Source organism: Oncorhynchus clarkii, chromosome 1, assembly GCF_045791955.1.
Source record: "Oncorhynchus clarkii lewisi isolate Uvic-CL-2024 chromosome 1, UVic_Ocla_1.0, whole genome shotgun sequence".
Lineage (NCBI taxonomy): Eukaryota > Metazoa > Chordata > Actinopteri > Salmoniformes > Salmonidae > Oncorhynchus > Oncorhynchus clarkii.
The window spans coordinates 34,667,325-34,739,413 of NC_092147.1; the positions used below are offsets into that span (position 1 = coordinate 34,667,325).

At 45.1% G+C, this 72,089-nt stretch overlaps 2 protein-coding genes across 2 annotated transcripts in view; one reads left to right on the forward strand and one right to left on the reverse strand.

The window, feature by feature from the left end:
* The first annotated feature begins 2,460 nt into the window (after nt 1–2,460).
* On the forward strand, nt 2,461–49,384 carry LOC139406549 (genetic suppressor element 1-like). Its single transcript, XM_071149254.1, has 15 exons — nt 2,461–2,574; nt 27,915–28,082; nt 39,621–39,823; nt 41,413–41,585; nt 41,741–41,935; nt 43,809–43,970; nt 44,557–44,839; nt 45,064–45,341; nt 45,550–46,163; nt 46,309–46,421; nt 46,512–46,794; nt 47,047–47,160; nt 47,236–47,850; nt 48,088–48,191; nt 48,455–49,384. The coding sequence occupies exons 1-15, from the start codon at nt 2,481–2,483 to the stop codon at nt 48,764–48,766; spliced, it is 3,711 nt and encodes a 1,236-aa protein (XP_071005355.1). The 5' UTR covers nt 2,461–2,480; the 3' UTR covers nt 48,767–49,384.
* A 3,054-nt stretch (nt 49,385–52,438) lies between these two features.
* The window catches only part of LOC139406538 (ubiquitin-conjugating enzyme E2 H-like), a 23,209-nt gene continuing 3,558 nt past the window's right edge, over nt 52,439–72,089 (reverse strand). Inside the window, exons 2-7 of the mRNA XM_071149226.1 lie at nt 59,865–59,941; nt 59,635–59,709; nt 59,463–59,502; nt 59,244–59,296; nt 58,002–58,130; nt 52,439–56,127 (exon numbers count right to left, since the gene is read on the reverse strand). Coding sequence (XP_071005327.1) covers nt 56,006–56,127; nt 58,002–58,130; nt 59,244–59,296; nt 59,463–59,502; nt 59,635–59,709; nt 59,865–59,941 — 496 coding nt within the window. The 3' untranslated portion in view covers nt 52,439–56,005. The remainder of the gene's footprint in view (nt 56,128–58,001; nt 58,131–59,243; nt 59,297–59,462; nt 59,503–59,634; nt 59,710–59,864; nt 59,942–72,089) is intronic.

Consider the following 72,089-nt stretch of genomic DNA (forward strand, 5'->3'; position numbering starts at 1 on the left):
AGCCACTGCTCCAAAACCTCCATAAAAAGACAGAATACGGTTTTCAACTGCACATGGGGACAAAGATCATTCTTTTTGGAGAAATGTCCTCTGGTCTGATGAAACAAAAATAGAACTGTTTGGCCATAATGACCATTGTTATGTTTGGAGGGAAAAGGGGGAGGCTTGCAAACCGAAGAACACCATCCCAACCGTGAAGCACGGGGGTGGCATCATCATGTTGTGGGGGTGCTTCGCTGCAGGAGGGACTGGTGCACTTCACAAAATAGATGGCATCATGAGGCAGGAAAATTAGGTGGATATACTGAAGCAACATCTCAAGATATCAAGTTAAAGCTTGGTCGCAAATGGGTCTTCAAAATGTGGCTTAAGGACAACAAAGTCAAGGTATTGGAGTGGCCATCACAAAGCCCTGACCTCAATCCTATAGAAAATGTGTGGGCATAACTGAAAAAGCATGTGTTAGCAAGGAGGCCTACAAACCTGACCCAGTTACACCAGCTCTGTAAGGAGGAATGGGCCAAAATTCCCCCAACTTATTGTGGGAAGCTTGTGGAAGGCTACCTGAAATGTATGACCCAAGTTAAACAATTTAAGGGCAATGCTACCAAATACTAATTGAGTGTATGTAAACTTCTGACCCACTGGGAATGTGATGAAAGAAATAAAGGCTGAAATAAATCATTCTCTCTACTATTATTCTGACATTTCACATTCTTAAAATAAAGTGGCAATCCTAACTGACCTAAGACAGGGAATTTTTACTCTGATTAAATGTCAGGAATTGTGAAAAACTGAGTTTAAATGTATTTGACTAAGGTGTATGTAAACCTTCAACTTCAACTGTACATGAGATGAGTAATGCAAGATATGTCAACATTATTAAAGTGACTAGTGTTCCATTATTAAAGTGGTTAAGTGTAGAAGGTGGGATCAAGAAGAGGGCATCCTTTCATTTATTCATTCACTCGTTCATTTATTTGACATGGCTTATGCGGCTGATTGCCAGATATGTACATTTTTGTAAAAGACACTTTGTGTTCCGCCTCCTGATAACACATCCAGACATGACCAATCTCTCAGTTCAAGTGTCTATCACTTTAATCTAATACTGTAACTGATGCATAGTCCCTCCCTATCAGTTAATAGTCCCTCCCTATTAGCTGTCTCTTACCTGTGACACAGTAGAGATAAGTGATACATGTTCTGGGTGTGAATGTGCTGAGTCTTACCAGATAGTTACTGCCTGGCCATGCTATTACAGAAGTATTACAACTACCCTAAAACACACATGGGCCTTGTAGACCTGTCACACATTACAGCCAGACATTTGGGCTCTGCACAGGGTTGTAAAACTTTATTATTCCTTGCCTCTCTCTCCTATTGCTCTCTGCCTCTCTCCGCCAGGATGGCAGGTAGCTTAGTGGTTACACCGTTGGGCCAGTAACTGAAAGGTTGCTGGATTGAATCCCCAAGCTGACAAGGTCAAATCTGTCATTCTGCCCCTGAACAAGGCAGTTAACCCACTGTTCCCCGGTAGGCCGTCATTGTAAATAAGAATTTGTTCATAACTGACTTGCCTAGTTAAATAAATAAAAATATGGACGAGGTGCAGTCATACACTGTAGCATAGCCTTAGGCATACCCTATATGAAGCAATGGGCCTGCCTCTTTATCTTATATGGTGACTGACTGCATGTATAAGACACTTTATGTAAGTTACTTTGTTTTCACTTGTAGAAGTAGTCTCTTCAGTCTACACATTTGTATTTTTAAATTTTTTATTACAGTGGTGACTGCATGGTGATGACTGATGATGACAATATAGGACTAGAAAATACTGATGATTTCTTCCTAACAGTGGACATCACCCATAGACTTTCAGTAATATAATGTCTTCGATGTCTGTGGCCGTGTCTCTAGGGGGGTTGTCTGTTTGAGCAGGTGCTTGCCCTCAGAGAAGTCCTGCCTCTTGATCAGGCATCCACAGAGAGAAAGAGAGAGTTTATTTCGCTTTTGTTTATCAATTTCACTTGCTTTGGCAATGTAAACATATGTTTCCCATGCCAACAAAGCACCTTGAATTGAATTGAGAGAGAGTATATACTGTATATACTGTATAACATTTTAAATATCTCTATTATTTTGAAACTTTTGTTCGTGAAATGTTTACTGTTCATTTCTGATTGTTCATTTTACTTTTATTTATTTCACTTCCTTTGGCAAACATATGTTTCCCATGTCAATAAATGCACTTGAATTGAGATAGAGAGAAATAAAGCTAGAGCTAGCAAGTGGCGCGAGAGAGAGAGAGGCAGAGGGAGGGAGAGAGAGAAACAGAGAGAGCGAGAGAGAAACAGAGAGAGAGAGACAGCGAGAGAGAGCCAGAGAGAAAGAAAAAGCTCGCGCGAACGCGCGCGCGCGAGAGAGAGAGAGAGAGAGGGAGAGAGAGAGTGGTAGAGTACACCTCGCTATTTCATATGAGTCTATGCCAAGGAACAGCGGTAGCCGATGGTTCGTCTTTTATACTGGGATTAACGCAAAACCGAGGATTTAACCGTCTCTGTTTACGCGGTAAGTAGCCTAAACTAGTTGAAGTAGTATATGGGCGTTTAGTGCTCGTGTACCTCGTTAATTTATGTGGTTAGCCTACGTGTGGAATGTGTGTTATCGCTCCAGAAGTTGATTGAATCAGATAGAGGGAAAGATACGCACTGCTGATGCCGCGGCCGTCTTCGTCTCTGCGCTCTCCATGTAGGCTACCGCTGTGGTACAGTATGTCTGTAGTGAGGATGGATCTCTCTCTCTATTTCTCTCGTTCTTGTGGTATGTGTTATATGATTAATTTAATACCCATTTATGTTTTTCTTTATATAAAATTGAAGCGTAGCCCAGTCAATAACAGCTTGTGTCAATGTTTGCTGTGGAAGTTCAGTAGCTGGCAAACTAGTCCTTAGTCAAACAGAGGGCCAAGCAAGTCGTCTTGTTTAGCTGTGTGGTTGGAAAGTCTTTACTCCATGAAGAGTAGCTACTCATGAGGGTGTATGTTACATAAGTTCCTCTGTATGTAGAAGAGACCTTTAACAACACCATCATGTTTATCTACTTTAATGGCTCCGGCCTCATTGCTCTGCATTCAAATGGATCAGATACGCTTTGTGTGTAGGCTACACTCCCAGCAGGTAGAGTAGGCCAAACACACACACACTTTCCCACAGACGGGTAGATACAGTGTTGTAGCAGGTGTGGAGCCGCAGAGGAGATAAGCCATTTCACACACACACACACACACACACACACACACACACACACACACACACACACACACACACACACACACACACACACACACACACACACACACACACACACACACACACACAATGTGCAGCTGACCTGTGGTAGAGCAGCTGTTCAGCAGGGGTAGAGTAGCCTACACTAAACCAACAAGTCTCCTCTCCAATAGGATTCACAAAAAAAAGTGTTTTAGCAAACATTCTTATCCAGAGGAACTTACAGGAGCAATTGGGGTTAAGTGCCTTGCATAAGAGCACATCAACAGATTTTTCACCTAGATGGCTGCAAGGCTACCTGCCGTGCACTGGTGTCTGCCTGGACTGCACTGGTGTCTGCCTGGACTGCACAGGTGCATTCAACAAGCTCTCACAATCTCACTGCAGAATTAAACGTTCAACCACGTTCTCCAAATGTAAAATTTCGAAGTTGCTCCCAACGTCAAATTTCAAAGAGTTTTTGTTGCTCTTGCTACTCTGTATCGTTCCATTTCTCCAAATGTAAAATGTCAAAGTTAAGGGTTAAGTTTACGCACTCATTCCAAATGGTTAAGGTTTTGGATAAGGTTCAATTAAAAAATATACAAAAACAGTGTTCACGACTGGGATCGAAGACACAATCTTCAGATCCAGAGTCATAGGATGACTTACTTACAGTTGAAGTCGGAAGTTTACATACACTTTGGTTGGAGTCATTAAAACTTGTTTTTCAACCACTCCACAAATTTATTGTTAAAAAACTATAGTTTTGGCAAGTCTGTTAGGACATCTACTTTGTGCATGACACAGGTAATTTTACCAACAATTGTTTACAGAGAGATTATTTCACTTATAATTCACTGTATCACAATTCCAGTGGGTCAGATGTTTACATATACTAAGTTGACTGTGTCTTTAAACAGCTTGGAAAATTCCAGAAAATTATGTCATGGCTTTAGAAGCTTCTGATAGGCTAATTGACATCATTTGAGTCAATTGGAGGTGTACCTGTGGATGTATTTCAAGGCCTACCTTCAAACTCAGTGCCTCTTTGCTTGACATCATGAGGAAATCAAAAGAAATCAATCAAGACCTCAGAAAAAAATTGTAGACCTCCACAAGTCTGGTCCATCCTTGGGAGCAATTTCCAAATGCCTGAAGGTACCACGTTCATCTGTACAAACAATAGTACGCAAGTATAAACACCATGGGACCACGCAGCCGTCATACCGCTCAGGAAGGAGAGGCGTTCCGTCTCCTAGAGATGAACGTACTTTGGTGCGAAAAGTGCAAATCAATCCCAGAACAACAGCAAAGGACCTTGTGAAGATGCTGGAGAAAACTGGTACAAAGTATCTATATCCACAGTAAAACGAGTCCTAAATCGACATAACCTGAAAGGCCACTCAGCAAGGAAGAAGTCACTGATCCAAAACCGCCATAAAATGTCAGACTACGGTTTGCAACTGCACATGGGGACAAAGATCATACTTTTTGGAGAAATGTCCTCTGGTCTGATGAAACAAAAATAGAACTGTTTGAACATAATGACCATTGTTATGTTTGGAGGAAAAAGGGGGAGGCTTGCAAGCCGAAGGACACCATCCCAACCGTGAAGCACTGGGTGGCAGCATCATGTTGTGGGGGTGCTTTGCTGCAGGAGGGACTGGTGCACTTCACAAAATAGATGGCATCATGAGGCAGGAAAATTAGGTGGATATACTGAAGCAACATCTCAAGATATCAAGTTAAAGCTTGGTCGCAAATGGGTCTTCAAAATGTGGCTTAAGGACAACAAAGTCAAGGTATTGGAGTGGCCATCACAAAGCCCTGACCTCAATCCTATAGAAAATGTGTGGGCAGAACTGAAAATGCATGTGTGAGCAAGGAGGCCTACAAACCTGACTCAGTTACACCAGCTTTGTCAGGAGGAATGGGCCAAAATTCACCCAACTTATTGTGGGAAGCTTGTGGAAGGCTAACCAAAATGTTTGACCCAAGTTAAATAAATAAATAAACATTTGGCAATGTTACCAAATATTAATTGAGTGCATGTAAACTTATGACCCACTGGGAATGTGATGAAAGAAATACAAGCTGAAATAAATAATTCTCTCTACTATTATTCTGACATTTCACATTCTTAAAATAAAGTGGTGATCCTAACTGTCCTAAGACAGGGATTTTTTACTATGATTAAATGTCAGGAATTGTGAAAAACTGAGTTTAAATGTATTTGACTAAGGTGTATGTAAACTTCCGACTTCAACTGTACCTACTTGATTGTTATTGCACTCACTGTTGCCCCTAGTGTCTGGTTTTGAAGGCAGTTCCCAATGTCCTCAGGACATAGATAGACATCCAATTTCAAAGTCAATCTTTAACAGACCTGGCTGGGTGCTTTACCATTCACTTTACTTTACAAAACTGTATGGGCCTACTCTATTTTAATTCTTAACTCTGCACTTTGATTCAGTATGATAATGATTTACAAACAACTTACAAACGGTAAACAAATGAACCAATAATTGTTTATAAGCAGATTATAATCATACCACCTAATACATTGTTCCAGGTATTTATGCTAAAAACATCCTGAAGTTACTCAGTTATATGACTTAATGTTTGAATGCACCAACTTACTTTCCCCCTTGGTACTCTCTGTAACACCTGTTTGTGAGGAGCGGTTTGTGTATTGTGGTGTTTGTAAATGTGTGTGTGTGTGTGTGTGTGTGTGTGCGTGTGTGCGTGCGTGCGTGCGTGGAGAGGAGAGACAAGATGAGTATGATTCTGCTGTAGACCGCTGAGATACAGACCGTCTGTTCCTCACAGACAGTCAGTCCAAGGCCCTAAGGCTGGGTAACCAGGTGTCAACCCACTGGATTTAGACCACAGCCTCCTGAGCAAACACAACACACATATAGAAAGAAGGAGCGAGGAAGAGAGAGAGGCACACAGTGTCTAAACTCTGGTGCTCAAACACCCAGTGTGACCTAGACCTGCTATCTGAAGACCAACTAGGGTCACCCAGCCACATAATAATTCACAAAGGCGCAGACGACCTGAGAGCACAGCAGGAAAGGGTGGCCACAGCACTCAAGGCCGTGATTGAAAAAGCTTCTTCCACTTTCTCCAACTCAGAAGTGGTTATCTCCACCCTGTTACAGTGAAAATACTTTCACCCTGCTACCATACAGCAGGGTAAAAGCAAGAATTTCCTGTGACTGGACTTCAACAGTCTTTATGACCAGGTCCACCTATACAAAGCAACAGTCCCTACTTTTGCAAGAACCCTTAAAGACATCTTCCTCTGCTGCAGCCCCAGCACCTCACACAAGAACAACAGAGCAATGGACACCCCATCCAAACCTGCGAGGGTTCCCCATGAACCTGCACCTAGAGGAGCCACGTTGAGAGGACCCAGGCCGAGAGGACCTAAATCAAGACCACAGCACCACCAGGCACCAGATTTTACTATCTCATCCTGGAATATACAAGGTCTGAGAGTTAATCTGCCTTTGGCCTAAAGAGCAGTAACCCAGACTTCACAAAATACATCAGAAATACAGACGTTGTCATCCTGCAAGAAGCATAGTATACAGTGGGGCAAAAAAGTATTTAGTCGGCCACCAATTGTGCAAGTTCTCCTACTTAAAAATATGAGAGAGGCCTGTAATTTTCATTATAGGTACAATTCACCTATGACAGACAAAATGACGAAAAAAAATCCAGAAAATCACATTGTAGGATTTTTTATTAATTTATTTGCAAATTATGGTGGAAAATAAGTATTTGCTCAATAACAAAAGTTTATCTCAATAATTTGTTATATACCCTTTGTTGGCAATGACAGAGGTCAAATGTTTTCTGTAAGTCTTCACAAGGTTTTCACACACTGTTGCTGGTATTTTGGCCCATTCCTCCACGCAGATCTCCTCTAGAGCAGTGATGTTTTGGGGCTGTTGCTGGGCAACATGGACTTTCAACTCCTTCCAAAGATTTTCTATGGGGTTGAGATCTGGAGACTGGCTAGGCCACTCCAGGACCTTGAAATGCTTCTTACGAAGCCACTCCTTCGTTGCCCGGGCGGTGTGTGTGGAATCATTGTCATGCTGAAAGACCCAGCCACGTTTCGTCTTCAATGCCCTTGCTGATGGCAGGAGGTTTTCACTCAAAATCTCACGATACATGGCCCCATTCATTATTTCCTTTACACGGATCAGTGGTCCTGGTCCCTTTGCAGAAAAACAGCCCCAAAGCATGATGTTTCCACCCCCATGCTTCACAGTAGGTATGGTGTTCTTTGGATGCAACTCAGCATTCTTTGTCCTCCAAACACGACGAGTTGAGTTTTTACCAAAAAGTTATATTTTGGTTTCATCTGACCATATGACATTCTCCCAATCTTCTTCTGGATCATCCAAATGCTCTCTAGCAAACTTCAGACGGGCCTGGACATGTACTGGCTTAAGCAGGGGGACACGTCTGGCATTGCAGGATTTGAGTCCCTGGCGGCATAGTGTGTTACTGATGGTAGGCTTTGTTACTTTGGTCCCAGCTCTCTGCAGGTCATTCACTAGGTCCCCCCCCCGTGTGGTTCTGGGATTTTTGCTCACTATTCTTGTGATCATTTTGACCCCACGGGGTGAGATCTTGCGTGGAGCCCCAGATCGAGGGAGATTATCAGTGGTCTTGTATGTCTTCCATTTCCTAATAATTGCTCCCACAGTTGATTTTTTCAAACCAAGCTGCTTACCTATTGCAGATTCAGTCTTCCCAGCCTGGTGCAGGTCTACAATTTGGTTTCTGGTGTCCTTTGACAGCTCTTTGGTCTTGGCCATAGTGGAGTTTGGAGTGTGACTGTTTGAGGTTGTGGACAGGTGTCTTTTATACTGATAACAAGTTCAAACAGGTTCCATTAATACAGGTAATGAGTGGAGGACAGAGGAGCCTCTTAAAGAAGAAGTTACAGGTCTGTGAGAGCCAGAAATCTTGCTTGTTTGTAGGTGACCAAATACTTATTTTCCACCATAATTTGCAAATAAATTCATTAAAAATCCTACAATGTGATTTTCTGGATTTTTTTTTCTTATTTTGTCTGTCATAGTTGAAGTGTATCTATGATGAAAATTACAGGCCTCTCTCATCTTTTTAAGTGTGAGAACTTGCACAATTGGTGGCTGACTAAATACTTTTTTGCCCCACTGTAGATGCGATGGACAGTATATTTGACTTATCAGCTAACATATCAAATTAAAACAATTCTAGCAGAAAACCTAAGAAAACGAACAACAACAATAAATGGTTTGATGAAGAATGCAAAAACCTCAGAAAGAAATTGTGAAACCTATCCAACCAAAAACACAGAGACCCAGAAAACCTGAACCTACACCTTCACTATGGGGAAACACTAAAACAGTCCAGAAATACACTAAGAAAAAAGAAGGAATGTCAGAAAACAGCTCATTGTGATTGAAGAATCCATAGAATCAAATCACTTCTGGGAAATTGGAACAAACTAAACAAACAACAACATGAAGCGCTATCTATCCAAAATTGAGATGTATGGATAAACCACTTATCCAGCATTTTCTGCCATATAACAAAGAACCAAGAGCAAACACATATACATGATCATTTGCAAATCAGCTATTAAAGACCAGAACTCTCCAATTACATTGGATGAGCCAAAATACAAACCCTCCAACCCAAAAAGGACTGCGGTGTTGATGGTATACTAAGCAAAATTATAAAATACACAGATCACAAATTCAAATGGGCTATTCTTAAACTCTTCAACATTGTCCTCAGCTCTTGAATCTGCGTCAATAGTAACCTAGGAGAAATCCTCTGCAGTATCATCAACAGCAGACCCCACGTATATACATCCTGCACACCCTAATTGACAACAAAAAAAACTACCAAAACAAAAGCAGTCTTTTCATGGTTTGTTGATTTCAAAAAAGCTTTTGACTCAATTTGGCATTAGCGTCTGCTATACAAATTGATGGAAAGCAGTGTTGCGGGAGATCATGAGATATTATACAATCCTTGTACACATATATCTTTCCTCAGAGCCATGGCGTGTGACAGGGATGCAGCTTGAGCCCCATTGGTGAGGGCACTGGAGCAGTCTGCAGCACCCGACCTCACCATACTAGACTCTGAAGTCAAATGTTTATTGTTTGCAGATGATCTGGTGCTTCTGTCCCCAACCAAGGAGGGCCTACAGACCTTCTGCACAGATTCGGTCAGACCTTGGCCCTGACAGTAAATCTCATTAAGACATAAATAATGGTGTTCCAAAAAAAGGTCCAGTTGCCAGGACAACAAATACAAATACCATCTAGATACCATTGCCCTAGAGCACACAAATAATTATACCTACCTCTGCTGAGGGGAGGATGGATCATAAAAATGTCTGGAGCAAATGGAATGGCATCAAACACATGGGAACAATGTGTTTGATGTATTTGATACATTCCACTCATTCCACTCCAGCCATTACCACGTGCCCGTCCTCCCCAATTAAGTTGCCACCAACCTCCTGTGCTACCTCGGCCTAAACATCAACATCAGAGGTAACTTCTACAAGACTCTGAACGATTTAAGAGACATGGCAAAAAATACATTCCATGCCATCAAAAGGAACATGGAACTCGACATCCCAATTAGGATCTGGCTAAAAATACTTAAATCACTTATAGAACCCATTGCTCTCTATGGTTGTGAGGTCTGGGGTCCACTCACCAACCAAGCATTCACAATATGGGACAAACACCCAATTGAGACTCATGCAAAAATATCCTTCATGTTCATTGCAAAACTCCAAACAATGCATGCAGAGCAGAATTAAGAACATACCTACTAAATATCCAAATCCTGAAAAGATCTGTTAAATTCTACAACCACCTAAAAGGAAGCGATGTCCACACATTCCACCACAAAGCCCTTACCTACAGCGATATTAACCTAGAGAAGAGTCCCCTCGGCCAGCTGGTTCTGGATCTCTGTTCACATACAGACCCAACAGAGCCCCAGGACAGCAACACAGTTAGACCCAAACAAATTATGAGAAAACAAAAAGATAATTACTTGACACACTGGAGAGAATCAACCAAAAAACTGAGCAAACTGTAATGTTATCTGGCCCTAAACAAAGAAAATCCTTTACTATGTACAGACCCAACGAGCATAGCCTTGTTATTGAGAGAGGTTGCCATAGGCAGACTTGGCTCTTGAGAGAGGAAAGGCTATGTGCACACTACTCACAAAATGACGTGGACTGAGATGCACTTCCATACCTCCTGTCAAAGTTATGACCATATTAGAGAGACATATTTCCCACAGATACAACAAACCCATAAAGAATTTGAAAACAAATCAAACATTGATAAACTCACATAACTGTTAGGAAAAATACTGCAATGTGCAATCACAGTAGCAAGATTCGTGGCCCGTTGCCATGAAAGCAGGGCAACAGTGGAGCACAAACAACATTATGAATACCACCAATTTTGATCTGTTTACTTATCTTCCCCTACTATTAGTACTACAACTAGTTATACATTGTTAAAAACACTGTCCATAGCTGATAATAAAACATTTGAAACGTCTATTATTTTAAAACCTTTATGAGTGCAATGTTTACTTTAATGTTTTGATGTTGTTTTTTTGTTGATGTTGTTTGTTTTGGCAATGTACATGTTTCCCATGCCAATAAAGCTCATTTGAATTGAACTGAATTGAGAGAGAGAGAAATAGAAAGAGAGAGAGAGAGCGACAGAGAGAATATAACACTGTTTCATGAGAGCTCTCCTAATCCTAGAGACAATGATAAGCAGCTCTTATCACAGAAACAGTGATTACAGTGTGATTATGCTGACAAACTGCCCATAGAACGGTTCTGTTATTGTTCTCCAATGGGAGACTACAGGAACAGAACCAGTATAGGCTCAGTCCCAATTCTACAACCCCCTCCCCCTCTCTTCCCCTTTATTGCTCTTTCTTTTCCTGGTTTCCTAGCTTTCTTTCATTACTTGATCCTAGGTGAAAGGACTGGATAGGTGTACAGAAGTAAAGCTTTAACCTATCTGCACTCTTAGAGAAAATGGTTCCGAAAGGGTTCTTCGGCTGTCCCCATAGGATAACTCTTTTTAGTTCCAGGTAGAACCTTCTGTGGAAAGGGTTCTAAATGTAACCCAAAAGGGTTCTACCTGGAACCAAAATGGTTCTACCTGTAATCCAAAAATAGTTTTTCAAAGGGTTCTCCTATGGGGACAGCCGAAGAACCCTTTTAGGTTCTATATAGCACCTTGTTTTCTAAGTGCGTAGTCCTTCCAGATCAGTGTTCAAAACAGAAGAGAACATTGTGAGGGAAAGAGCCCATGACCAAACAAAAATCAGTGAAAAAAGCATGTGAACAATTTCAAGTGAAAAACGTGGTTTTCGGACACGTGTGAAGTTTCACATACATTTTTCACCTTTTTCCCTTTTTTTCACGTTTATTTGTACACATTATTATTTTCATTACTTCCAGCTACATCTGGGTCCGATCCAGAGACCAACCCTGCTTAGCTTCAAAAGTGAACCAGCAGTGGGATGCAGGATGCTATGTTGCTGGAATGAATGTGCCAGAACTTGCAACTGGAAAAAAGGCAGAAAGGCCAGGGTAACATAAGCAAAGATAGGGAAAATTGCAGCAAAGAGGGAATCATTTATTTAATTGCGTTATCATATATACAGTGCCTTGCGAAAGTATTCGGCCCCCTTGAACTTTGCGACCTTTTGCCACATTTCAGGCTTCAAATATAAAGATATAAAACTGTATTTTTTTGTGAAGAATCAACAACAAGTGGGACACAATCATGAAGTGGAACGACATTTATTGGATATTTCAAACTTTTTTAACAAATCAAAAACTGAAAAATTGGGCGTGCAAAATTATTCAGCCCCTTTACTTTCAGTGCAGCAAACTCTCTCCAGAAGTTCAGTGAGGATCTCTGAATGATCCAATGTTGACCTAAATGACTAATGATTATAAATACAATCCACCTGTGTGTAATCAAGTCTCCGTATAAATGCACCTGCACTGTGATAGTCTCAGAGGTCCGTTAAAAGCGCAGAGGCCATCATGAAGAACAAGGAACACACCAGGCAGGATCGAGATACTGTTGTGAAGAAGTTTAAAGCCGGATTTGGATACAAAAAGATTTCCCAAGCTTTAAACATCCCAAGGAGCACTGTGCAAGCGATAATATTGAAATGGAAGGAGTATCAGACCACTGCAAATCTACCAAGACCTGGCCGTCTCTCTAAACTTTCAGCTCATACAAGGAGAAGACTGATCAGAGATGCAGCCAAGAGGCCCATGATCACTCTGGATGAACTGCAGAGATCTACAGCTGAGGTGGGAGACTCTGTCCATAGGACAACAATCAGTCGTATATTGCACAAATCTGGCCTTTATGGAAGAGTGGCAAGAAGAAAGCCATTTCTTAAAGATATCCATAAAAAGTGTCGTTTAAAGTTTGCCACAAGCCACCTGAGAGACACACCAAACATGTGGAAGAAGGTGCTCTGGTCAGATGAAACCAAAATTGAACTTTTTGGCAACAATGCAAAACGTTATGTTTGGCGTAAAAGCAACACAGCTGAACACACCATCCCCACTGTCAAACATGGTGGTGGCAGCATCATGGTTTGGGCCTGCTTTTCTTCAGCAGGGACAGGGAAGATGGTTAAAATTGATGGGAAGATGGATGGAGCCAAATACAGGACCATTCTGGAAGAAAACCTGATGGAGTCTGCAAAAGACCTGAGACTGGGACGGAGATTTGTCTTCCAACAAGACAATGATCCAAAACATAAAGCAAAATCTACAATGGAATGGTTCAAAAATAAACATATCCAGGTGTTAGAATGGCCAAGTCAAAGTCCAGACCTGAATCCAATCGAGAATCTGTGGAAAGAACTGAAAACTGCTGTTCACAAATGCTCTCCATCCAACCTCACTGAGCTTGAGCTGTTTTGCAAGGAGGAATGGGAAAAAATGTCAGTCTCTCGATGTGCAAAACTGATGGAGACATACCCCAAGCGACTTACAGCTGTAATCGCAGCAAAAGGTGGCGCTACAAAGTATTAACTTAAGGGGGCTGAATAATTTTGCACGCCCAATTTTTCAGTTCTTGATTTGTTAAAAAAGTTTGAAATATCCAATAAATGTCGTTCCACTTCATGATTGTGTTCCACTTGTTGTTGATTCTTCACAAAAAAATACAGTTTTATATCTTTATGTTTGAAGCCTGAAATGTGGCAGAAGGTCGCAAAGTTCAAGGGGGCCGAATACTTTCGCAAGGCACTGTATATATTTTTTAACTTAATGTGAGAATGTGCTCACTTCCCGCAAACTTTAGATCTTGCGTATGCACATCTGTTAGTGGTTGAAATATTGTATTGCAAGCTGGCAAGTAAGTACTTTGTACAAATGGGGGCTATGATGAAAAGCTTATTCATAAAAAACTAAACCAATAAAACATATTAACAAGAATTCAACCATTTGCCATTAGTGCGAAGAGTGAAAATCTGTTTTATTTTTAGCATCTAAAATAAATTGACATAGGAATCTTATTACTAGACATAGGAATCTATTTCCGATTTATATTCATAGCCATTGCCGAATATACAGTATTAGTCACCTTTTCTGGCCGTGATGGATTTATATTCCCGAAAGAGCAATACAACAAAATACCATGTAACCTATTAGCCTAGTAAATAGATAGGCTATATGTAGTCCAAGTTTTGCAATATCATAGGCAGCGCAGTTTATAATACCGGTATACAGTCAAATTTAACAGCTGATCTTACATTGAAGTAGGCCTATGTATCAAGTTTCTAGTTTTTATTGTCACGTGCACAATTACTGCAAGATATTCAAACATTCTGCCAACACAGTAAATAGACCGGTAGTGTATGTATTTGACAGTATGGGTAGGCTACAGTATTGCTGTGCGATAGGAGCGTGACATTATTGCCTATTTAATCTCAGAGCATATACTAAGGCAGGACATACAAACCCAATAATCTACTCATAAACTGAATATTGAACAACAATTTGTCTTTTGCATGCCGTGGCCTAATTCGAATAGTTCCAAATTATACAGCAAATAAGGGCGTTGTTGTCACCATAAAAGGTGAATTATCCAAGATAGCGTAGCAGTCAGGCGTCTTTGTCTTCGTCTCATCGTATCCCGTGTATATATCTTTATATATATATATATATATATATTTTATATATATTTTTTTCTGATATATTTATATATTTTTTTCTTAGCCCCAACTTCAACACACTCTCCTGCAACCCACCTCACCCAATGTGGTATGGATCTGCTATTTTCTTCACTTTAGAACCGGAACCCCCAACAGAAGCTAGCCAGGTAACTAGCTACTAGCTCGTAGTCAGCTAGCCACTGATAGCGGTCATCAGCTTACCTTTAGCCCGGACAACTCCTGCCAGTCTGCACTTCGAGATTCATCCCAGAGCTGTTCGGACTTCTTTTTCTCCGTATCTCCGGATTTCTACCGAAAGCTTTGAACCTCTTCACCTGGATCATCGCAGCTAGCTAGCTGCTATCAGATTGGCTTCTCCTGACTAACGTCTCTGTCCTGAAGTAAGCACCAATTAGCCTGCAGCTAGCCTATGCTAGGCCCATCTCCCGGCTAGCTGAAGAGGTCCATCAGCACTCCTTGGGCTACAATACCTATTTTGCCAATTGGCCTGGACCCTTTTAATTGCCGATACGGAGCCCCGCCGATCAATCACGACTGGACTACCGATGTAATCTGCCCGAAGGGGGTTTTCAACAGGCTCCTCCGTCGCGACGTCCCTTGAATGCCCATCTGCTAGCCTGCTAGCCGTGGTCCGCTAGCTTTCTAGCGCATACCGGACTGTTAGCTGAAGAGGTCCAACAACCAATTTCTTGGGCTACTATACCTACTTTGCCAATTGGCCTGGAAGCTTTTACTACACGGACCCCTGCTGATCCATCACGACTTGGTCTGCCGACGTAACCCCACGAGGGTGCTACAACAGACTTCTTCCATCGCGATGTCCCTCTAAGGCCCTTCTGCTAGTCTGCTAGCCCCGGCCCGCTAGCTGTCTGAATCGCCGTGTCTCCAGCCCGCCCAGCTACTCAGTAAACCCTATGATCACTCGGCTACACATGCCTCTCCCTAATGTCAATATTCCTTGTCCATTGCTGTTTTGATTAGTGACTATTGTCTTATTTCACTATAGAGCCTCCAGCCCTGCTCTATATGCATCAGCTAACCCTTTTGTCCCATCTCCCACACATGCAGTGACCTCTCCTGGCTTAATTGATGTCTCTAGAGACAATACCTCTCTCCTCGTCACTCAATGCCTAGGTTTACTTCCACTGTATTCACATCCTACCATACCTTTGTCTGTAATTTATGCATTGAATCTATTCTACCGCGCCCAGAAACCTGCTCCTTTTACTCTCTGTTCCGAACGTTCTAGATGACCAGTTCTTATAGCTTTTAGCCGTACCCTTATCCTACTCCGCCACTGCTCCTCTGGTGATGTAGAGGTTAATCCAGGCCCTGCGGTGCCTAGCTCCACTCCCATTCCCCTCTCATTTGTTGACTTCTGTAACCGTAAAAGCTTTGGTTTCATGCATGTTAACATTAGAAGCCTCCTCCCTAAGTTTGTTTTATTCGGTGCTTTAGCAGACTCTGCCAACCCGGACAACCTCCACGATAAGAGACAATACTGTGCAGCTGTATTCATAGACCTGGCCAAGGCTTTCGACTCTGTCAATCACCACATTCTTATCGGGAGACTCAACAGCCTTGGTTTCTCAAATTACTGCCTCACCTGATTCACTAACTACTTCTCAGACAGAGTTCAGTGTGTCAAATCGGAGGGCCTGTTGTCCGGACCTCTGGCAGTCTCTATGGGGGTGCCACAGGATTCAATTCTCAGGCCGACTCTTTTCTCTATATACATCAATGATGGAATTCTTGCTGCTGGTGATTCTTTGATCCACCTCTATGCAGACGATACCATTCTGTATACTTCTGGCCCTTCTTTGGACACTGTGTTAACAAACCTCCAGATGAGCTTCAATGCCATACAACTCTCCTTCCGTGGCCTCCAACTGTTCTTAAATGCAAGTAAAACTAAATCCATACTCTTCAACTAATCGCTGCCAGCACCTGCCTGCCTGTCCAGCATCACTACTCTGAACGGTTCTGACTTAGAATATGTGGACATCTACAAATACATTGTTTGTCTGGTTAGACTGTAAACTCTCTTTCCAGACTCACATTAAGCTTCTCCAATCCAAAATTAAATCTAGAATTGACTTCCTGTTTTGCAACAAAGCATCTTTCACTCATGCTGCCAAACATACCCTTGTAAAACTGACTATCCTACCGATCATTGACTTCGGCGATGTAATTTACAAAATAGCCTCCAACACTCTACTCAGCAAATTGGATGCAGCCTATCACAGTGCCATCCATTTTGTCACCAAAGCCCCATATACTACTCACCACTGTGACCTGTATGCTCTCATTGACTGGCCCTCGCCTCATATTTGTCACCAAACCCACTGGCTCCAGGTCATCTATAAGTCTTTGCTAGGTAAAGCCCCGCCTTATCTCAGCTCACTGGTCACCATAGCAGCACCCACCCGTAGCATGTGCTCCAGCAGGTATATCTCACTGGTCAGCCCCAAAGCCAATTCCTCCTTTGGCTGCCTTTCCTTCCAGTTCTCTGCTGCCAATGACTGGAACAAATTGCAAAAATCACTGAAGCTGGAGTCTCATATCTCCCTCACTAACTTTAAGCACCAGCTGTCAGAGCAGCTCACAGATCACTACACCTGTACATAGCCCATCTTGTAAATAGCCCATCCAACTACCTCACCCCCATACTGTTATTGTTTTTCTTCTCCTTTGCACTCCAGTATCTCTACTTGCACATTCATCTTCTGCACATCTATCACTGAGGTGTTTAATTGCTAAATTGTATTTTTTTGCCACTATGGCCTATTTATTGCCTTACCTCCCTTATCTTACTCCTTTATATACTTTTTTTCTATTGTGTTATTGACTGTATGTTTGTTAATTCCATGTGTAACTCTGTGTTGTTGTTTGTGTCGCACTGCTTGGCTTTATCTTGGCCAGGTCGGGGTTGTAAATGAGAACTTGTTCTCAACTAGCCTACCTGGTTAAATAAAGGTGAAATAAAAAATAAATAAAAAATTGAGGAGTTTTCAAGGTGGAGTCTAAATTCTGGTTCACACATGCAGTTTTATGATAGGTCTGATTTATAACTAGAAACATGTATGGCATGTGCCAAGTTTATAAATCTCGATATTTTTGTAAGTTCGAAGACTTTTAAGAAATGGTGCACACAGAAATTTAGTGTGAAATTTACACATAATTTTCCTGAGGCCCCAGGGAATTATCAACGTTTTCAGTCACAATTTGCTTTAACCTCATAATAACTTCCATGAAATTGATCAAATGAAGGCTGCTTTAACTTTAATATGGTACAGTAGCTAGTGTAAGCCTAAGAGCTCCTGTCTAGCTAAGGTTCAGCTAAATGTCAGCATTCATGTGACAATGTGAGGATGCTAGCTAGCTAGCTAGCTAACATAACCTAGCTGTGTAGCCTATATTATAATATGAATGACACTGTATGATAACATTACTGTACTTTTATATTTGTATAGGAGGGGTAAACGTTAATTATTGATATGCTAACATTACTTGATCATGAAGCATGTTGTACGTTAACTAGCTACCTAGCAGGAGTTAGCTGTGTAATGTCAGCTAATTGAATGTTTAAGGACGAGAAAATAAACCCTTGAATTGTCTGCACATGCGTGTGGATTGTTGCATTATTCAAGAGTGTAATGTGGTTTGTTTGCATTATTCAGTATTGGAATATGTTTTAGAAGAAAAGTTGCTTGAATTGTTGAAAAGTTTGTGCCTACTGGCTAGGGTCTACTGTGATATTTATGGTCAATTTGAAGTGCGGACCAAGAATGTTGCATTCCCAGCCACAAGGAAATTTAAGGCAAGGATTTAATGTGAATTGAAAAGTAGAACATCTCTTCCACCAGTCCACTCCTCAGACTCTCCTTCATCTCTCATAATGGAAATCTCTCTCTCTCTCTCTCTCTCTCGCTCTCTCTTTCTCTCTCTCTCTCTCTCTCTCTCTCTCTCTCTCTCTCTCTCTCTCTCTCGCTCTCTCTCTCTCTCTCTCTCTCTCCTCTCTTTCCACTCTCTCTTCTATGGTAGTAAACTGTTTCCATGGAGTCTACAGCAGTTAAAATAGTTGTATTGGCTACAGGCTATTACAGGGTTGAAGTTGTCTTGTGCTGCCATTACTATCTTTTTTTATATTTATTTTATTTGGGGGGTAGATCAGCTTTAATATTGCAGATAGATTGTGGCTTCCATCAATGTAATTGTCTGCATCATTTCCATTCCCCATGTTTTTTTTGTAAATTTATACAGTACCAGTCAAAGGTTTGGACACACCTACTCATTCCAAGGTTTTCTTAATTTTTTTTCTATTTTCTACATTGTGGAATAATAGTGAATACATCAAAACTATCAAATAACACATATGGAATCATGTAGTAACCAAAAAAAAAAGTGTTAAACAAATCAAAATATATTTTTGATTATTCAAAGTAGCCACCCTTTGCCTTGATGACAGCTTTGCACACTCTTGGCATTCTCTCAATCAACTTCATGAGTTAGTCACCTGGAATGCATTTCAATTAACAGGTGTGCCTTGTTAAAAGTTAATTTGTGGAATTTATTTAGTTCTTAATGTGTTTCAGCTAATCAGTTGTGTTGTGACAAGGTAGGGGTGATATACAGAAGATTTCCCTATTTGACCAAGTCCATATTATGGCAAGAACAGCTCAAATAAGCAAAGAGAAACGATAGTCCATAATTTCTTTAAGACATGAAGGTCAATCAATCAGGAAAATATCAAGAAAGTTTCTTCAAGTGCAGTCGCAAAAACCATCAAGCACTATGATGAAACTGGCTCACATGAGGACCGCCACAGGAAAGGAAGACCCAGAGTTACTTCTGCTGTAGAGGATGAGTTCATTAGAGTTACCAGCAGCATAAATAAATGCTTCACAGAGTTCAAGGAACAAACACATCTCAACATCAACTGTTCAGAGGAGACTGTTTGAATTAGGCCGTCATGGTTGAATTTCTGCAAAGAAACCACTATTAAAGGACACCAATAAGCAGAAGAGTTGGTTGGGCCAAGAAAAACGATCAATGGACATTAGATTGGTGGAATCTATCCTTTGTGAGATGCAGAGTAGGTGAGCGGATGATCTCTGCCTGTCTAGTTCCCACCATGAAGCATGGAGGAAGAGGTGTGATGGAGTGGGGGTGCTTTGCTGGTGACACTTGTCTGTGATTTATTTAGATTTTAAGGCACACTTAACCAGCATGGCTACGACAGCATTCTGCAGCGATAAGTCACCCCATCTGGTTTGCGCTTATTGGGACTATTATTTGTTTTTCAACAGGACAATGACCAACACACATTTCACCTAGGGCTATTTCACCAAAACAGGAGAGTGATGGAGTGCTGCATCAGATGACCTGGCCTCCACAATCGCCCGACCTCAACCCAATTGAGATGGTTTGGGATGAGTTGGACCGCAGAGTGAAGGAAAAGCAGCCAACAATTCCTCAGCATTAGTGGTAACTGCTTCAAGACTGTTGGAAAAAGCATTCCAGGTGAAGCTGGTTGAGAGAATGCCAAGAGTGTGCAAAGCTGTCATCAAGGCAAAGGGTGGCTACTTTGAAGAATCTCAAATATAAAATATATTTTGAATTGTTTAACACTTTGGTTACTACAAAATTCCATATTTTATTTCAATGTGTGGATGTTTTCACAATTATTCTACAATGTAGAAAATAGTAAACAATAAAGAAAAACCTTGGCTAGGTCTGTCCAAACTTTTGACTGGTACTGTATATAAATTATATTTTAGAAATATGTATATTTTTCCTTTATTATTTTCCCTTAAATGGAGTACACTGATGGACAACAACACTTAGGCTCCTACTTCCAGCCTATACACATACATTTTACGGACACAGTATATTTTACAATATTTATCTTTTGTTTGTTTTCAGTCCCATCCTTCAGCTACCCTCAACCCCTCCCATCTATCTCTGAACACCATCCAGTTTCTATTTGCCATATATTTTTCAACTGTGCTGTGATGTTTCACAAAAGTTCTGAACCTTTATATTCTTATAGATTCTACTTATTATACATTTTTTGCCAAGAGTATTATTAGATTATTGATCGATTGACTATGATTTTTTAAGTCACCCAGCAGTGGTATTTGCAGAGTCAGCTCCAGGTAAATGTTCAATTCTTTAGCCATTCCTAAACCTGTGACCAAAAACAAGCTACATATGACAATACCAAAACAAACAAAGCAATATCTGCAGAGCTGGGATGGTTGTATTCCCCATATATATAGCATTCTATTGGTTGCAAGAATTTTGTGTCATAATTTCAATTGAAAAACTTGTTTTGTGTATTAGTTCATAAACCATGTCCATGGAATCGGTACATCGAAAATCTCTTCCCAACTAAGTTCCTATCTATATGGCACACCTGTCAATTTTTTGGGTCCTTAAATGAAACTGATATACTTTTTTATTTAATCTTTCCAACAATTGTTTACAGACCGATTACTTTCACTTATATCACAAAACTGTATCACATTTCCAGTGGATCAGAGGTTTACATACACTAAGTTGACTGTGCCTTTAAACAGCTTGGAAAATTCCCAAAAATTATATGGCTTTAGAAGCTTCTGATAGGCTAATTGACATCATTTGAGTCAATTGGAGGTGTACCTGTATTTCAAGGCCTACCTTCAACCTCAGTGCCTCTTGACATCATGGGAAAATCAAAAGAAATCAACCAAGACCTCTGAAAAAAATTGTAGACCTCCACAAGTCTGGTTCATTCTTGGGAGCAATTTCCAAATGCCTGAAGGTACCACGTTCATCTGTACAAACAATAGTACAAAAGTATAAACACCATGGGACCACGCAGCCATCATACCACTCAGGAAGGAGACGCGTTCTGTCTCGTAGAGATGAACATACTTTGATGCGAAAAGTGCAAATCAATCCCAGAACAACAGCAAAGGACCGTGTGAAGATGCTGGAGGAAACAGGAACAAAGTATCTATATCCACAGTAAAACGAGTCCTATATCGACATAACCTGAAAAGCCACTCAGCAAGGAAGAAGCCACTGCTCCAAAACCTCCATAAAAAAGCCAGACTACAGTTTGCAACTGCACATGGGGACAAAGATCATACTTTTTGGAGAAATGTCCTCTGGTCTGATGAAACAAAAATTGAACTATTTGAACATAATGACCATCGTTATGTTTGAAGGAAAAAGGGGGAGGCTTGCAAGCCAAAGAACCTCATCCCAACCGTGAAGCACGGGGGTGGCAGCATCATGTTGTGGGGGTGCTTTGCTGCAGGAGGGACTGGTGCACTTCACAAAATAGATGGCATCATGAGGCAGGAGAATTATGTGGATATATTGAAGCAACATCTCAAGACAACAGTCAGGAAGTTAAAGCTGGGTCGCAAATGGGTCTTCCAAATGGACAATGACCCCAAGCATACTTCCAAAGTTGTGGCAAAATGGCTTAAGGACAACAAAGTCAAGGTATTGGAGTGGCCGTCACAAAGCCCTAACCTCAAACCTACAGAAAATTTGTGGGCAGAACTGAAAATGCGTGTGTGAACAAGGAGGCCTACAAACCTGACTCAGTTACACCAGCTCTGTCAGGAGGAATGGGCCAAAATTCACCCAACTTATTGTGGGAGGTTTGTGGAAGGCTACCCGAAGCGTTTGACTGAAGTTAAACAACTTAAAGGCAATGCTACCAAATACTAATTGAGTGTATGTAAACTTCTGACCCACTGGGAATGTGATGAAAGAAATACAAGCTGAAATAAATAATTCTCTCTACTATTATTCAGACATTTCACATTCTTAAAATAAAGTGGTGATCCTAACTGACAGGGACTTTTTACTAGGATTAAATGTCAGGAATTGTGAAAATTTGAGTTTAAATGTGTTTGGCTAAGGTGTATGGAAACTTCTGACTTCAACTGTGTATATATGTGTGTGTTTTCAATGTTGCACTGTATGTACTGTATTGTTTGCACTATAAAATAGTTATCTAGTAATGAGGTACACTACAGTAATTACTACTACCTTACATTTCCCTACCTTCTCAGGGCTGAAGATGCTAGCTGGCAGTCTTGTCCCTGGAGTAGAGGTCGACCGATTATGATTTTTCAACGCCGATACCAATACCGATTATTGGAGGACCAAAAAAGCCGATACCGATTAATCGGCCAATTTTTTTATTTATGTATTTGTAATAATGACAATTACAACAATACTGAATGAACACTTATTTTAACTTAATATAATACATCAATAAAATCAATTTAGCCTCAAGTAAAAAAGAAAATATGTTAAATTTGGTATAAATAACGCAAAAACAAAGTGTTGGAGAAGAAAGTAAAAGTGCAATATGTGCTATGTAAGAAAGATAACGTTTCAGTTCCTTGCTCAGAACATGAGAACATATGAAAGCTGGTGCTTCCTTTTAACATGAGTCTTCAATATTCCCAGGTAAGAAGTTTTAGGTTGTAGTTATTATAAGAATTATAGGACTATTTCTCTCTATACCATTTGTATTTCATTAACCTTTGACTATTGGATGTTTTTATAGGCACTTTAGTATTGCCAGTGTCTCTCCTCGCTCCTCCCTGGGCTCGAACCAGCAACACAACGACAACAGCCACCATTGAAGCAGCGTTACTCATGCAGAGCTAGGGGAACAACTACTAGAAGGCTCAGAGCGAGTTACATTTGAAACACTATTAGCGAGCGCTAACTACCTAGCCATTTCACTTCGGTTACACCAGCCTCATCTCGGGAGTTGATAGGCTTGAAGTCATAAACAGCGCAATGCTTGACGCACAACGAAGAGCTGCTGGCAAAACATACGAAAGTGCTGTTTGAATGAATGTTTACGCGCCTGCTTCTGCTTACCACCGCTCAGTCAGATACTTAGATACTTGTATGCTTGTATGCTCAGTCAGATTATATGCAACGCAGGACACGCTAGATAATATCTAGTAATATCATCAACCATGTAGTTAACTAGTGATTATGATTGATTGTTTTTTTGTAAGATAAATTTAATGCTAGCTAGCAACTTACCTTGGCTTACTGCATTCGCGTAACAGGTAGACTCCTTGTGGAATGCAACGAGAAAGAGGCAGGTCGTTATTGCATTGGACTAGTTAACTGTAAGGTTGCAAGATTGTATCTCCCGAGCTGACAAGGTGAAAATCAGTCGTTCTGCCCCTGAACAAGGCAGTTAACCCACCGTTCCGTTAGGGCCATAGGATGTGTGACGCGTGATGCACAAATACTGAGTCAGCAGATAGTGTGTGTGTGTGACTGTGTGTGTATGTGTGTTCTTAGATGCCAGTAACTGACATCATAATGTTGTGTGATTGAGGCTGTTAATTTGAGAGATTACAATTCCTCATGCACACACACATTGCACTCTGAATTTATATTGCAGCCATGATTACGAGGATTGTAAACATTTGGCTCTGACCCTACTTTCCGTGTCAGTAGAACATAAAATCCTCTGCCAGCTACTGTATAAAACTGAAATGGGGGTAGGAGTGAGCAGTGTTTACAGTGTGTGTGTTCCATTCTCTTCCGTGGCGTAATGACAGAGCAGGAAATAACATACACATACTCTTGGGGTTAATGAGCATGGGCAGTGTAAATGCTTGTTTACCAATCCTAATGTCACACACACACACACACACACACACACACACACACACACACACACACACACACACACACAGGATGACGTTTAGAGAGCCTTGTCCTTGCGGCAGAACTGAGCGATTTCCACCAGATAGGACAGCTGCAATGTCAAAATTGGCTATATTGTACAAATTCAGGAAAACAAAATTGAGCTTTTGGTGTTAATTTAAGGTTAAGTTTAGGCATTAGAGTTAGCAGTGTGGTTAGGGTTAAGGTTATGTTTAAAAGATTGTATGACTTTGTGCCTGTGCCAGCGACTTACCACTCTGGAGAGCTGCCTCCAGAACATTATTCATGACGAAAACGCTAACCTGCCACACACACACACACACACAAAGGATAGAGCAGGTCCCCTGCCACGCTGTGTGTGTGTGTGTGTGTGTGTGTGTGTGTGTGTGTGTGTGTGTGTGTGTGTGTGTGTGTGTGTGTGTGTGTGTGTGTGTGTGTGTGTGTGTGTGAGAGAGAGACAGAGGGCTGAGTTATTTTTTGTTTATATGTGTGTGTAAGCGCTGGGCTGTCATGTTGTCCACTCTAAACACTCCTCCATCCCTCGTCAGCCCCTGTCCCCCTGGCCAAGCATAGACTCGGGGGTCAGGGGAGAGATGTCACTGTCAGGGCCCCTGCAGCAGACAGGGCTGATGTGTGGAGACAGAGTGATGGATGAAGTCTACCCCTGCTCCTCCCTCCATCCTCATCCTCCTGCTCCTCCTCATTCTTAAGAGTGGGGGAGGAGAGAGGGAGAAGAGCAGAGGTGGCTGGAGGTGTGAGGGGGAGGGGGTAGACAGGAAGGGGGAGTAGGATGGAGGGGAGAAACAAGGGTATGGGGATAGAAAGGGAGAGAGGGTGAAAGAGAAGGGAGGGGGACAGTGAGGGAATCACGTGATCGTGTAGCAGCTGCATGACTGAGAGGGCTGTTCCTGGAGGAGCGAGAACAAGACTGAGAGAACGAGAGAGAACGAGAGATAGAGAGAGCAAGACAGAGGGAATGAGAGAGAGACGGAGCGTGAAGAAGAAAGAGGGAGAGTGTGAAAGGGAAAGAGAGCGTGAGAGAAAAGATAATGCCAGCAGGAAGAACAGGGAGCCGGTGAGTGTTGTTTGTTATGTCCTAGTGTATGTGTGCCTGGTGTGGTGAGCATGTGTATCAGTGTGTATGTATTTTTGTGAGAGAGAAAGAGACCCAGTGAGTGAGAGAGAGAAAAGATAAACAAACCAAAGTGAGCATGGAAGGGGGAAATATAGGAGGCAGTGTGTGCATTCATGTTCGTGTGAGTTATTTTGCTAAATAAGCTCAAGAGCTTGTTAGAGAAACAGAGAGAGAGAGAGAGAAACAGAGAGAGAAACAGAGAGACAGAGAAACAGAGAGACAGAGAAACAGAGAGAGAGAAACAGAGAAAGAGAGAAACAGAGAGAGAGAGAGAGAGAGAGAGAAACAGAGAAACAGTGTGAGAGAGAGAAACAGAGAGAGAGAGAAACAGTGTGAGAGAGAGAAACAGAGAAACAGATAGAAACAGAGGAACAGAGAGAAACAGAGAAACAGTGTGAGAGAGAGAAACAGAGAAACAGAGAGAGAGAGAGAAACAGAGAAACAGAGAAACAGTGTGAGTGAGAGAAACAGAGAAACAATGTGAGTGAGAGAAACAGAGAAACAGTGCGAGAGAGAGAAACAGAGAAACAGAGAGAGAAACATAGAAAAAGAGAATCAGAGAGAGAGAGAGAGAAACAGAGAAACAGTGTGAGAGAAACAGAGAAACAGAGAAACAGAGAGAAAGAGAGAAACAGTGTGTGAGAGAGAAACAGAGAGAAAGAGAGAAAGAGAGAGAAACAGAGAGAGAGAGAAACAGAGAGAAACAGAGAAACAGAGAGAGAGAGAAACAGAGAGAGAGAGAGAAACAGAGAAACAGTGTGAGAGAGAGAAACATAAACAGAGAGAAACAGTGTGAGAGAGAGAAACAGAGAGAAACAGTGTGAGAGAAACAGTGTGAGAGAGAGAAACAGAAATGGTGTGAGAGAGAGAAACAGAGAGAAACAGTGTAAGAGAGAGAAACAGAGTCAGAGAAACAGAGAGAAACAGAGAAACAGAGAAACTGTGAGAGAGAAACAGAGAAAGAGAGAGAAATGGTGTGAGAGAAACAGAGAAAAAGAGAGAGAGAAACAGAGAAACAGAGAGAGAAACAGAGAAAGAGAGAGAAACAGAGAAATAGTGTGAGAGAGAAACAGAGAAACAGTGTGAGAGAGAGAAACAGAGAGAGAGAAACAGAGAAACAGAGAGAGAGAAACAGAAAAAGAGAATCAGAGAGAGAGAGAGAGAAACAGAGAAACAGAGAAACAGAGAGAAACAGAGAAACAGTGTGAGAGAGAAACAGAGACACAGAGAGAGAGAAACAGAGAAACAGTGTGAGAGAGAAACAGAGAAACAGAAACAGAGAGAAAGAGAGAAACAGTGTGTGAGAGAGAAACAGAGAGAGAGAAACAGAGAAACAGTGTGAGAGAGAAACAGAGAGAAAGAGAGAAACAGAGAGAGAGAGAAACAGAGAGAAACAGAGAGAAACAGAGAAACAGTGTGAGAGAGAGAAACAGAAACAGAGAGAAACAGAGAGAAACAGTGTGAGAGAGAGAAACAGAAATGGTGTGAGAGAGAGAAACAGAGAGAAACAGTGTAAGAGAGAGAAACAGAGTCAGAGAAACAGAGAGAAACAGAGAAACAGAGAAACTGTGAGAGAGAAACAGAGAAAGAGAGAGAAAGAGAGAAATGGTGTGAGAGAAACAGAGAAAAAGAGAGAGAGAAACAGAGAAACGGAGAGAGAGAAACAGAGAAAGGGAGAGAAACAGAGAAATAGTGTGAGAGAGAGAAACAGAGAAACAGTGTGAGAGAGAGAAACAGAGAGAGAGAGAGAGAAACAGAGAGAAACAGAGCGAGAGAGAAACAGAGAAACATGGAGAAACAGAGTGAAAGAGAAACAGAGAGAAACAGAGAAACAGAGAGAAACAGAGAGAGAGAAACAGAGAAACAGAGAGAAACAGAGAACAGAGAGAAACAGAGAAACAGAGAGAGAGAAACAGAGAAACAGAGAGAAACAGAGAAACAGAAACAGAGAAACAGAGAGAGATAGAAACAGAGAGAAACAGAGAGAGATAGAAACAGAGAAAAACAGAGAGGGGGGGGCTAAAGGAGTGGGAATATGAGAGAGAGAGAGGATGTGGCGATGTCTCAACTCACATGCAGCTGTAAGGATCTGAGTGTGTGTGTCTGTCTCTCTGTCTGTCGAAGTGGTGTGGGGGTGGGGCGGTAGAGTGTATGATGCTTGGGTTAAATTCAGTGCTAATAGCTGTATGTGGGTCACTGGGAGGGCAGTGGGGGAACACTAATAATGTTAGTGTGTGTGTGTGTGTGTGTGTGTGTGTGTGTGTGTGTGTGTGTGTGTGTGTGCGTCTATGCGTGTGTGTGTGTCTGCTTGCTCGTGTGTGTGTGTGTGTCATTGTCACGGCTCTGACAGACTAACCTGACCTCTGACCTTATACTTGACCTCAGCTCCTTCCTATCTCTCAGAGCCGTCACACACACACTGTTCTATTATGATAGAGAGAATCCAAAGAGGCTAAATATTCCTAATTTCACTTTTTTGTCCTCTCCTTCTCCCTCTATCTTTCCAGGTATGAACCATGAGTCAAAGTCGCGGTCATTAGGAATGATCTCCACTGCAACTCGCACCACGGCGACGGTCAGCCCTCTTACCCCGCTAGCCAACGGGAGTGTGGCTGCTCACTCCGGATTCGCTGCCGCTCTCCGTCAACTGGCCAAACAGGCTGAAGACCCCAGAGGTTAGCACAGTGACCCCCGCCTCATCTTACCTCAGGAGAGACAATATCATCTATACAAAATCCATCCATCCGTGTTTGTGTGTTAGCTCCTAATGCAGGTAATTACCTGCTATTACATACTCCCTCTCACCCTCTCTCTCACTCCCACTCACTCTTTTGCCCTCTCTTTCCTTCTCTCTCACTCCCACTCACTCTCTCACCCTCTTTCCCTCTCTCTCACTCCCACTCACTATCTTGCCCTCTCTTTCCTTCTCTCACACTCCCACTCACTCTCTCACCCTCTCACTCCCACTCACTCTCTCACCCTCTTCCCCTCTCTCTCACTCCCACTCACTATCTTGCCCTCTCTTTCCTTCTCTCACACTCCCACTCACTCTCTCACTTCTCTCTCAATCCCACTCACTCTTGTCCTCTCTTTCATTCTCTCTCACTCCCACTCACTCTCTCACCCTCTCTCTCACTCCCACTCACTATCTTGCCCTCTCTTTCCTTCTCTCTCACTCCCACTCACTCTCTGGCCCTCTCTTTCCTTCTCTCTCACTCCCACTCACTATCTCACCCTCTTTCCTTTTCTTTCACTCCCACTCACTCTCTCACCCTCTCTTTCCTTCTCTCTCCCTCACACTCACTTTCTCACCCTCTCTTTCCTTCTCTCTCCCTCCCACTCACTCTCTCACCCTCTCTTTCCTTCTCTCTCACTCCCACTCACTCTCTCACCCTCTCTTTCCTTCTCTCTCACTCCAACTCACTCTCTCACCCTCTCTTTCCTTCTCTCTCACTCCCACTCACTCTCTCACCCTCTCTTTACTTCTCTCTCACTCCCACTCACTCTGTCCCTCTCTCACTCCCACTCACTATCTCACCCTCTTTCCTTTTCTTTCACTCCCACTCACTCTCACCCTCTCTTTCCCTCTCTCTCACTCCCACTCACTATCTCACCCTCTCTTTTCCTCTCTCTCCCTCCCACTCACTCTCACCCTCTCTGTCCCTCTCTCTCACTCCCATTCACTCTCTTTCCTTCTCTCTCCCTCCCACTCACTCTCTCACCCTCTCTCACCCTTTCTCTCACTCCCACTCACTCTCTTGCCCTCTCTTTCCTTCTCTCTCACTCCAACTCACTCTCTCACCCTCTCTCACTCCCACCCACTCTCTCGCCCTCTCTGTCCCTCTCTCACTCCCACTCACTCTCGCCCTCTCTGTCCCTCTCTCACTCCCACTCACTCTCGCCCTCTCTTTACCTCTCTCTCACTCCCACTCACTCTCTCACCCTCTCTTTCCTTCTCTCTCCCTCCCACTCACTCTCTCACCCTCTCTTTCCTTCTCTCTCCCTCCCACTCACTCTCTCACCCTCTCTGTCCCTCTCTCTCACTCCCACTCACTCTCTTGCCCTCTCTTTCCTTCTCTCTCCCTCCCACTCACTCTCTCACCCTCTCTTTCCCTCTTTCTCACTCCCACTCACTCTCTTGCCCTCTCTTTCCTTCTCTCTCACTCCAACTCACTCTCTCACCCCCACTCACTCTCTCGGCCTCTCTGTCCCTCTCTCACTCCCACTCACTCTCGCCCTCTCTGTCCCTCTCTCACTCCCACACACTCTCGCCCTCTCTTTACCTCTCTCTCACTCCCACTCACTCTCTCACCCTCTCTTTACTTCTCTCTCACTCCCACTCACTCTTTCCCTCTCTCACTCCCACTCACTATCTCACCCTCTTTCCTTTTCTTTCCCTCCCACTCACTCTCACCCTCTCTTTCCCTCTCTCACACTCCCGCTCACTATCTCACCCTCTCTTTCCCTCCCTCTCCCTCCCACTCACTCTCGCCCTCTCTGTCCCTCTCTCTCACTCCCATTCACTCTCTCGCCCTCTCTTTCCTTCTCTCTCCCTCCCACTCATTCTCTCACCCTCTCTCACCCTCTCTCACACCCACTCACTCTCTTGCCCTCTCTTTCCTTCTCTCTCACTCCAACTCACTCTCTCACGCTCTCTCACTCCCACTCACTCTCTCGCCCTCTCTGTCTCTCTCTCACTCCCACTCACTCTCGCCCTCTCTGTCCCTCTCTCACTCCCACTCACTCTCGCCCTCTCTTTACCTCTCTCTCACTCCCACTCACTCTCTCACCCTCTCTTTCCTTCTCTCTCCCTCCCACTCACTCTCTCAAACTCTCTTTCCTTCTCTCTCCCTCCCACTCACTCTCTCACCCTCTCTGTCCCTCTCTCTCACTCCCACTCACTCTCTTGCCCTCTCTTTCCTTCTCTCTCCCTCCCACTCACTCTCTCACCCTCTCTTTCCCTCTTTCTCACTCCCAATCACTCTCTTGCCCTCTCTTTCCTTCTCTCTCACTCCAACTCACTCTCTCACCCTCTCTCACTCCCACTCACTCTCTCGGCCTCTCTGTCCCTCTCTCACTCCCACTCACTCTCGCCCTCTCTGTCCCTCTCTCACTCCCACTCACTCTCGCCCTCTCTTTCCTTCTCTCTCCCTCCCACTCACTCTCTCACCCTCTCTCACCCTCTCTCTCACACCCACTCACTCTATTGCCCTCTCTTTCCTTCTCTCTCACTCCAACTCACTCTCTCACTCTCTCTCACTCCCACTCACTCTCTCGCCCTCTCTGTCCCTCTCTCACTCCCACTCACTCTCGCCCTCTCTGTCCCTCTCTCACTCCCACTCACTCTCGCCCTCTCTTTACCTCTCTCTCACTCCCACTCACTCTCTCACCCTCTCTTTCCTTCTCTCTCCCTCCCACTCACTCTCTCAAACTCTCTTTCCTTCTCTCTCCCTCCCACTCACTCTCTCACCCTCTCTGTCCCTCTCTCTCACTCCCACTCACTCTCTTGCCCTCTCTTTCCTTCTCTCTCCCTCCCACTCACTCTCTCACCCTCTCTCACCCTCTCTCTCACTCCCACTCACTCTCTTGCCCTCTCTTTCCCTCTCTCTCACTCCAACTCACTCTCTCACCCCCTCTCACTCCCACTCACTCTCTCGCCCTCTCTGTCCCTCTCTCACTCCCACTCACTCTCGCCCTCTCCTTACCTCTCTCTCTCACTCCCACTCACTCTCTCAACCTCTCTTTCCTTCTCTCTCCCTCCCACTCACTCTCGCCCACTCTGTCCCTCTCTCTCACTCCCACTCACTCTCTTGCCCTCTCTTTCCTTCTCTCTCCCTCCCACTCACTCTCACCCTCTCTGTCCCTCTCTCTCACTCCCATTCACTCTCTTTCCTTCTCTCTCCCTCCCACTCACTCTCTCACCCTCTCTCACCCTTTCTCTCACTCCCACTCACTCTCTTGCCCTCTCTTTCCTTCTCTCTCACTCCAACTCACTCTCTCACCCTCTCTCACTCCCACTCACTCTCTCGCCCTCTCTGTCCCTCTCTCACTCCCACTCACTCTCGCCCTCTCTGTCCCTCTCTCACTCCCACTCACTCTCGCCCTCTCTTTACCTCTCTCTCACTCCCACTCACTCTCTCACCCTCTCTTTCCTTCTCTCTCCCTCCCACTCACTCTCTCACCCTCTCTTTCCTTCTCTCTCCCTCCCACTCACTCTCTCACCCTCTCTGTCCCTCTCTCTCACTCCCACTCACTCTCTTGCCCTCTCTTTCCTTCTCTCTCCCTCCCACTCACTCTCTCACCCTCTCTTTCCCTCTTTCTCACTCCCACTCACTCTCTTGCCCTCTCTTTCCTTCTCTCTCACTCCAACTCACTCTCTCACCCCCACTCACTCTCTCGGCCTCTCTGTCCCTCTCTCACTCCCACTCACTCTCGCCCTCTCTGTCCCTCTCTCACTCCCACTCACTCTCGCCCTCTCTTTACCTCTCTCTCACTCCCACTCACTCTCTCACCCTCTCTTTACTTCTCTCTCACTCCCACTCACTCTTTCCCTCTCTCACTCCCACTCACTATCTCACCCTCTTTCCTTTTCTTTCCCTCCCACTCACTATCTCACCCTCTCTTTCCCTCTCTCACACTCCCGCTCACTATCTCACCCTCTCTTTCCCTCCCTCTCCCTCCCACTCACTCTCGCCCTCTCTGTCCCTCTCTCTCACTCCCATTCACTCTCTCGCCCTCTCTTTCCTTCTCTCTCCCTCCCACTCATTCTCTCACCCTCTCTCACCCTCTCTCACACCCACTCACTCTCTTGCCCTCTCTTTCCTTCTCTCTCACTCCAACTCACTCTCTCACGCTCTCTCACTCCCACTCACTCTCTCTCCCTCTCTGTCTCTCTCTCACTCCCACTCACTCTCGCCCTCTCTGTCCCTCTCTCACTCCCACTCACTCTCGCCCTCTCTTTACCTCTCTCTCACTCCCACTCACTCTCTCACCCTCTCTTTCCTTCTCTCTCCCTCCCACTCACTCTCTCAAACTCTCTTTCCTTCTCTCTCCCTCCCACTCACTCTCTCACCCTCTCTGTCCCTCTCTCTCACTCCCACTCACTCTCTTGCCCTCTCTTTCCTTCTCTCTCCCTCCCACTCACTCTCTCACCCTCTCTTTCCCTCTTTCTCACTCCCACTCACTCTCTTGCCCTCTCTTTCCTTCTCTCTCACTCCAACTCACTCTCTCACCCTCTCTCACTCCCACTCACTCTCTCGGCCTCTCTGTCCCTCTCTCACTCCCACTCACTCTCGCCCTCTCTGTCCCTCTCTCACTCCCACTCACTCTCGCCCTCTCTTTACCTCTCTCTCACTCCCACTCACTCTCTCACCCTCTCTTTACTTCTCTCTCACTCCCACTCACTCTTTCCCTCTCTCACTCCCACTCACTATCTCACCCTCTTTCCTTTTCTTTCCCTCCCACTCACTCTCACCCTCTCTTTCCCTCTCTCTCACTCCCACTCACTATCTCACCCTCTCTTTCCCTCCCTCTCCCTCCCACTCACTCTCGCCCTCTCTGTCCCTCTCTCTCACTCCCATTCACTCTCTCACCCTCTCTTTCCTTCTCTCTCCCTCCCACTCACTCTCTCAAACTCTCTTTCCTTCTCTCTCCCTCCCACTCACTCTCTCACCCTCTCTGTCCCTCTCTCTCACTCCCACTCACTCTCTTGCCCTCTCTTTCCTTCTCTCTCCCTCCCACTCACTCTCTCACCCTCTCTCACCCTCTCTCTCACTCCCACTCACTCTCTTGCCCTCTCTTTCCTTCTCTCTCACTCCAACTCACTCTCTCACCCTCTCTCACTCCCACTCACTCTCTCGCCCTCTCTGTCCCTCTCTCACTCCCACTCACTCTCGCCCTCTCCTTACCTCTCTCTCACTCCCACTCACTCTCTCAACCTCTCTTTCCTTCTCTCTCCCTCCCACTCACTCTCGCCCACTCTGTCCCTCTCTCTCACTCCCACTCACTCTCTTGCCCTCTCTTTCCTTCTCTCTCCCTCCCACTCACTCTCTCACCCTCTCTTTCCCTCTTTCTCACTCCCACTCACTCTCTTGCCCTCTCTTTCCTTCTCTCTCACTCCAACTCACTCTCTCACCCTCTCTCACTCCCACTCACTCTCTCACCCTCTCTTTCCCTCACTCCCACTCACTCTCTTGCCCTCTCTTTCCTTCTCTCTCCCTCCCACTCACTCTCTCACCCTCTCTTTCCCTCTTTCTCACTCCCAATCACTCTCTTGCCCTCTCTTTCCTTCTCTCTCACTCCAACTCACTCTCTCACCCTCTCTCACTCCCACTCACTCTCTCGGCCTCTCTGTCCCTCTCTCACTCCCACTCACTCTCGCCCTCTCTGTCCCTCTCTCACTCCCACTCACTCTCGCCCTCTCTTTCCTTCTCTCTCCCTCCCACTCACTCTCACCCTCTCTGTCCCTCTCTCTCACTCCCATTCACTCTCTTTCCTTCTCTCTCCCTCCCACTCACTCTCTCACCCTCTCTCACCCTCTCTCTCACACCCACTCACTCTATTGCCCTCTCTTTCCTTCTCTCTCACTCCAACTCACTCTCTCACGCTCTCTCACTCCCACTCACTCTCTCGCCCTCTCTGTCCCTCTCTCACTCCCACTCACTCTCGCCCTCTCTGTCCCTCTCTCACTCCCACTCACTCTCGCCCTCTCTTTACCTCTCTCTCACTCCCACTCACTCTCTCACCCTCTCTTTCCTTCTCTCTCCCTCCCACTCACTCTCTCAAACTCTCTTTCCTTCTCTCTCCCTCCCACTCACTCTCTCACCCTCTCTGTCCCTCTCTCTCACTCCCACTCACTCTCTTGCCCTCTCTTTCCTTCTCTCTCCCTCCCACTCACTCTCTCACCCTCTCTCACCCTCTCTCTCACTCCCACTCACTCTCTTGCCCTCTCTTTCCCTCTCTCTCACTCCAACTCACTCTCTCACCCTCTCTCACTCCCACTCACTCTCTCGCCCTCTCTGTCCCTCTCTCACTCCCACTCACTCTCGCCCTCTCCTTACCTCTCTCTCTCACTCCCACTCACTCTCTCAACCTCTCTTTCCTTCTCTCTCCCTCCCACTCACTCTCGCCCACTCTGTCCCTCTCTCTCACTCCCACTCACTCTCTTGCCCTCTCTTTCCTTCTCTCTCCCTCCCACTCACTCTCACCCTCTCTGTCCCTCTCTCTCACTCCCATTCACTCTCTTTCCTTCTCTCTCCCTCCCACTCACTCTCTCACCCTCTCTCACCCTTTCTCTCACTCCCACTCACTCTCTTGCCCTCTCTTTCCTTCTCTCTCACTCCAACTCACTCTCTCACCCTCTCTCACTCCCACTCACTCTCTCGCCCTCTCTGTCCCTCTCTCACTCCCACTCACTCTCGCCCTCTCTGTCCCTCTCTCACTCCCACTCACTCTCGCCCTCTCTTTACCTCTCTCTCACTCCCACTCACTCTCTCACCCTCTCTTTCCTTCTCTCTCCCTCCCACTCACTCTCTCACCCTCTCTTTCCTTCTCTCTCCCTCCCACTCACTCTCTCACCCTCTCTGTCCCTCTCTCTCACTCCCACTCACTCTCTTGCCCTCTCTTTCCTTCTCTCTCCCTCCCACTCACTCTCTCACCCTCTCTTTCCCTCTTTCTCACTCCCACTCACTCTCTTGCCCTCTCTTTCCTTCTCTCTCACTCCAACTCACTCTCTCACCCCCACTCACTCTCTCGGCCTCTCTGTCCCTCTCTCACTCCCACTCACTCTCGCCCTCTCTGTCCCTCTCTCACTCCCACTCACTCTCGCCCTCTCTTTACCTCTCTCTCACTCCCACTCACTCTCTCACCCTCTCTTTACTTCTCTCTCACTCCCACTCACTCTTTCCCTCTCTCACTCCCACTCACTATCTCACCCTCTTTCCTTTTCTTTCCCTCCCACTCACTATCTCACCCTCTCTTTCCCTCTCTCACACTCCCGCTCACTATCTCACCCTCTCTTTCCCTCCCTCTCCCTCCCACTCACTCTCGCCCTCTCTGTCCCTCTCTCTCACTCCCACTCACTCTCTCGCCCTCTCTTTCCTTCTCTCTCCCTCCCACTCATTCTCTCACCCTCTCTCACCCTCTCTCACACCCACTCACTCTCTTGCCCTCTCTTTCCTTCTCTCTCACTCCAACTCACTCTCTCACGCTCTCTCACTCCCACTCACTCTCTCGCCCTCTCTGTCTCTCTCTCACTCCCACTCACTCTCGCCCTCTCTGTCCCTCTCTCACTCCCACTCACTCTCGCCCTCTCTTTACCTCTCTCTCACCCTCTCTTTCCTTCTCTCTCCCTCCCACTCACTCTCTCAAACTCTCTTTCCTTCTCTCTCCCTCCCACTCACTCTCTCACCCTCTCTGTCCCTCTCTCTCACTCCCACTCACTCTCTTGCCCTCTCTTTCCTTCTCTCTCCCTCCCACTCACTCTCTCACCCTCTCTTTCCCTCTTTCTCACTCCCACTCACTCTCTTGCCCTCTCTTTCCTTCTCTCTCACTCCAACTCACTCTCTCACCCTCTCTCACTCCCACTCACTCTCTCGGCCTCTCTGTCCCTCTCTCACTCCCACTCACTCTCGCCCTCTCTGTCCCTCTCTCACTCCCACTCACTCTCGCCCTCTCTTTACCTCTCTCTCACTCCCACTCACTCTCTCACCCTCTATTTACTTCTCTCTCACTCCCACTCACTCTTTCCCTCTCTCACTCCCACTCACTATCTCACCCTCTTTCCTTTTCTTTCCCTCCCACTCACTCTCACCCTCTCTTTCCCTCTCTCTCACTCCCACTCACTATCTCACCCTCTCTTTCCCTCCCTCTCCCTCCCACTCACTCTCGCCCTCTCTGTCCCTCTCTCTCACTCCCATTCACTCTCTCGCCCTCTCTTTCCTTCTCTCTCCCTCCCACTCACTCTCTCACCCTCTCTCACCCTCTCTCTCACACCCACTCACTCTATTGCCCTCTCTTTCCTTCTCTCTCACTCCAACTCACTCTCTCACGCTCTCTCACTCCCACTCACTCTCTCGCCCTCTCTGTCCCTCTCTCACTCCCACTCACTCTCGCCCTCTCTGTCCCTCTCTCACTCCCACTCACTCTCGCCCTCTCTTTACCTCTCTCTCACTCCCACTCACTCTCTCACCCTCTCTTTCCTTCTCTCTCCCTCCCACTCACTCTCTCAAACTCTCTTTCCTTCTCTCTCCCTCCCACTCACTCTCTCACCCTCTCTGTCCCTCTCTCTCACTCCCACTCACTCTCTTGCCCTCTCTTTCCTTCTCTCTCCCTCCAACTCACTCTCTCACCCTCTCTCACCCTCTCTCTCACTCCCACTCACTCTCTTGCCCTCTCTTTCCTTCTCTCTCACTCCAACTCACTCTCTCACCCTCTCTCACTCCCACTCACTCTCTCGCCCTCTCTGTCCCTCTCTCACTCCCACTCACTCTCGCCCTCTCCTTACCTCTCTCTCACTCCCACTCACTCTCTCAACCTCTCTTTCCTTCTCTCTCCCTCCCACTCACTCTCGCCCACTCTGTCCCTCTCTCTCACTCCCACTCACTCTCTTGCCCTCTCTTTCCTTCTCTCTCCCTCCCACTCACTCTCTCACCCTCTCTTTCCCTCTTTCTCACTCCCACTCACTCTCTTGCCCTCTCTTTCCTTCTCTCTCACTCCAACTCACTCTCTCACCCTCTCTCACTCCCACTCACTCTCTCACCCTCTCTTTCCCTCACTCCCACTCACTCTCTCGCCCACTCTGTCCCTCTCTCTCACTCCCACTCACTCTCTTGCCCTCTCTTTCCTTCTCTCTCCCTCCCACTCACTCTCTCACCTTCTCTTTCCCTCTTTCTCACTCCCACTCACTCTCTTGCCCTCTCTTTCCTTCTCTCTCACTCCAACTCACTCTCTCACCCTCTCTCACTCCCACTCACTCTCTCGCCCTCTCTGTCCCTCTCTCACTCCCACTCACTCTCGCCCTCTCCTTACCTCTCTCTCACTCCCACTCACTCTCTCACCCTCTCTTTCCTTCTCTCTCCCTCCCACTCACTCTCTCACCCTCTCTTTCCCTCTCTCTCACTCCCACTCACTCTCTCACCCTCTCTTTCCCTCACTCCCACTCACTCTCTCGCCCTCTCTGTCCCTCTCTCACTCCCACTCACTCTCGCCCTCTCTGTCCCTCTCTCTCACTCCCACTCACTCTCTTGCCCTCTCTTTCCTTCTCTCTCCCTCCCACTCACTCTCTCAGCCTCTCTGTCCCTCTCTCACTCCCACTCACTCTCGCCCTCTCTGTCCCTCTCTCTCACTCCCACTCACTCTCTTGCCCTCTCTTTCCTTCTCTCTCCCTCCCACTCACTCTCTCGCCCTCTCTTTCCCTCTCTCTCACTCCCACTCACTCTCTCACCCTCTCTTTCCCTCACTCCCACTCACTCTCTCGCCCTCTCTGTCCCTCTCTCACTCCCACTCACTCTCGCCCTCTCTGTCCCTCTCTCTCACTCCCACTCACTCTCTTGCCCTCTCTTTCCTTCTCTCTCCCTCCCACTCACTCTCTCACCCTCTCTTTCCCTCTCTCACTCCCACTCACTCTCGCCGTCTCTGTCCCTCTCTCACTCCCACTCACTCTCGCCCTCTCTTTACCTCTCTCTCACTCCCACTCACTCTCTCACCCCCTCTTTCCTTCTCTCTCCCTCCCACTCACTCTCTCACCCTCTCTCTCTCTCTCTCACTCACTCTCACCCTCTCTTTCCTCTCTCACTCCCACTCTCTCTCACCCTCTTTCTCTCTCTCTCTCACTCCCACTCACTCTCTCACTCTCTTTTTCTCTCTCTCACTCCCACTCACTCTCTTGCCCTCTCTTTCCTTCTCTCTCACTCCCACTCACTCTCTCACCCTCTTTCCCTCTCTCCCTCACACTCACTATCTCACCCTCTCTTTCCTTCTCTCTCACTCACTCCCACTCACTGTCTCACCCTCTCTTTCCTTCTCTCTCACTCTCTCACCCTCTCTTTCCTTCTCTCTCCCTCCCACTCACTCTCTCACCCTCTCTTTCCTTCTCTCTCCCTCACACTCACTCTCTTACTCTCTCTTTCCTTCTCTCTCCCTCCCACTCACTCTCTCACTCTCTCTTTCCTTCTCTCACCCTCTCTCTCTCTCCCACTCACTCTCTCACCCTCTCTTTCCTTCTCTCTCACTCCCACTCACTCTCTCACCCTCTCTTTACTTCTCTCTCACTCCCACTCACTCTTGTCCTCTCTTTCCCTCTCTCACTCCCACTCACTATCTCACCCTCTTTCCTTTTCTTTCACTCCCACTCACTCTCACCCTCTCTTTCCCTCTCTCTCACTCCCACTCACTATCTCATCCTCTCTTTCCCTCTCTCTCACTCCCACTCACTCTCTCACCCTCTCTTTACTTCTCTCTCACTCCCACTCACTCTCACCCTCACTTTCCTTCTCTCTCACTCTCTCACCCTCTCTTTCCTTCTCTCTCACTCCCACTCACTATCTCACCCTCACTTTCCTTATCTCTCACTCTCACTCACTATCTCACCCTCTCTTTCATTCTCTCTCACTCCCACTCACTATCTCACCCTCTCTTTCCTTCTCTCTCCCTCCCACTCACTTTCTCACCCTCTCTTTCCTTCTCTCTCACTATCTCACCCTCTCTTTCCTTCTCTCTCCCTCCCACTCACTTTCTCACCCTCTCTTTCCTTCTCTCTCCCTCCCACTCACTCTCTCACCCTCTCTTTCCTTCTCTCTCCCTCACACTCACTCTCTCACTCTCTCTTTCCTTCTCTCTCCCTCCCACTCACTCTCTCACTCTCTCTTTCCTTCTCTCTCCCTCCCACTCACTCTCTCACCCTCTCTTTCCTTCTCTCGCCCTCCCACTCACTCTCTCGTTCTCTCCCTGACTATCCCTTATACTAACTCCTTTATACTATCCCTCTCTCTTTCACTCATCTCTTCCATTTGTTTTTCTGGCATCTCTCTCCCTCTTCCTCTCTCTTTCTCTCTCTGTGGATGAGCCCCATTAGCTGATTTTGTGTGTTTACGTGCATGCGTGTGCATGCTTGTGTGTGTGTGTGTTGATTAGTGAGACATCTAATTTTTATAGTAATGGCTTTCTGATGGCCTTTTTGTTGTGAAATTCCCCCCATCTCTCTCTCTCTCCCCTAGGTTCTTCTCCCAATAGTGAGTCTCCAGTCTCCTCTCCAGCCACCAGTCTCAGTTCTCCAGTCAACACTCCTAAGAGGGGGTTGTCAGGACCACTCCAGACCCCAATTCGGGGACACGGCCTTCCCTCCACCCCTTCTGTAGTCACTATCGCCCCCACTCCCACCAAGAGCGGCAGCATTCTCTGGAGAGGAGAAGGGCGCCAGGTAAGAAGTAACACACACAGCACCTTAGAACTCTTCTCTTCACTCCTCCACTTTACTCTGTCTTTATCTCTTTATCTACCCCCTCTCCCTTCTTTTCCTGACATACAGGGGGTCAATGAGCCATGGCGTCATCTCCCTCTCGCTTTCTCATTTTTTCTCCCCCTTATCTTCTCTGTCTTTTTCTGTCTTTCCCCCACCCCACCTGCTACCACTTCCACCATTAAAGAAATAGTCCCAACGTTTATCCAAGTCAATGTGTCAGAATCACCCATCCCCCTCATCTCTATTTCTGTCCCCATCTCTGCTTCTCTCTGAGAGAGAGGGTAAAGAGGGAGTCACCCAGTGGGCCCATACTGGAGAGAAAAAGCAGTAGCTGTAGACGCTGTCTCCAATTGTTATATTTCCGGATTGCGTGTGTGTGTGGTGTGTGTGTGTAGTTTGAGGGAGCTTTGTGTACATTTGCTTTTGTCCCAAGACCCCTCTGTGTATGTGTGTTTGTATTTAAGCTGGAGTGAGGAACCAAGCCCCCTAAACAATCCAGGGGTTAGCCCCCTGAGCAGCCTTTCTCCCCCTCACAAAGAGCAGTCTGTCTGGCTCGGCTTCCTACCCTGGGGCTCCTATTCAGAGAGGGGTCAGCGGAAGAGAGAAAGAGAGAGCAAGGAGAGTGAGGGTTAAAGAGGCAGAGAAATGGACAGAGTGGGGGAGAGAGAAAGAGAGAGTGGGGGGGTACAGAGAGAGAGAGAGAGAGAGAGAGGTACAGAGAGAGAGAGGGGAGGGAGTGGGACAGAGAGAGGGGAAGTGGGGCAGACTGAAAAAGAAAGGGGGAGAGGGGATAAATAAAAGGGAGTATGAAGGAAGTTAAAGATTGAAAGGATGTGATGTTTTGACTTCCGGTACATTGATGTAGCAGGTGCTTCACATTCAGTCAGAGTACATCCAGTTCAACCAATAAGAACAGCATGTCCTGTGTCTGTAAGGCCAGGGGTCAAGGTGTGTTCTGGGAGCTGCTGCAATTATTTCTGCACCGGATAACCCCAACACACACACACACACGTGCACACGCACACATACATATATACACACGCAGACACAAGCATGCTTTGTCCCTTGATCCTCCTCTTTACAACGGTGGATGGAGACCAGAGAGAGGTGATAATGACTAGGGAGAGAGATCAGAGAGAGAGATCAGAGATCAGAGACCAAAGAGAGACCAGAAAGAGACTGGAGTGTGTTTGATCATTATTGGAAAGCCTGGTGTGAATCTGATTTCCCTGAGAGAGATAGTCAAAGATATTCAAAGCACAGATATTTCACAGCTGCAGCCAGAAACCCTGGTTGTTGGAGTGAACCTAGACTTTATTATCCAACACTAGGCATTAGCACTGAGAGCTAATACAAGTCCTCAGCAAGGTTAGCTAGGATGTGACAGCGTTAGGATGCTATGAATAGATCAACATTAAGGGGCACATCCTGACTTGAAAAATGTCCATAAATGGAGGTTCCACATGTTGTGGGTAGGAACTTTTTTGCCAAACAAAGATTGTCTTTCTGTCTCTCTCTCCTGCTGTCTCTCCCTCTCTCTCTGTCAGGCTGAGTTGGGTGTTCTGGGGGTGAGTAGGGAGCCTGTGGGGTCTGAGCCCAGCCTTCCCCAGGAGAAAGAGGCTCATCCTGTCCTCTCTCCTCACATCCTGGCTCACCCATCCTACCCCTTCACCCTCACCCCCAGCTCTGTCATGCAGGACCGGCGACTACAGGGCCTCAGGTGAGCCACTCTATCACCTGGATGCGCACACACACACACACACACACACACACACACACACACACACGTCTCTATACTTGCTTAAACCTTAAAACGCATACACCTCCTTTAACTCCAATTTGCAATCTGATCCCCAACTCCTCCCCCTCCTGTAGTCTACCTGGTCTGGTACAACCTGCAGTTCACTCAGGGGCGGTCCAAGAGGAGTACCTAAGAGGACTACGCCCCTTCGCCACCTCAGATGACCTCCGCCTGCGCTCGCTGCCCCTGGGGCTCGACCCCACCACTGCTGCCCACGTTACTGCTGCTGCTGCCTACTACCACCCTGCCTACCTCCACCACCTACACAGGTCAGTCTATAGACTACCCTGCCTACTTCTACCACCTACACAGGTCAGTCTATAGACCACCCTGCCTACTTCTACCACCTACACAGGTCAGTCTATAGACCACCCTGCCTACTTCTACCACCTACACAGGTCAGTCTAGAGACAACCCTGCCTATACCACCTACACAGGCCAGTCTATAGACCACCCTACCTACCTCCACCACCTACACAGGTCAGTCTATAGACCACCGTGCCTACCTCCACCACCTACACAGGTCAGTCTATAGACCACCCTGCCTACCTCCACCACTTACACAGGTCAGTTTATAGACCACCCAACCTATCCCCACCACCTACACAGGCCAGTCTAAAGACCACCCTGCCTACCTCTACCACCTGAACAGGACAGTCTATAGACTAGCATACCTACATCCACCACCTACACAGGTAAGTTTATAGACGACCCTGCCTACCTCAACCACCAACTAAGGTCTGTCGATAGACCACCCTGCCGACCTCCACCACATACACAGCTCAGTCTATACCATCCTGGCTACCTCCAACACCTACACAAGTCAGTCTATAGACCAGCATATCAATTCCATCACCTACACAGGTCAGTCTATAGGCCACCATGCCTACCTCCACCACCAACACAGGCCAGTAATATAGACAACCCTACCTATACCACCTACACAGTTCATTCTATAGACTACCATGCCTAACTCAACCACCAACACAGGCCAGTATATATACCACCCTGCCCAACTCCACCACCTACACAGGTCAGTCTATAGACTACCCTGCCTACCTCAGCAGGTCAGTCTATAGACCACCCTGCCTACACCACCTACACAGGTCAGTCTATAGACCACTATGCCTACCTCCACCACCTACACTAGTCAGTCTATAGATCACCCTGCCTACCTCCACCACATACACAGGTAGGTTTATAGACCACCATGCCTACTTCTACCACCTACACAGGTCAGTCTATAGGCCACCATGCCTACCTCAACCACCAACACAGGTCAGTCTATAGACCACCATGCCTACCTCTACCACCTACACAGGCCAGTCTTTAGTCCACCTTGTCTTTACCACCTACACAGGACAGTCTATAGACCACCCTGTGTACATCATCTACACAGGTCAGTCTATAGACCACTCTACCTCCACCACCTACACAGGTCAGTCTATAGACAACCCTGTCTACCTCCACCACCTACACAGGTCAGTCTATACCATCGTGCCTACCTCCACCACCTCCACAGATCAGTTTATAGACCACAATACCTACCTCTTCCTCCTACAGATGTCAGTCTATAGACTACCCTGACACCTACACAGGACAGTCTATAGATCATCCTGCCTACCTCAACCACCTACACAGGTCAATCTATAGACCACCCTGCCTACACAAGTCAATCTATAGACTACCCTGCCTTCCTGCACCATCTACACAAGTCAGTCTATAGACAACCCTGCCTTCCTCCACCATCTACATAGGTCAGTATATAGACCACCCTGCCTACCTCCACCATCTACACAGGTCAGTCTATAGACCACCCTGTTTCCCTCCACAACCTCCACAGGTCAGTCTATATACCACCCTGCCTACCTCCACCACCTACACAGTCAGTCTACAGACCACCCTGCCTACCTCAGTCTGGCTCTGCAATTATCCGAGTCAGTTATTTGCAGATATGGAGACAGAGACCCAGAGACAGGCAGACAGAAAGATGAAAAGACAGACAGGGACACAGGGGTTTGCAGCTAGCCTGTGTGTTTGTGTTTCCAGGATGAGCTGTATAAATGCGACTGAACCCCAAAGTGTGCCTTACTGTTTTCGTTTTCTCCCTCCTTCTTTTCCACTTGTCCCTGTGTGTTCCAGGATGGAGGAGTCTTTGTGTCTTTCTGCACTACGGTCTCAGTTCTACTCTGTACCAGCAGGGGGGGCCTTCCCTCACCTCCACCCCTCTGCCCTCCACATGCAACTGCCTGGGGCACGCTACCCTGGGGAGTTCAGCCACACACACAGTGCACTGGCTGAGAGGTACAGTAACACACACACGTATAAGACACACACACACACACCTGCACCTTCCCACACATCACACTTGCTGAAAGGTGTTACACTCATACATGCACACAAACACACACAGTTTGTACATGCACACAAACACACACATCTCTCTGCAGGAAAGGCACAGGTTGCTGACTGTTATATTTTTAGAACACACCCCACCATGCTACCATAGACACATCACGAACACACACCAATACACACATCAGTGTGTGTGTGTTCATCCTGTGGTTACCTATTAATTGTTCATCTGCTCTTGCTCACTCATGCTGTTTATGTCTAATATGGTGTGTGTGTGTGTGTGTGTGTGTGTGTGTGTGTGTGTGTGTGTGTGTGTGTGTGTGTGTGTGTGTGTGTGTGTGTGTGTGTGTGTGTGTGTGTGTGTGTGTGTGTGTGTAAGTGCCTGCTTGGGTGTGTGTGTGCATAGGTGTGTGTGTTAAACAGTGTGTGGTTAATCTGCCCCATGGTGGGTGTTGCATCTCTCACCCTCTCTCTCCCCTGTGTCCTTGGTGTGTGTGTGTGTGTGTGTGTGTGTATTTTTTGACCTCCCCCACAGAATACAGATGGAGGAAGAGCTTCGCCAACGAGAGAGGGAGCGAGAGCATGAACGAGAGAAACAGAGGGAGCGTGAGCTTGAACGGGAGAGAGAGAGGGAGCGGGAGAGAGAGAGGGAGACAGAGATGGAAAGGCAGAAGGATAGGCAGAGGGAGAGAGAAAGGGAGAGACAGATGGTGAGAGCGGTGAAGAGCCAGTACCTTGCTGGGCTGAAGGCTCTCACGGCTCTGCCGGAGGACAGGGTCAGACCTGGGGAGAGGCTGACACCTAACAGACTGGGTACGGTGTACACACACAGATACATGCACACACACACACAGTATAGACGCAATACACACACATTGATTGGTTGATTTCCCGTTAATTATGGACCAGAGATGTATCTTTTAAGTAGAGCCTGATTGCCATCAATATCATGCATTATAACATCCATAATGTATTTCAAAGTGTGTTCCTAAAATAAAATGAATCATTCATTGTAATAACTCATCTATTTTCCCCAGATAAGCCCACCCTCCCTGCCCTCCCAGTACCTAAACCTCTACAGCCAGGCCTCCAGTCAGCCCCTCACCTCATGCCCAGCCTGGTGCCCTCTCAGATGGGGAACAGACACACTGCCTCAGCCTCAGCCTCTTCCGGGGGGCTCCATGGAACACTGCTCTCTGCCATGATGCTCCATCAGGCCAATGGGGAGGAGCGCAGGTTGGCACGTCAACGCAGGCAGGGGCAGGAGAGGGAGGTGTGGCCACCTGCAGAAGGGGTGGAGCCTAGGAGAGACAGCTACAGGTCAGTGTTTAATCAAGGAACAAGCAGTTGAGAAAGGTGGGGTTGACCTGTGTGTGTGTGTGTTTGTTTGATAACACTACAGTATCCCCCGAGTCAGTACTCTCTCTACTCTGCTGACATCTACTTTTAAATTGGCTGCATCATCAAGGTCAACTTGGATAAAACCCAGTGTGTGTTTGTGACTACATTGTGTTTGTTGTCTTCACAGATCCAACGCCAGCCAACGTGACACAGGCAACAGAGAATCTCAACCTCACCTAGGAGCCCCACCTCCACTCATCTCACCCAAACCTCACCTCCTCCCCCACCCCCCTGCCCCTTCCACCACCCTCTGGAACCCTGCCTCCCTCACTGAGACCCCCCCAGACCCTCGTTTCAGGTTCGACTCCCCTGTTCCTCCATCTCGCTCCCCTCCTGATCTGACCAGAATCGAGCGGTCCCCCAGCTGGGAGAGGGGGGAGGATGGGTGCAGGAAGAGGGGGAAGGACCCAGAGAGGCTCTCGTCTGTCAGGGGACCCATTCTGCAGGAGCCTGGCCTCTGGGGCTGGGCTGAGCTTGAAAGATCCACTCACAGTCTCCACCACCATAACCACCTCCACCAGAGTGGTTCGCTGTCCGTCTCCTCCCCCAGCCCCAGCTCCAACCTAGGGGTCCAGCACCACGCCAGCTCCCCATCTCCCTCCATGGACCTCCAGAGGTCTGAACGGCCAGGCCAGGAGCCTCAGAACCCAGTGGTGTACGATGAGATCCTCCAGCAGCACCGCAGGCTGGTCAGCAAGCTGGACCTGGAGGAGAGCAGGAGGAGAGAGGCCAGGGAAGGAGGTAAGAAGAGAGGGGACGGGATATAAGAGAGAGGGAGGTGAGGAGAGGGGTGTATGAGACGAGATCTGGTGTGGTCTTTAACATAAATATTGTCGGTGCTCTCTCACTCTCTCCCTCACTCTCTCTCCATCTCTCTCTCCCCCAGGGTATGACTATGATCTAGATGAGTGGTATGATGACAGTGATGAGGAGGAAGTGAGGGCCCACCTCAGAAGGGTAGCAGAGCAGCCCCCGTTAAAACTGGACACATCCTCAGAGGTAACTGCCATGCACGCACACTTAAGAACCGCCACGTCCTTACTATAATGTTGTGTGATTGTTCGTTCTCTGTAATCTGTTTTTTTGTAGAAGGTGTGTTTCCTGCGTGTCTGTGGCCTGACCACGCTGGCCCATCGTGACCAGCTGCTTCATCAGAAGAGGAGGAAGAGGAGGAGGATGTTGAGAGAGCGCAGCATCTCCCCTCCAGCAGTACGATGCAAGAGGAAGACCTCTCCGCCTCCTGTGGCACCCGCTCCCACCCTCTGCACCACTCTCACCCCAGAGGAGATGAATTGCTCCCCTCACCTGGAGGACAAGAAACACTTCCTCAACATGTTCAGCCTGTCCCATGTGACCAACCAGCAGAGGAGAGGTAACATACACTACACTAACCCCTATGCACTACACCCTAGCTCTTATTCTCCAACCCCTAACCACTACACTCTAGTGTACTGTAATGCTATATCCCAGGGGTATTCAAATCTTGCTCGAAGAGGTCAAGAGTACCGCTGGATTTCTTTTCTACCTGATAATTAATTGGTGTCCCAGGTCTAAATCAGTCTCATTCTCACCCTCCCCCGTCCGTCCGTCCCCCCCGTCCCCCACACACCCCCCCTCTCTCCAGATAAGGAGAAGATGGAGGGGTTGTTGAAGGCTATAAAGCTGAAGAGTGTGACGTTGGACACCATCAGATACAACCCATTACCCCTCTGTAGAAGCCCCCCTGTTTCCCCAACTGGTAAGACAAACACACACACACACAAAGGGTAACACCCATGAGATCCTTATACTGCGTTTATATTTATGTTATCAGGCGAATCAAACAGACTCCACTACCAAGACTCCCCAAGCCCCTCGCCCTCCTACCCCCACCACCCCAACAACCTCCATACAGACCCACTAAAACCATCCACCTATCCACCCAGCCAACCGCCTCCCCTGGCCCCCGACCCCAACAGGAAAGGACTGGGTGGAGGTCACCCAGCTAAGAGGCTCCAGTGCCTCCAGAATGGAGGAGGCCACCCTGGCCATCATCCTCAACAGAAGGTGCCCCTGGCTGTGCAGAACGGGCAGAACATAACCTGGGAAAGATTCATCCCGAAGGACTTCCACCAGTCTGTGTTGCAGTCTACCCACAAGACACTGAGTGGCTCCACCTGCGTTCCAGAGTCCAGTATAAAGTCTGAGCCCTCAGTGCCCTACAACATCCCCCCACTGAAGAGACCAGCCCTCCTCAACACATCCCTACACCCCACCAACGGGCATCACCCTTACCCCTCTCCAGCCCACCATGTACCCCTTGGCGTACGTGATGAGCTGTCAGAAGAAGAGGATGAGGAGGAGGAGGAGGAGGAGGAGGAGGGAGAAGCCCCTAGGAAGTGGAGGGGCATAGAGTCAGTCTTTGAGGCGTATCAGGAGTATGTGGATGGTGCGTTTACCTTTGGGATTTATTTGGGATGAGTCAAATAAAAATACACCGGTTTCATCTACAAATATGTTTGTTTTTTATGTTTTTGTCTCACTTGCTGTCCCCCCCCACACACTCACGTTCTCACCCTCTATGCCGCTCTCTCTATCGGTCTTCTTCTCTCTGCCTCTATGACCCCATGTCTCCCTTTACCCTCCTGTCGCTCTCTCTATATCTCTCTTACCCTCTCTCTCTCAGAGCGGTGTATGGAGAGACAGGTTCTTCACAGTCAGTGCCGGAGGCTGGAGACTCAGAACTACACTCTCAGTCTGACAGCTGAACAACTCTCACACAGCATGGCGGTAAGAACCTCAAGGCCCATAGATGCACAAAGTGTCCTCGAAGTCCACATATACACAGTGTCTCAGAGTAGGAGTGCTGATATAGGATCTGTCCATACAATCTTGTTTATTATGATCTAAAAGTGGAAAGTAAAGCTTGATCAGCACTCTGACTGACAGTCTGTTTCTGTCTACACTGTGCTTGTTCACCCCCACTCTCACTTTTAGTGACGCTCTCGATCTTTATCTCTCTCTTGCTCCCATCCCTCTCTTTCTCTCTCTAGGAGCTGGTGAGTCAGAGACAGAGGGTGAGAGATGAGAGAGAGAGGCTGCAGGCTCAGCTGGAGCACTTCAGGAAGTGTCTGACCATTCCCAACGTGCACTGGGGCAAGGGGCAGGCCAAAGGTCGCCCCTCCCCGGTGACCCCCTGCCCCGCTGCAGACCGACAGACAGACCGACGACCGATGACTGATGGAGTGAGAGAGGACACTGAATTGGTTCCCAGTCAGAGGAAGAGGGGGAAGAGAGCTCTGGACTGGGAAGGAAGACAGGATGATAGAAAGGGAGGAGGGAGAAAAGGAGGACAGGCCCTGTAACCTCACATGCCACTCTCCTAGACTTTGTCGTGTGGTCAGACTCACCACTGGTGAAAGACTGGTAGTCTAAAAGCTAGAGGACATAGCTACATAAGGGTATGGCATAATATTGGGACACACTTTAACCAATCGTAGACTTTGGGATGAATACAATGAGCAGTCATATGTCCTCCCTTTCTCCCTCTATGGACTGGAATGGTTTGGAAGCAACCAATAGCCAGCCAACCAAACACTGAACTGAAAGGACTTGAATCAGCCAAGATGCACTTAAAGACCTAGAAGAGCTACTAGTGATCATACTAGTGACAGTACTGTTGAAACTACCTAGAACTAAACACTGTGTTGTAGAGCTTTTACTATTCTGGAGCTTTTTTCACTTGGGTTCATGGAAGAGCAAAAACACAGGTGCAGAATATTTAAGACAGTGTTTCTATAAGGAAATAACTGGAGGTTTTGAAAAATATATTTTTAAATCAGGTTAAATTGATTTTTAAAGGATTTAGAAGTCTCTGTTATGTTTTTAATAATTATGCCATTGATAATGTAAACTGCCTACCTATTAAGCCAGAATGTTGTGTTTTATTATTTTAATTATTGCTATTTAAAAGCCTTCTTTAGAATAAACATTTGGGGTAAAAACAAGATGCTTGGGATAATTTTGTGCTGTTGCTGGCCAGTATGAAATATTTAAAGAGAAGTAAACATTTTAGAAGCGCTGTATGTTAAAGGCGCTCCATAAAAGCTGTGTACCATGTCATCGCGTAATTGCTCTCGAGCCCCTGCAGCTGTGCACAAAGACATGCACGTGCTTGGGCTTACTCTACAACCTCATTGGACAATGCCATGTCGATCTGATCCCACTTTAAACAGTTTGGGGAGGTGAGAAAGAAGTACCCTGGAGCTGGTCCTTTCCGTTCTGCCGCCCTAGGTGAAACCAAAAAATGCTGCCCCCTGCAAAACTAGAATAATCCCCGTAAGCAAAATCACATTGAAAATAAGTATTTTCTAGACGTTGAAGTTAGGGTAAATGTAGGTTCTGAATAAAAGGTGAAAATGTATTTTTCGTATGTTTAAAATACATCTTTTCCAGGATGTTGAAAAGGCGTGTTTTCTGGACGTTGAAAAATATGTATTTTCCGGACGTTGAATTCAAGAACATTTTTGGTTTTAAATTAAAGTTGAAAGGAGGTCATTTATAGACGTCTATGTTTGGCTCAAATCAAGGCTGGTCCATAAATGTATGTCTGTGGACGTTGAAATCAAATCTGAACCAAACATAGATGTCTATGATTGGTTCAGATTTGGTCTGGACCGGACCAAAAACCAATGTCTGTGGCATTCAAGGCTGGTCCAGACTGCACCAAAAAAGATGTCCAAAAGGCGTCGCCGTCGGTCATTGCTTACTGAGGTGTAGCCTGAAATTGAATTGTATGAATGTCCATCTATGTGGTAAACCTACCCTTTAAAATTAAAAAAATACATCCAAAAGACGTTGGCTCGTGCTTACTGGGGTGTAGCCTACCATGTCAGCCACAATGGAATTTTATAAATGCCCATTCATGTGGTAGGACCACCGTTTGTAAAACAGGCCGATGCATTGGTTTAATTAGTTCTGATACCTGTGACTAATCAATTTGGCTATTTAAGTTCTGTATATCAGCTACTCAACTTTATCAGGAGTTATGGTGAGCCTGTTTGCAATGTGTTTACACGGCGGGGAAAGCAGAAGTATTTTATTTGTCACTGTGATCAGCTTGTACAAACTTTAAACCATTGATCATGACAAAGAGGTGAAACTCCTGGACAACAGCTGTGATTGTCCATTCCATTTTGTCCATTTTACTTTGTTTGACCTGTCCTGTTTTTAGGATATGTTGTTTGTTAAAATTACAGCACATCTTTTATTTAGCACCATTTAGGTTAGTTAGGCTATTTGACCAGAGAAACCTGCATGATGTAAAAAAGTGCCCGTCTCATTACATTGTCTTACATTTTATCTCCATTCTTTGGCCTACAGAAATGGCTACATACCCTATCTACCATATCCTATATCTGCTACATGATTTATGTTAGATTCTTTTTTTGACGGAACGTTGGTGGAGCGCCGCAGCGATGAGTCTCTCCAACAGCACCCTGGAGAGGCACGCTGGAGAAGCAAAATATTTTGGGCCCCTACCTTTGACAAAGTGGGCACTGCTTATCACAGGGCGGAATCAGCGATCACCTAAATATCCCATATGCCACTGGTTGAGAGAAATTGTCATTGTTTTTGGGCAGAAATATGTGAGGTTTTATGGATTGTTGTCGCCCTCGTCAATCTAGCCTAATCCCGCCTAATGAGCGGGCAGATGGCTGTGCGCTGGAGGCGGGGGACACGAAGGGTAATATTTCGATAATGATAGCTATTTTATCTTCTTTTAAGTTGAGTCCCAGCCACAATCACCTTATAACCTGTCTGTCATTGAGCCATCTTCTGCCACAGGACAGAAATGACAAATAAAAGTCACCCAGCTAATTGTAAACAGATGGTCCCCATGCTGACACAGGTTGATGACGGGTCATCTCTCTACATCCTATTGACTTTAGAGGAACTCAGCCCTTTCCATTGCAGATACCCAGTCTAACCCCAAAGTCTGCCCGCTCTACCTCACGCCTAACCTAGCCTACCTACAGTACATAACCACTATCCCCCCCCCCTTCCCCCACAACACATGAAAAACAAAACAAAGACACATTCTGTGAAATCATGTTTCTACCTGCTCTAGTTAATCTTTTGCTTTGCTATAATGTAATATGCATTTATGTAAATATTGCTGTAATTTTCTGATGAAAATGCAAATAAAATGTTTGTATAATTTAGAATTTGACTAGATCAATGTCAATGGGACTTACCTGTACAAATAATCCTTTTGATCAATAAAAATGTTTAAATTGGAGTCATCGTAGACAACATTTTACTCCTCAGCTAGGCTACATCTCCTGTCCATCCACTCTGAACTGGGGGGGTTTATTGTATTATTATTTTTTTTAGATCAGTACAGATGAGAGGAGACAAGGACAGGAAACCACTGTGTACTATGTAGACTCTAAGATCTGAGAATATGTCTGACCAAAGAGAGTAAAGGACATTGAACCATAGAAGAAAGGTAGAAAAGCTTCAAGTATTTACATGTAGTTTATGCCCTCTGCTGGCCAGACCTGGTATAACACTATTGGTCAATTGCACACAAGTTCCAACCAAAATGTTACTTCTCCGAAAGACACACACGCATACATACAGGTTTTGGAGAGGTGCGAGAGGGTGCCACATTGGGGACCGGGGAACTGTTGTTGTGGTGGGCTAAGTGCCTTGCTCAAGAGCACAACGCCTTACAATGGCATCTAGGATTTGATGCCAGCAACGCAACGGTTGCTAGCTCACTTCCTCCAGGACTTTTCCCCCGAAGAACTGGCAAACCTCCGGTTGCTGGCTTGCCTCTCTAACCGCTAGGCTACCTGTCGCCCCTCTGATTCTGGTGCTGCTCAGTCTTTTAGAAATATGATGTAAAATCCATCAAGCCCATAGTTATACCAATCAAAATGCTTTAAAACTCACAAGGTGGAGTGAGCATTTGTACACTCCAGGGAAAGTGGAGATAATCAGACCACAAACCAGTAGTAAAACAGAGACGATTTTAAAGGAGTTTGTTTTCATATTTTTGTTTATTTATTTATTAAAGTTACAAGGGAAGCACATTTATTCATTAACTTATTTGCCTTTAAAAATGTGGGAATTTCTGGTCTTCTACATCCTTAAAGGATTAAAACAAATAACGCTTCAAATACAGTATATATCTCATTATTGAAAGGGAGTGAATACACATACTGTAATGACTAATGTGTCCTGACGCTAAATAGCTAAAGGGAAAGGGTCCTGTCCACTCACTGATTGTTGCTTCCAACAAGTTTGCAACTCATCAAACAGTGAGAGCAGACATTATGTATTTTCTTCAGATGTTCGTTGTTCTGCTTTTGTGCCAAGTTGAATGTGTAGAATACATGTTTTCCCTCAAATTATGCTCAATTTGCTAATAGCCAACATAGTTACACACTATGGCTGTTCTCTTGTGGTAACCATTACAATGCACCACAGTGTCTGGTGCCCATGTTATTGAGACACAGTTGGCATAATGCTAAAACTACACTCATAATGTATTAGGATGCTAATGCTAACTCGAACCATCTCAAAGCTGAGGCTTTCCCATGTCAGTACAGACAGTGCATGTTTTTCAATGCAATAATTTCTCAAAGAAATGCAATTTTCCTGTCTCATCGACTCTCCTGTTCTTAGTTTAATGGAGGCAAAAGACAAATTACAGACAAATATCAACAATAGCTTCACCATCATGTGGGACTGCGGTGTGGGGCCTGTTCTGTCATCTGTAACGTCACCCTGCACCCTAATACTTAAAATTCTGTTAACTATATTATTATACATTTGACAGTTGTTGCATTTTGTGAAAATGAAAACAAAGGGATTAAATCAATTGTGATTCAATTCTTGTGTACGACTAGGATGTCCCCAATGAAAGCTATGATGAGTTTTCTTAAAGAAATACAGATGACATCTCGTCTTATGTGACCTGGGACAAGAGGCCAGTACACCCCCCTGTAACAGGCTTTACGGCAGTATTACGGCAGTGTTTTGAAGCATTATGACATCTGCTTTGAGCAAAGGGTCCACATTATTATGGCAGTAATATACACCCGGCTCCTAAAGTTTAGGACCTCAACCCTTTTCAGTTACTGTACATGTCACTAGTAGCATATTGAATTGATGCACAATGTTTAGAAAATCATAGGTAGATCTATCATGTACAGAATGGACAATATCCTCTATTGTGTGGAACAGACACCCATTCACATTGCATTTCTATCTGAAAGTCTCATATAGAATGTGCCCTATAGAATATCATAGGATTAAGCACACCAATCTGGGGATATGATTGGGCCCATGTACTGTACTGTGGCATGAATGGGACACCCTGTGTAGGTTGATGAGCCTTGACCAACCTCTCCATGAACACAATAGTAGGAGAGGAGAATCCTGGAGCACTCCCAATGTGGTGCTGCTGAGTTAGAGATCAAAGTTTGAAAAACCCAAAACACTGCTTGCCAGTCTGGGTATGTAGCTGTACTCATCTAGCCTGGGTGCCAGACAGTGTGTTTCTGCTTACGCCCAACATGACGTCACAACAGTGAACAAAGGAGCCACAGCAGAAACAGCCAGACAACCAGGCTAGATAAGTTCACTTGCACACTGACAGTGCAGACAGAAGAGACCATTTGCATAAGAGAAAGGATACAGAGATGCAACATGCCTTTGGAGGATCAGATTCAAATCAGGAGAAGAAAAAAACAAATCTAATTAAAACTAAATGCTTCACCTTTACAGGACAATTCGCTTTGAAACTAGCTTGCTTTAGAAGGAATAAAACCATAGATTATAATAGGATTCACCATCTGGCACATTAACTAGCACTACGCAAGTCAAATACCTATTATAGTTGAACACAGCAATAGGCAAAATTCCCCTACACCCCACAAGTCCCCAGGTACCCCTCAACACCTCCCAGACCAGTCCCACACAACAACCCAATCCAACCCCTAGATCAGGGCAGTCCAGTTTTATCTACAGAGGGCCAGTGATGTGGCTCCTGTACCAACCAACACACCTGATTCAACTAATCATAGTCTTCCATAAAGGTGTGTTAGTGCTTGGGTGGAATGAAGCCTGGTCATGCACTGGCCCTCAGTGTGGATACGACTGGACACCACTGACATCTAGACCCATCCATCACACATGAGGTGTCTTTTCTATATTTCTACAGCAAATAAGCTCAACAAAGCACTACACAACTTAACTTCTGGATCATGCCACAAGGTACAAAAGGATGCTTAGAGAATGAAACACTTTCCTAAAACGGAGAGGAGGAGGGCTAAAGGAGTGTCTGGTGGACAACAGTGGGAGTTTGTTTACTGACAGACAGCTCCTGGGTTGATAGTAGTTCATCTCTGTGGTTCTCTCATCCAGAGCAACAACAATGTGTCATGCTGTGTGTGTTAGGGTTGTCACAGAGATGAGAAACTACTATGGCTCTAGAAGTCTGTTTCATTTTCCCCATGGGTCAGTTGGGTCTAACAATATGAGGTTCTCTCTCTCTCTCACACACACACACACACACACACACACACACACACACACACACACACACACACACACACACACACACACACACACACACACACACACACACACACACACACACACACACACACACACACACACACACACTCTCTCTCTCTCAGGTGTTAAGTGGTGTGGTAGGTTGTCTTTGGTTGGTGAGCTGGTGCTCCTGTCTACGGGGTGAAAGGCGTGTTTACAGAACAGTTTCTATGACAACCAGGGTGTGGTGGGTTGATAGGCTTGCATACTGGCCTCTGGGGCAAAGCCTGAAAGATGGGTCAACAACAGCCATATTGGATAGGTGGATCTGGATGAAACCCACCAACTGGTCCTCAGGAAGGAATGATCCTTGTTCCTGATGGTAGCTTCCAACCCCATCCAAAGGAAGGCAGAAAATGACTTTCGAAATGGTGTAATTCCTCATTGTGGTAATAACTCCAGAGAGGGGGGGCCATGCACTAGAAACAGAGAGCTTCTGGTAGAGCATGGGGAGGAAAAAATAGCTGTAACTGTTGAAACAGTGTTTCACTCACCAAATACAGAACAATTCTGAGAATTAAAAATCTAAACTGTGGTGGGGAGGGGGTACTGAGTAAACATTCCATCCCTGTCTCCGTCATGACAATGACAGTCTGACAGTCTTGTCTTCCCATGATGCTCTGCTCTCACCCTATCGTCGGTTCCATCATGGTTGGGTTAATCAGAATATCATCCAGACCGCAGGAGGGCATCTAGGATCATGGGAATGCTGCACTCCTTTCTGGGTAGGAGGGGGTAATAATGTGGGTGGGGTGGTGTTGGTAGAGGGCTATGGGTAAGTAATAAAGAATACCTAGACGAGGGGGAGACTGACATTTCACACCGCCACTTCTCATACATATAATCCATAAAAATCCTTGTTTGTTTAGTAATAAAACAATTGCCTTGTTTAAATATGAATATAATAGTTTGCTTCTGCTCTTTAGGAAATGATAGTCCGTGTGGGTGAGGGGAGGGCGGTTGCCAGCCCTTCACTACAACTCCATGTCCTGAGCCTCATCCTCAGAGAAGTCAGACATGGAACTCTCAGACGAGGAGTCACCTCCCTCCTCTTGCTCCTTTAGAGCCTCCTCTGTCGCATACTTTTGGAGATACTCTGGAACAGAGAGAAGGAAAAGAGTCAGACAGTTGATCGTGTGTGTGTGTATGTATATACAGTATGTATATATGTGTGTGTGTATGTATATACAGTATGTATATGTGTGTGTGTATGTATATACAGTATGTATATGTGTGTATATGTGTATATACAGTATGTATATACAGTGCCTTGCGAAAGTATTCGGCCCCCTTGAACTTTGCGACCTTTTGCCACATTTCAGGCTTCAAACATAAAGATATAAAACTGTATTTTTTTGTGAAGAATCAACAACAATCATGAAGTGGAACGACATTTATTAGATATTTCAAACTTTTTTAACAAATCAAAAACTGAAAAATTGGGCGTGCAAAATTATTCAGCCCCCCTTAAGTTACTTTGTAGCGCCACCTTTTGCTGCGATTACAGCTGTAAGTCGCTTGGGGTATGTCTCTATCAGTTTTGCACATCGAGAGACTGAATTTTTTTCCCATTCCTCCTTGCAAAACAGCTCGAGCTCAGTGAGGTTGGATGGAGAGCATTTGTGAACAGCAGTTTTCAGTTCTTTCCACAGATTCTCGATTGGATTCAGGTCTGGACTTTGACTTGGCCATTCTAACACCTGGATATGTTTATTTTTGAACCATTCCATTGTAGATTTTGCTTTATGTTTTGGATCATTGTCTTGTTGGAAGACAAATCTCCGTCCCAGTCTCAGGTCTTTTGCAGACTCCATCAGGTTTTCTTCCAGAATGGTCCTGTATTTGGCTCCATCCATCTTCCCACCAATTTTAACCATCTTCCCTGTCCCTGCTGAAGAAAAGCAGGCCCAAACCATGATGCTGCCACCACCATGTTTGACAGTGGGGATGGTGTGTTCAGCTGTGTTGCTTTTACGCCAAACATAACGTTTTGCATTGTTGCCAAAAAGTTCAATTTTGGTTTCATCTGACCAGAGCACCTTCTTCCACATGTTTGGTGTGTCTCTCAGGTGGCTTGTGGCAAACTTTAAACTACACTTTTTATGGATATCTTTAAGAAATGGCTTTCTTCTTGCCACTCTTCCATAAAGGCCAGATTTGTGCAATATACGACTGATTGTTGTCCTATGGACAGAGTCTCCCACCTCAGCTGTAGATCTCTGCAGTTCATCCAGAGTGATCATGGGCCTCTTGGCTGCATCTCTGATCAGTCTTCTCCTGTATGAGCTGAAAGTTTAGAGGGACGGCCAGGTCTTGGTAGATTTGCAGTGGTCTGATACTCCTTTCATTTCAATATTATCGCTTGCACAGTGCTCCTTGGGATGTTTAAAGCTTGGGAAATCTTTTTGTATCCAAATCCGGCTTTAAACTTCTTCACAACAGTATCTCGGACCTGCCTGGTGTGTTCCTTGTTCTTCATGATGCTCTCTGCGCTTTTGACGGACCTCTGAGACTATCACAGTGCAGGTGCATTTATACGGAGACTTGATTACACACAGGTGGATTGTATTTATCATCATTAGTCATTTAGGTCAACATTGGATCATTCAGAGATCCTCACTGAACTTCTGGAGAGAGTTTGCTGCACTGAAAGTAAAGGGGCTGAATAATTTTGCACGCCCAATTTTTCAGTTTTTGATTTGTTAAAAAAGTTTGAAATATCCAATAAATGTTGTTCCACTTCATGATTGTGTCCCACTTGTTGTTGATTCTTCACAAAAAAATACAGTTTTATATCTTTATGTTTGAAGCCTGAAATGTGGCAAAAGGTCGCAAAGTTCAAGGGGGCCGAATACTTTCGCAAGGCACTGTATGTGTGTGTGTGTGTGTGTGTGTATACAGTATGTATGTGTGTGTATATACAGTATGTATATATGTGTGTGTGTGTGTATGTATATGTGTGTGCCTCACCTTTGATCTTGTGTTTGTAGTCCTCTGGCCGATGCAGGTACATGGCAGCAGCGTCTCCATTGAGAGGGTCGATGGGGTTGGGGTAGGCCAACAGCTGGGGCAGGAATGACTCAAAGATGTTGGTCAGGTCTGCAAGGGGAGGAGGGACGACCAGTGTTTTACATTATGGGGGTTAAAGAGGTGCTAATGTGCAACCTTTGACTCAAGGTAAACACTCAATGAGCTGTACTAATTGCACAACTAATTTCACAATTAGTCCAACCGTACAAGTTGAACTGCAAAACAACCCCGCCACATCAGAAGTATTTCATTTGGAGGTTAGTTGGCCTCACAATGTTGCATTTCATATCCAGTCCTGTCATGATGGCCTCACAATGTTGCATTTCATATCCAGTCCTGTCATGATGGCCTCACAATGTTGCATTTCATATCCAGTCCTGTCATGATGGCCTCACAATGTTGCATTTCATATCCAGTCCTGTCATGATGGCCTCACAATGTTGCATTTCATATCCAGTCCTGTCATGATGGCCTCACAATGTTGCATTTCATATCCAGTCCTGTCATGATGGCCTCACAATGTTGCATTTCATATCCAGTCCTGTCATGATGGCCTCACAATGTTGCATTTCATATCCAGTCCTGTCATGATGGCCTCACAATGTTGCATTTCACATCCAGTCCTGTCATGACAAATGACTACTAGGTCTCTGTTCAGCTCTCACCATCAATACAACAGCCTATCTGCTACAAGCAGTGAATGGGCCAACAACTCAAACCAGAACGGGTGATCTGTTTCAGTCATGTTAAAACCGATTGACCCTGCTAAAAAAGACATTATAATGCCACGTCTGGTATGTCCCACTGACACAGTGTTCCTAATCGTTGAAACAAGAGTTCAAATCACAGTAACAAGGTCAATTCCTTGTACGGTTAAATTGCTAGTTCAGTTTTCAATGATAGGAACTTCTGTATGCAATCATGCTCAGCTATTCACAAGACGAGCCATATAAAAGCCTTATAAACACTAAGTGGAGACATTGTAGACCTGTTTTCCTAGTCGGTTGCTCTTATGTCAGCTCCTCACAGCTGCTCCCAGCAGCCACCAGCCCAGACATGATCATAGAGAAAGGGTACAGTATGTACCCATGTCATGGAACAAACCATTCAGTGAGTTTCAAACATTTCCAAACTGAAGTGGTAGCATGTCCATTTTGAAATCAATTCTGAACTGTTACTCACCATACAGGGCTGTCCACGTCTGGTTGATGACATCTAGACACACCGTCCCTGACCTGAAGGAGAGGGGAGATGAGAGAGCAGAAAATAAACAGAAATGTGAGCAGCATTTTGTGATATAACAAACATGATGTATAACTGATAAGATTGTCCAGGCCTATACGTCAAGATACCGTACATTAGTTGCAAACTACTAAAACGATATCATCAAAATGAACTTACGCTTCATCAATGTTGGGATGAAAGATTTTATTAATGAATCCTGTGAGGAGAACAATAAAGTTAGTTTTCATAGAACACCTGTGTTATTGTAATTTCCACAATGCTTTAACCAGTTATGTTATTAGTTTCTATTACATAGAGATTGTTGACAGATGCATTTTTGATACTGTACCTATAGATGGAGACTTGAAGGGGTATTTGTCTGGTAAGTCTACTCGCACCTTCCATACACCTCCTTCATACGGTGCTAAAAAACAACATTTGATTAGAAACACACACACACACACACACACACGGAGGAAGATTGCCTCCATATAGCCTACCATACAGATCTTTGCATAGACACAATGAGCCCAGTGAGAAGCCAACGGAAGTCATTAGGCTGTTTATGAAAACACTTACTTCCTTGTGGGCCGTAGAACTTGACCACAAACTCATTGAGTCCGCTGAGGATGGTTACCTCATGCTTGCTCTCGATGCTGAGCACTTGTTAAGGAAAAGACACGACTGAACGTGACTAACGAGAAGGCTACAGTACAAACAACACACATTTTAAATGAAAGTAAACAAGCCAATTAAAATGAGCCACAATCAGAATCCAACTAGTTGGGTGAACTGGGCTCCGTCCCAAACGGTACTGATCAAAAGTAGTGCAATAAATAGAGTGCCATTTGGGACTCAGCCCTGGTCTGAGGTCAGTAGAACCAGTGTGTGTGTGAGAGAGAGATACTCTGGGCTAAGGTCAAACATAGGATCGATAACGCCAGCCGTGGTGTCTGATCAATAATGTAGTGATCAGACTCAGCCAACACACAAACACTTACCCTAACCAAAACTAACCACACAAATAACTAATACGTTACCTTATTCTCTTATAACAAACAATGTCATATTATAACCAGAAATAGCCTAACTTCACACAATAACCAGAATGACCCAACACCCTCAGGCTCTACCCAGAACTAACCAAATGTGGGTATCAGCTTCTCTTCTTGGGAGAATAGGAACCGAAACAATAGGAAAGCACCAGTGTCCCATCAACTAGTCTAGGCCTCTGGGAGACAATGCTCTGGCCTGATGAGGACCCCCGCTGTGGAGCTACATGCTGGGCATCAGTCACCAGGGTCTATGGATGGAAACACCTTCCACATTCTGACACCTGTGCCCTGTATTGTTTTGAACAATGAATTGAGACAGTTCAGTTGGCCAATGTTCAAGTTCACCTGGGTGAACAAGATGAGGCTGTGGGAGGGAAAAGAATGGGAGAGAAGAAAATAAAGAGAGTGAGACTCTCCAAACTTAGTAAACGTTTCGTAAAAATACAGACGGCTACACTTATTACTCAATTGTAAACTTGCTTACTTGCTACTTCTCAACCCCTACTTCCGGGGGCAGCGCACAACATTCACCTGACAGTTGCCCCCCTTGAATCAGGGCAAACACAATTGTCTCATTGATCAAACACTCCTGTAGTATAAATAGTAATAGCGGAGCTGAAATGTAGACATTTTTCTAATATTTGAGACTTGTTTTATTGAGTTTTTACCTGAAATTGCAGCAACAGCGTGTTACATTCTGAAATGGTCACAGTAGCTGCCAGATGCACTGGCCCTCAGTGTGGATACGACTGGACACCGCTGACATCTAGACCCATCCATCACACATGGTGTCTTTTCTATATTTCTACAGCAAATAAGCTCAACAAAGCACTACACAACTTAACTTCTGGATCATGCCACAAGGTACAAAAGGATGCTTAGAGAATGAAACACTTTCCTAAAACGGAGAGGAGGAGGGCTAAAGGAGTGTCTGGTGGGCAACAGTGGGAGTTTGTTTAGTGACAGACAGCTCCTGGGTTGATAGTAGTTCATCTCTGTGGTTCTCTCATCCAGAGCAACAACAGTGTGTCATGCTGTGTGTGTTAGGGTTGTCACGGAGATGATAAACTACTATGGCTCTAGAAGTCTGTTTCATTTCCACCTGGGTCAGTTGGGTCTAACAACATGAGGTTCTCTCTCACACACACACACACACAGAGAAATTGTCACAGTAGCTGCCAGATGCACTGAGCCATGTAAAACTATGGAAACCCATCCCACTACCAAAAACATGTAAAACAGGATATGTTTTATAACATTGTTTGGTCATTTCAGATGTGGCACCACAGGTCCTAGAGTGTATGAATTGTTTTCCTGGGGGCTAACCTAACCAACTCCCACCCTAGTTGTAGCGAATGACACGCTAATAAATCAGCTGTAAAAAAAATAAAATTAAACGGTTTTATATGGGCTTTGATGGGACAAGATTATTTTTCTAAATCAGGCCATATGATTATTTATTTATTTTTACACCTAGAAAAACCCCTACCCTAGGGAGGATGAAAACATTAAAACACTTTACCCAAAAACAGACAAATGTGATTGGACAACAAAAGAAAGAACAGGGCCGAGCTCGCTGTATTGCAAAGGCATTGCGTAGGACTTTGCATCTGCAATTAAAAAGATACTCATACAGTATGTCATCACTACTGTGTTAATGTATTAATTCCAGTCAATCATTTTTTATATAAAGCTGTAGGTAGCCTAGCCATCAGTGTGAATATACATCAAATTTGATCAAATTCTCAGAACACAAATAAATGTGCCTATTTTAGGCTATAAATTCATAGCTTAGGCTACAAAAACATGACATTACATTTCCCCAGGCCCAGATGGGATCAGACAGCATAGGCTTCTCTAGGCTACCTGCAGCTGTGGATGTTATCAGTAGGCTACAGTTGATCAGACTGAAGCACAGACTAAATGTGTACGTTGACAAATCATGTGGCATTTCAGTAAAAATACATTTTAAAAATTGGGTGGCGGGTATGGGCTTCCAAATAAAAAGCTTGGTCGGGGTGAATTCCCTTATACACACATTTTCAGTCGCATTTTGCTTTAACCACGTAATGATTTGTATGATATTGATAAAAATGAAGCCTGGTTTGTTGTAATGTTGTAAGGTGCTGTACTTGTACATGCACGTGAAAGGGTTAATCTGTCATTTTTTATAGGCTAATGTAACTTGATGAAGACATACTGTTACAGCAACTCTTTGCTTTTGTCTTGAAGCTAAAATGTAATGAGTGTAGCCTACAGATGAGAAGATAAACCCTTTAATTGACTGCACATACATGCTTGTGAATTGTTGCATTATTCAATAGCGTAATATGGTTTGGTTGCATTATTTAATCATGTAATATGTTTCAGAAGAAAAGTTTGTCATTGTTGAATAGTTTGTGCTGGCTAGTGCCTACTGCGATATTTATGGTCAATTTGAGCTGCAGACCAAGAATATTGTGTTGACCAACGAAAGGCAAGGGATGTAATGTGAATTAAAAAGTAGAATTCTCTTCTGCAACTCCGCTCCTTCATATCTCGTAGAGGGAATAGGGCCATAGAGATAGCTAGATAACATGATATGTTTACAGATCTAACGCGCCACTCAAGTCCACATCAAGAAGATTTTGCTTCGGTTTTTATTTAATCTCATTCATTTCTGTATCAACCACCAAGGGCATAGGAGCCGTGGAGGACATAGTTGATAGTTATGAAGTAAAATATTTGCTTTGTGTGTATTTTATTTTGTCTCTATTGCCATTGTCCTAACTGGAAGGTTTAGTGAATGGGTCCATAGTATGTCAATAGGGCTAAATTGCTAGCTAGCTACCCACGGACAATTGACCTTGCATAACATTAGTTTTAGGTCATTTTAGCCTGTTTAACAAGCTGGCTAGCTAGATTATTATTCACATGTAGCTAGCTGATAGTTAAAGTAAAAACATTTGCTTTGTGTATATCTTGTTTCTTCTCCATTGTTGCCATTGTCCTGGCTAAAATAAGGTTTAGTGAATGGGAGTTGCAGTGTGGTAATAGTGGGGGAAGTGGGATTGCTTCTCAAATTAATTCTAGTCTACATATTGAGAAACTATATCCTCCTGATTCCTGCTTACAAGCAAAAACTCCAAAAGGAAGTACCAGTGGCACGTTTAATATGGAAGTGGTCCGATGCGGATGCTAAAGTACAGGACTGTTGTTTCGCTAGCACAGATTACAATGTTCCGGGATTCATCCGATGACATTGAGGAGTTTACCACATCAGTCACCTGCTTCATTAATAATTGCATCGACGACGTCGTCCCCACAGTGACCGTACGTAATTATCCCAACCAGAAGCCATGGATTACAGGCAAAATCCACACTGAGGTAAAGGCTAAAGCTGCTGCTTTCATGGACCGGGTTGCAAAATAAATGGCAGGAGATTTTCGATGTACCAATTCCATACACTTGACTCAGAGTTTTTCAATTTAAATGATTACATAAAATTCTTGCCACCAACAGAATGCTATATATATGGGGCATACAACAATCTCAGCTCTGTAGATTTTGTTGCGGAGAGACAGAATCAATAATAGCCCACCTTAACTCATCCCCATACAGTTCTTTTTTTTGCTCTTTTGCACCCCAGTATCTCTACTTGCACATCATCATCTGCATTCTCAACTGGCCTACCTGGTTAAATAAAGGTGGAAAAAAATTAAAAATAAAACTGAGCTCAAGGCTAGAGCTGCCGCTTTCAAGGACCGGGACACTAATCCGGACGTTTATAAGCAATCCCGCTACAACCTCCGACGAGCCATCAAACAGGCAAAGCACCAGTACAGGACTAAGACCGAATCCTACTACGCCGTCTCTGACCAGGGTTCGTACAAACAGTGGCAAGTCAAATTCAAGGACTTTCAAGTACTTTTTCAAACACTATCAATTTGTAATAGTTCATATTATGCAATTGTTTCTAGTTGCCACCAGATGCCAGTATATTGCCACAACCTTATGAAAAAAACAAGTTAGTATTCAACACTACCTGACAAGTTCTACTCAATAATAAATGGTTTTACTACATACATGAGTGTTAAGTCAGTACTGATGATGTTGTAATTTGAGTAGTGATGAGCAGAGATTTTGTACATGCCTACTGGTGAACACATTTCATATTAGCATTACTACACAATTCCAGCTTAATGACTGTTTTTATTGGGCATCTACTATTTAATAGCTACAAAAAAAAGTGTCTTGCTTCTGACTGGCAGCTTTAGGGAGAAGGGCAGGTGGGCTGTGTGAGGAAAACGGCATGTGAACAGCCACCAGAACAGCAGGAGCATGGCTGCTGCTTGATAAAGCAGAATATCGTTTGCGTTCCTTGAGGTTGCTGCAGAGAATGTTGAACTGCCGCTAGCGCAGGATGCAGCGCTGTGTCCTTCCCCTTTCATGTGGCTCTTCAGGGCCAATTCACTCATGCTCGCAATGTCAAAGTTGCTTTTTCTGCACCTTATGCAATCATGTTTCATGAACTGAAATAAAATATATATTTTTTAAATTAAATATGTACAAAAGGCAGGATTGAATCTACATTTTAGCTATTGATGTGAGGTTTGGCAGCACCTAATCAGTCAGTTAGATGTCTGTGTAAGTGTCTTCACTGACATTTGCCCTGACCCAGTCTGTAACATGTTTCAAGCAGACCACTATAGTCCATGAGCCCAAGAACGCCAAGGTAACCTGTCTAAATGACACGGGGGGGGCATCAGGAGTGCGTGCTTAGTCCCCAATACTCCCTGTTCACCCACAACTCCGTGGCCGCACACAACTCCAACACGATCATTAAGTTTGCTGTCAGTCTCTCGATGTGCAAAACTGATAGAGACATACCCCAAGCGACTTACAGCTGTAATCGCAGCAAAAAGGTGGCGCTACAAAGTATTAACTTAAAGGGGCTGAATAATTTTGCACGCCCAATTTTTCAGTTTTTGATTTGTTAAAAAAGTTTGAAATATCCAATAAATGTCGTTCAACTTCATGATTGTGTCCCACTTGTTGTTGATTCTTCACAAAAAAATACAGTTTTATATCTTTATGTTTGAAGCCTGAAATGTGGCAAAAGGTCGCAAAGTTCAAGGGGGCCGAATACTTTCGCAAGGCACTGTAATTAAAGAGCAGCAGTAAAATAACAATAGCGAGACTATATACAGGGGGGTACCGGTACAGTCAATGTGCAGGGGGCACCGGTTAGTTGAGGTAATGTGTACATGTAGGTAGAGTTATTAAAGTGACTATGCATAGATAACAACAGAGAATAACAGCTGTGTAAAAGAGGAGGGGGAGCAATGCAAATAGTCTGGGTGGCCATTTGATTAGGTGTTCAGGAGTCTTATGGCGTGGGGGTAGAAGCTGTTTAGAAGCCTCTTGGACCTAGACTTGGCGCTCCGGTACCGCTTGCCGTGCGGTAGCAGAGAGAACAGTCCATGACTAGGGTGGCTGGAGTCTTTGACAATTTTTAGGGCCTTTCTCTGACACCGTCTGGTATAGAGGTCCTGGATGGCAGGAAGCTTCACCGCTTGGTATGACAATGCATCAGGCCGAGCTCCCTGCCATCCAGGACCTCTATAGCAGGCTGTGTCAGAGGATGGCCATACATTTTTTTAAAGACTCCAGCCACCCAAGTCATAGACAGTTCTCTCTGCTACCACACAGTAAGAGGTACCAAAGTCTGGAACCAACAGGACCCTGAACAGCTTCTACCCCCAAGCCATAAGACTGCTAAATATTTAACCAAATAGCTACCCGGACTATCTGCATCAACCACCTCTTGCATGAACTCTTTTGACTCATCACCAGGGTTGGGTAGGTAACTTTCTAAATGTTATCCGTTAAAGTTACTAGTTACCTGTCCAAAATTGTAATCAGTAATGTAACTTTTGGATTAACCAAACTCATTAACGTAATCTGATTACATTCAGTTAGACTTTTAGATTAGTAAATTACCAATTGAACAACATCTATTGCAGGATAAATCAATGTTACAGTTTACATAACTGGCCATATATGAATGTAAAATGTCACTTTATGGGTTGGTTATGTAGGCTTCTTGAAACCCATCGCTTTCTACTACATACAATAATACGATTCATTTATATCTTTACATTAATAAAGATACAACTACAGCTTTCCCCATCAAATCACATTGTATTGGTCACATACACATGTTTAGCAGATGTTATTGCAGGTGTAGCGAATAGCTTGTGTTTCTAGCTTCTAGCTTGTGTTTCTAGTGGAGTAATATCTAACAATTCACAACAATACACACAAACCTAAAAGTAAAAGAATGGAATTATGTAATATATAAATATTAGGATGAGACATGTCAGAATGGCATAGACTAAAATACAGTAGTCTTTAAGTCTATCAAAAGTGTACAAGTTTGAGCATGTGTCCATTAGGCCTATGGATTATTAAAACATGTATCAGCATGAATTAGATTGAGCAATAAAAAAATATTTTTCTCTGTGCATTGTTGGGAAGGGCCCGTAATTAAGCATTTCACTGTTAGTCAACTCCTGCTGTTTACGAAGCATGTGACAAATACTATTTGGTTTGGATAGTTCTGGCTGTGTGATAAACTGATAGTGAAACTTTTGAAGCCAAGAATACTTGCTAGCTACATAATTGCTTATGCAATTACTATCTTAGTCTCCATCATAGGGTCATGGCAGGATAGTGACAGCCAGGCAGATAGTGAGAAGTACCTCTTCAAGCGCATAGAGTTCAGAGACTGGTGATTAGTCATAGTGTCAATCAATCTGATCTCTGATGTAAGGACAGCATCTTAAGTCTAGAGGGTGTATTGCATGTGTTAGCTTCATGCAGGAGAATGGCAGCCATTATTTTATTTTGTGTAGAATGAATCATTTCCGTTTGACATTTCATGCCTAACTTCTTTCAAATTAAAACAGTTTGTTGCTGGTTATTATTACAGTATGACAACTATTATAAGTTGGAAATATTACATTAAGTTTCAAACCATACAGTATGTAGAGCACCGGTAGGGTAAGCCCAACAAAATATAGGTTTAGACATTTCTAACATTTAGAAATGTTTGTAAGGAAAGTGGAGAGCAAATGAAATAATAATATCTCATATGAAGTTTACTTTACTTACAAATTGTTTAAAAAGACATACAAATATTTGATCAAAATGTGTGAAAAGTCTGGAGTGGGCTTAATGGGTACCAAGTGTACCCTTTAAAGGCCCCTGGGTGTTCCAAATAAGTCCACCTCTTAAATAATACATTTTAATTCATTTCCAAACTTTCCAAACTGACATTTCTTATGTAATATTTGATCATATTATCTCCCCTAAAGTTAAAATAAACTGATCATTGCTATTCATCACAGATGTAGCACTCATAACAGCGGGGTGTCCAATCGTATCCACAGAAAAATGTGGACTTTGGCTATTATTCTTGCCAACCAGTGCACACCTGACTCTATTAATCAACGAATCATCGACTTCAATCAAGACATGATTAGTTTAATCAGGTGTGTTAATGCTTGGTTAGAACACAACCCTGCACCCACACTGGGCCTCTGTGGATAAGAAGCATGCACAGCCATGCCCTAACGCAAACAACTTTCAATGAATTCTCTGAAAGCTGATTTACATTTGCCGTTCTGCTATTCTTGTTAATTAGTCCAACTTATCTTCCTAAAGCCTATCTGAAGACTGTTTCAAATCTCCCCCTCTACTGTGTGTTAAAAAGTGTACAGGTGGGGGACCTAAACAATGGATGAACCTGGATGAATGAAAGACAACAATGCCCTCACCTGAAAGTGCATGATTAGTCACCCAATTGTCATCTTCTTTTCCATTATTTGTTTCCATTTTTGGCCACCCCTTGTAGGGTTTCTATCCCTGATGTCCCTCAACCCTGATCTTATTCTTCACTTTTTGCATCAACGACTGCCTGTCCATTCAAAACATCTTGGAGATTGTTTAATATATCCACAGTAACAGTCACACTGGCATTCAGTACAGTATGAACGGCCATGGCCCTAAGACTGATTGGACTGTAATCAGAGTAAGTACCCCTCTGCAAGGCCCCCCTTAGCCTTGTAAAGGTGCCCATTTGTAAGTCCGGATTTGTCTATATCCTTTACTCAAATGTCACTAGAAATTTGCATTTAAAACCTGTTTTTCAACAACAAAAAATCTGGGGGCATGCTCCCGGACCCCGGTAGCAAAAACGCCCCCCCCCCCCCCCCCCAAAGTCAGAGTCGCTCCTATGCAGCTGTCAGCCATGTATTTATTGGTTTATCTATCTATTATGTTCAGTCTGTCTTGGTTTGCAGCTAGGCTTAAGTCACAACATCAAGAAAATTGTTTTTTTATTGGGTTTAGGAACAACTGAACAGGAGCAGGATTGAAGAACACTGGCCTAGACTAAAGGATGGGAACAGGGCAGTCAGCAGTGACTGTGACCTACAACAGACAGGACCTATAAATAAGGCTGGCTACAATGCATCTCTGTCTTGTCTTTCCCCTAGGGCCCAGGGCTGATGCGTGCACACAGACAATACCAAACACTGAAATAGTCCGTAGGTACAAAGGGAAGGGACTAGGGCCCGAAATGGAACCAGTCCCCAGAGGTCATCATGACAAACAGTCATGCGTTCTACATTGAGCATGCTCTACATTTACCTGTTCCTCTGCTGCCTGGACTAAACAAAAGACATGCCCTCACACTGAGTGGCTGATATACACTACATGTGGACACCTGCTCGTCGAACATCTCATTCCAAATTCATGGGCATTAATGTGGAGTTGGTCCCACTTTTGCTGCTATAACACCCTCCACTCTTCTGGGAATGCTTTCCACTAGATGTTGGAACATTGCTGCGGGGACTTGCTTCCATTCAGCCACAAAAGCATTAGTGAGGTCAGGCACTGATGTCGGGAGATTAGGCCTGGCTCGCAGTCAGCGTTCCAATTCATCCCAAAGGTGTTCGATGGGGTTCTGTGCAGGCCAGTCAAGTTCTTCCACACCGATCTCAACAAAACATTTCTGTATGGACCTTGCTTTGTGCACAGGGCATTGTCATGCTGAAACAGGAAAAGGCCTTCCCCAAACTGTTGTCACAAAGTTGGAAGCACAGAATCGTCTAGAATGTCATTGTATACTGTAGTGTTAAGATTTGCCTTCACTGGAACGAAGGGGCCTAGTCCGAACCATGAAAAACAGCCCCAGACTATTTTTCCTCATCCACTTAACATTACAGTTGGCACTATGATTCGGGCAGGTAGCATTCTTCTGGCATCCGCCAAACCCAGATTTGTCCATTGGACTGCCAGATGGTGAAGCGTGATTCATCACACCAGAGAAGGCGTTTCCACTGCTTCAGAGTCCAAAGGCAGTGAGCTTTACACCACTCCAACTGACGCTTGGTATTGTGCATAGTGACCGTAAGCTTGTGTGCGGCTGCTCGACCATGGAAACACATTTCATGAAGCTCCCGACGAACAATTATTGTGCTGACGTTGCTTCCAGAGGCAGTTTGGAACTGGGTAGTGAGTGTTGCAACCGAGGACAGTCCATTTCTACGCGTTACAGCACTTGGCGGTCCCATTCTGTGAGCTTGTGTGGCCTACCACTTTGCAACTGAACCGTTGTTGCTCCTACATGTTTCCACTTCACAATAACAGCACTTACAGTTGACTGGGGCAGCTCTGGCAGGGCAGAAATTTGATGAACTGACTTGTTGGAAAGGTGGCATCCTATGACGGTGTCATGTTGAAAGTCACTGAGCTCTTCAGTAAGGCCATTCTACTGCCAATGCTAGTCTATGGAGATTGCATGGCTGTGTGCTCAATTTGATACACTTGTCAGCAACAGGTGTGGCTGAAATAGCCAAATCCACTAATTTGAAGGGGTGTCCACATAATTGTGTATATAGTATATCATGCACAGCCCACATTTCTCCACTGGTGCTGGGCTAAAAACACTGGATTTACTGTGTACGGGTTTGTCTACCAGGCTTTACAATGTTCTCTTATCAGGTAAGAGAGCAGAGACTTCACATACTAATATACAAGATCCAGTGCCAGAGACAACAGACTATGCTGATTTGGCAGGCACAAGGAAAGGACAGATTTACCACAATACCCAGCCCCCACCTAAACTTCAGGAACACCCACACGTGTATAAACTCACAAGTACACACGTGCATGCGCGCACACACACAGACACAAAACATGCTAAGACAAAAAACAAACATCTCAAGATGACACACAATCATGAAAGTATCTCTCCCTCTCCAACACATTCATGTTCCTCAGAGCGATGGCACTCAATAGGTCACTGCTCATTTGATGTTTAGCCTACTGTACAGTTCATTATTTATCCAGTGGATGAATGTTATGCAATTTATATTAATGTCGAGAGAGAACTGCCCAGGAAGGCAGCTAATTACTCATGATATCCATGCATTGATTTCAAACCAGACAGTATGTTAGGGGGGTGGGAGAAGGAGGACGCAATAGCTTTACCAAAGAGGGGAAATGTCATTGTGCATGTTTTCCCAGGTGTATTTAGCAGGTAGTCTATCCTGACCTATAGAGTGAGTAGACATCAGAAAACACACCGTCATGAGAGATTAGGTTACTAGATATTTTTAAACCCTACAGTGCTATTATCCAAAAGACACCAACCGTTTGCAACAACAAAATCTAATGTTTTCTCCAAAACCTTGACATGCACATTGAATCATCTCCAACGGATTGTTTTCATAATGGCAGGTGGGCCTCAGTTTATGGCCTGATAGGAAGTCAGTAGCTAGGCCTGTCTATTGCAAGCCCCCCATCCGCTCCCTGTGGAAGCAGGGTTTAGTGTAGGTCAGTGCTGTCCGGGGTCCTTTGGACGCCCATACCCTAAACCTATACCTTAACCATTGTCCATGTTCCCAAGAATGGAAAGGTAACTGAACTAAATGACTATCGCCCTGAAGCACTCACTTCTGTCATCATGAAGTGCTTTGAGAGACTAGTCAAGGATCATATCACCTCCACCTTACCGGTCACCCACTCCAATTTGCTTACCGCCCCAATATGTCCACAGACGATGCAATCGCCATCACACTGCCCGATACCATCTGGACAAGAGGAATACCTATGTAAGAATGCTGTTCATTGACTATAGCTCAGCATTCAACACCATAGTACCCTCCAAGCTCATCATTAAGCTCGAGGCCCTGGATCTGAACCTTGCCCTGTGGCCGCCCCCGGGTGGTGAAGGTAGGAAACAACACCTCCACTTCGCTGATCCTCAACACTAGGGCTCCACAAGGGTGCATGCTCAGCCCCCTCCTGTACTCCTTTTAATGCCTTATGGCAAGGTGCTCCATCATGCTGGAAAAGGCATTAATCGTCACCAAAATGTTCCTGGATGGTTGGGAGAAGTTGCTCTCGGAGGATGTGTTGGTACCATTCTTTATTCATGGCTGTGTTCTTGTGAGCCCACTCATGGCTTCATGGCTGCAAAATTGTGAGTGAGCCCACTCCCTTGGCTGAGAAGCAACCCCACACATGAATGGTCTCAGGAAGCTTTACTGTTGGCATGACACAGGACTGATGGTAGCGCTCACCTTGTCTTCTCCGGAAATGCCGGAGATGCCCCTAACAATCGGGAAAGGGATTCATCAGAGAAAATGACTTTACCCCAGTCCTCAGCAGACCAATCCCTGTACCTTTTGCAGAATAT

Coding starts and splice junctions, on each gene's coding strand:
- LOC139406549 (XM_071149254.1), top strand. CDS start 2,481: ATGAGTCTATGCCAAGGAACAGCGGTAGCCGATGGTTCGTCTTTTATA. Junction 45,342..45,549: donor CCTAGGAGAGACAGCTACAG/GTCAGTGTTTAA, acceptor TTGTCTTCACAG/ATCCAACGCCAGCCAACGTG. Junction 46,164..46,308: donor GAGAGAGGCCAGGGAAGGAG/GTAAGAAGAGAG, acceptor TCTCTCCCCCAG/GGTATGACTATGATCTAGAT.